The following is a 72,089-nucleotide window of genomic DNA, read 5'->3' on the forward strand; positions in this document are numbered from 1 at the left end:
CATTATCAATAAAATTACCTGTGGCTCCTGTGTCCAACATAACCCTAACTTGATGAATTTTCTGCTCACACTCTAAGGACATGTTAAGAACCAGGTGTGACTCGTTCACTCCTATCCCAGGTGAAGATAGGGAAGTGAGTCTCCAATCAGGTATCTCTTTCTCTCTGGATAAAGGTGCTAACAAATTGTCTGTCTCCCTTCCTATAGTGGAAACAGCTACTCTTTTATTCTTGTTCCAACTAGAGGGGTTCTTGGGCTTAGAAGGGCATTCACGCACGTAATGTCCTTTTTTGCCACAGTACATACAAAGGCCTAATACTCTTCTGCTTTCTTTCTCATCATTGGACAGAGGGGGTCTAAGCGCTCCTATTTCCATAGGTTCTGACCCGTCCTCCGCTGTCTCTATAGCTCCAGGAGGAGTACTCACTACACGGTTGTGGCCCCTGTCCCAGTTTCTTCTATCTCCACTCCGCTCAGTCAGTCTACCATCCAGCCTTAAAACCAGATTCACCATGTCAACACACGTAGTGGGTTGGGGATCTATATGCGCCACCGCATCTTTTAATTCATCCCTTAATCCCTGATAAAACAGAGACATTCTTTTTCCCTCTGGCCATTCAGTTTCAGCCACTAATCGATTAAAAGTTGTTAAGTACGTTATTAAATCACTTCTACCCTGACGCAAAGTCAACAACTCTTTATCTGCACTGAAGTTTGTGGCCCTCCTGTCAAAAACCTTTTCGAATTCGTTCTTGAATGCGGTCCAATTAGACAAGATAGCATCGTCTCTCTTTATCAGAGGTACTGCCCAGTTAGCGGCATCCCCCACCAAATACGAAATAGCAAAGGCAACCCTTGAGTGATTTGTGGGGAAGGAAGCCGGTTTACAAGAGAAATGGAGCATCACCTGAGTCAAAAACACCTGTGTTTTACGCGGATCACCTGCATACCTTTCTGGGGTAGCCAACGGAATAGGGGGAGGAACTGTAACCTGTATTTGAGAGGGACTAGCAGAAAAGGGATTCTTGGATAACTGCTCTACTCTGTCTTTAAGTACAGCAGCCTCGGTCTTGGATGATGCCAACTCTTGTTGAACCAGGACCAAAGCCCGCATCACGTCCTCCAAGGTGGCCATATGTACAACAACCGGACCAGGCAGAATGCAATTCGTGGCTCGTGATTCTGTCAGGCTCCACGCTGCAGGATCCGATTGTAGCACATAGGGCTCCACCTCCCGACCACACCAACACACTGATGAAAAAGCACAGTGTGTTCGAGGGATAGGGCGAGGGAAAAAATAGAACAAGGAGGGGACGGAAGGGGGCTGCAGGGAAGGGACAGCTGAAAGACAAGAAAAGGAAACACACAGGTTAACGTTATTCACTACTCAACCTACTCTCATTTCATTCTCGCTAAAAGGACAACCATGTTCACCTTTGTGAGTGAGGTATTCTCCTCCTTTCCCTTGTATTTAGTTCACGGGTATCAGTACATCTAAGTCCTAAAGAACACAAGAAAACAGGTTATACTCTGACAACAGAAAAGAACTCCACCTAGTATTTGTTGGAATCTTGGTAGAACATACCCCTCCTTGTATATATTGGTATCCTTATGCTGCTTCTATGACACACTGCATTCCCCAAGTGTAGATCAATAAGAAGTGTGAATCCGAAAAGTTCTTGTTATAAAGGCACACAGAAATATCTCCAAAGTAGAAACGGTAAGACGTAGCATACAACCACTGTCCTCCGCTCTCTTAATTTGTTTCCACAAGATTCCAATTCTATTTTCCTCTCCAAATACGGCAAGGTGTAGGGCCCCACTACCTTCCGCTTTGACACTGAAAAGAACAGGACACTAGTGACCTTCTTCTGAACGGTAGCGTGTAGGAATGACCTCCCACTACGCTCCGCTCTACCGCTGTCCTTAATCCAGGTAAAACTGCACAGCCGTGCCAGTTCAATAAAACCAAAGGCTCTGTCCCACACAAAAAAAGAATCTATAACCTTATAATGCAATTCACAAGACACGCATTAAACCCCACGCGCTGTCTTTGACTATTGGGAAATGTTAGTAACACAACTCTGCTTCTACTCACTGTCTCCGTTTCCTCTCCGGTAGAGTTTGTCAGCTCAGAGTTCTCTGTAAATAATCCTCTCTATGAATGCGTCTTTGCTCCGCTCTCTCTGCTTGTAACAATGACTCCAGCCACTTCTTAACTGCAGTTCCTTAAAGTAACAAAGTATCGAGCTCCGCTCTCTCTGTTTGTAACAGTGACGCCAGCTGCTTCTTAACTGCAGTTCATTAAAGTAACAAAGTATCGAGCTCCGCTCTCTCTGTTTGTAACAGTGACGCCAGCTGCTTCTTAACTGCAGTTCATTAAAGTAACAAAGTATCGAGCTCCGCTCTCTCTGTTTGTAACAGTGACGCCAGCTGCTTCTTAACTGCAGTTCATTAAAGTAACAATGTAGCGAGCTCTCTCTCGCCTCAGTATTTCAGCCTAGAAGCAGCTCTGTAATATATCAGGAACAAGAACATGAAGTGCAGCTCAAACCAACGGACTCCGATTCTCCATGAACACAACAGTACAAAATCACGAGCAATGTCAGGTGGTCCCTCCCCTCCTTTTATAGCGCCACTCCCACTACCAGGACTTCTGGGAGATGTAGTTTAACAGTTTAGGTAGGCGCCTTGCTAGTTCCTGACACTATACTACTATTATAAAGTGAGAACTGTGTCCTTTGAGCCAGGTAAACTCGAAAAGTACACCACCAATCACAACACCTAATACAGCATTGGAAAGGGGGGGTCCAGTAGATGGACATAGGCTATAAAAAAAATAAACGTTATTTAAAAAATAAACAATAAAAAAAAGTAGTCCCTAAGAAGTAGAAGCGGCCATGTGTGCTAACAATGTGCGTGCTGACATCATCGGAGGACAGGAACGCGAGGAGGAGCGGACAACAGCGCGGGGAGGAGCGGAAGACTGGAGGGAATGAGGTACGTGAACCGCGGCGAAGAGCGGTGAAGTAAGGCGGACTGGAGCGGAATGGAGGACAACAGCGCATGGAGGAGCGGAGAACATCGCAAGACTGCAGCGCCATGAGGTATGTGAAACGCGGGGAGGAGCGGTGAAGTACGCGGGGAGGAGCGGTAAGTGAGGCGGAATGGAGCAGGATAGCGGACTGCAGCGGGGTGTGTAGACTGGCTTGGTGTAGTGGGGGGCGTGAAGTGAGGCGGACTGGAGCGGGATAGCAAAATAAATGATAGGTTTTAAAACGGCTTTCACATTTGGTGCAGACATTTAAGTGAGAGTAGTGGGGGGCGGTGAAGTGAGGGGGACTGGAGCGGGGGCCTGGGTTTGTGAGACTGGGAGCAAGCGCTGAGGTAAGGTGCACGCAAGCCTGAAATGCTGCCCCCAGCCCCCTTCTGCCCCGGGCAATGCTGAGGCGGGCTGCTAGTTATTGATAAAGCGCACCTCTCCAAACGCAGTCATGCATGGTCAGTTATGAACTCCTATGGGCGGATATCCCCTGCCGTCTACCTTTCTTTTACTTACGCACTGCATTTAAAACGCAGTTTTCTGGCCATCAGAATGGTGGACTGGCGATTCTTAAAGGATCTGCCCATCTTGGCGGCGCACTACGGAAGATTTAACATGCAGAGGGTGTGTTAAGACAGCCGAAACACTGGAGCACGTGGTCTGCTTATGTCCCGTCCTCTTGCCCCAACGCAGATGCAAACTCAAAGCAGATTGGAATAGGCTGGGTGTTCGGACCTGCAGACAGGCAATTATCACATCTTTGAGCCCTGAACATACAGCTCTAAATATTGCCTTTACAAACTATATAGAGCAGGCATACCGCTGCTTTACGATAACATCGGAAGTGCCAGCAATCCCTGCTCTACTCTGTTTAGTTGTCTAATACAAATAGTATCTTACCTCTAAGTTTTAAACATTGTTTATAATCGGTTGTATTTTATCATAATTGTTGTCACTGACTAGCGCCCTACTTTATTTGGACTGTATTTTTGCATAACTAGTACCAATTTCCTGAATTTGGGCTGTTTTTATAAACTGTATGTCGTCAATTGTCACCTCATCAAATTCCTTTTGTCCTAATGTTATGTGTTCTTGTTGTCATCATGCAACATTTTAATCTCTAATAGGCAACAGAAACTGAGCAAAACGATTCGGAAGATTCTTATTGATCAATTGCTGTTAAAAGGTTCTCTTAAAAATTTCTGTGCTTTCTTTTAATAACTTTTTGACTTGTGGGAATTACTGTAAAATGATTTTAAGGATATCTTCTTTTATATCCAAATAAAGATTATGAAGATTATTACATGTGGGACAGAGCTGTGGTAAAAAAAAGGAGCACTATTTTTATAAGTCTGACATATGACTTTAACAAATTGTTGGGCAGAGGGTATCCTAGCAGAACATTGAAGCAAGCAAGGATAAGGGCATTGTTTTATCCTGGGGAACATCTACTTAGCACAAATACCAGTCCTAAAAAGACATCAGGTTGATCTTTTTTAGTACATATCACACAGCCAGCAATTATATTAAAAAGATTTTGACTACACTTTGGATCATGGTGCAGGATGTTTTGCAATTACCAGACAAATAATGCTCTCTTTTAAAAGAGGCATCAACATTTGTTATCCAGTAGTCAGGGCAGAGTTCCCCATTATCAAATAATACATTCCTAATTCACAAAGGTGGTCAGCCACCTATTACTGGTCATGTAAAATGTGGTCAATGCAGTGTATGTAAATATTGTGTGGAGACCAAACTTTTCGAATTTGACTATCTGAAATACAATCTGAAATCCTTCATCCACAATAAGTCTAGTGGTTCAATATATACGGTATGGTGATCTTATCTACATTGATCAAACCACCCAGAAGATCAAAGCTAGAATGCCCCAACATTACAGCAGGATCAAATGTCAAACAGTGGGAGCACCCTTGGTTAAACACTACAAGGCACATGGCCATTCCTTCAAGGACCTGCACTGGCAAGTTATACATTTAGTTACTGTCAATCCACGAGGTGGTAATGATTCCTTGAAACTCCATAAACTTAAATATACTGATTGCTTCAAATCTATAGGAATGAACTTGAAACACTTTGGCAATGTTGTATTGTCAATTCTGCAGCTTCTTCGATGCTCCAGCAACGTAAAAGTATTGTTTGTGTTAAATCTATTGATTACGGTCAGAATGAACTTGAAGAATAGGTGTTCTTTCAAATTGAAATAGTTTCTGCAATTTGGTAGTGTCAATCTCTTGTAGATGAACATGGCCATCACAGTGTTTACATAATATCAGTGGGCCACAAAGACATTTTGTACATTTCCAAATGTAGGAAGTAGTTTTACTCCTTACTTCTTCCCATTCACTGTCCTAATCAACCAGTGATCATAATTGTGCATAACATTGTAGTATGTAGGCCTGCACACTGTCTGAAACACATGTGAAATATTTTGTACACAGACTATGTTAACAAGTATATGCTCATGCATTGTCTATAGGCACTCAGCTTCTACCAGTTTCCGACAATTCGTGCTACAAGCATAAATTGCGTTCTCAGGTATATTCCTATGCATTGTCTAATGTATACAGTTTATACTGTCTTCTACACAAGACATGCCTAGAGAAAAGCAACATGCATGGCTCTTCTTTTTAATTCTTTAACTTGCCTAATGGGATCTATGACAGAATATCGACAGACAAAATATCGACCTACAGAAACATCGAGGCCGGAATATCGAAGGCAAGTATATCGACATCCTATCTACAACATGGTAAGTACAAAAATATCGAGAAAAAAATATTGATGTTAAAAATATCGTAATTAAAAATATCGTTTTATATCTGTTAAAATATAATGTGTAAAAAAAAGTAAATAATACTTATAAATAAAATAAACATTGTTAAAAATATTTAGTAATGTTTAAAATTAATAAATAATAGATATATAATAATTTAACATTAATTAAACACATGTAAAATATATATTATATAAATTATTTAAAAATACTATAAATTACAAATAGCTCTCCACAAATAAAATAATTACATAAAAAAGTAAATAAGTATTTTTAATAAATTAAAAAAATTAAATATACTTTCAATATTTTTAAAATTATTACCATAATACATTATCCAAATTCATTCTAAATAATAAATAAAACTACTATTTAAAGTCCCAAAAAATCTACAGTATTAAAAACATTGGATAGCGTAAAATGTAAAATTACTATTCCCACTCCATAAAATGCAAAATCAGGGAAAAAATTGTATAGCATAGAGATAAACATTACTATTACCACTCCAGAGAGTGGAACAGTAAAGAGAACATTGGATAGCGTAGGAGTAAAAATTACTATTCCAACTCCAGAGAGTGAAACAGTAGGGAAAGCGCTGGATAGCGAAGGGATAAAAATTACTATTCAAACTCCAGAGAACGAAACAGTAGGGAAAGCGCTGGATCGCGTAGGAGTAAAAATTACTATTCCCACTCCAGAGAATGCAACAGTAGGGAAAGCGTTGAATAGCGTAGGGGTAAAAATTACTATTCCAACTTCAGTGAGTGCAACAGTAGGGAAGGTGTTGGATAGCGTAGGGGTAACAATTACTATTCAAACTCCAGAGAGTGAATCAGTAGGGAAAGCGCTGGATAGCGTAGGGGTGAAAATTACTATTCCAACTCCAAAGAGTGAAACAGTAGGGAAAACGTTGGATAGCGTAAAATGTAAAATTACTATTCCCACTCCATAAAATGCAAAATCAGGGAAAACATTGTATAGCATAGAGATAAACATTACTATTACCACTCCAGAGATTGAAACAGTAAAGAGAACATTGGATAGCGTAGGAGTAAAAATTACTATTCCAACTCCAGAGAGTGAAACAGTAGGGAAAGCGCTGGATAGCGTAGGGATAAAAATTACTATTCAAACTCCAGAGAGTGAAACAGTAGGGAAAGCGCTGGATCGCGTAGGAGTAAAAATTACTATTCCCACTCCAGAGAATGCAACAGTAGGGGAAGCGTTGGATAGCGTAGGGGTAAAAATTACTATTCCAACTTCAGTGAGTGCAACAGTAGGGAAGGTGTTGGATAGCGTAGGGGTAACAATTACTATTCAAACTCCAGAGAGTGAATCAGTAGGGAAAGCACTGGATAGCGTAGGGGTGAAAATTACTATTCCAACTCCAAAGAGTTAAACAGTAGGGAAAACGTTGGATAGCGTGGGGGTAAAAATTACTATTCAAACTCCAGAGAGTGAAACAGTAGGGAAAGCGCTGGATACCGTAGGGTTAAAAATTACTATTCCAACTCCAGAGAGTGCAACTGTAGGGAAAGCGTTGGATAGCGGGTGGGTAAAAATTACTATTCCAACTCCAGAGAGTGCAACAGTAGGGAAAGGGTTGGATAGCGTAGGGGTAAAAATTACTATTCCCACTCCAGAGAGTGCAACAGTAGGGAAAGTGCTGGATTGCTTAGGGGTCAAAATTACTATTCCCACTCCAGAGAGTGCTACAGTAGGGAAAGGGTTGGATAGCGTAGGGGTAAAAATTACTATTCCCACTCCTGAGAGTGCAACAGTAGGGAAAGCGTTGTATAGCGTAGGGGTAAAAATTACTATTCCAACTCCAGAGAGTGCAACAGTAGGGAAAGCGTTGTATAGCGTAGGGGTAAAAATTACTATTCCCACTCCAGAGAGTGCTACAGTAGGGAAAGGGTTGGATAGCGTAGGGGTAAAAATTACTATTCCCACTCCTGAGAGTGCAACAGTAGGGAAAGCGTTGTATAGCGTAGGGGTAAAAATTACTATTCCAACTCCAAAGAGTGAGACAGTAGGGAAAGCGTTGGATAGCGTAGGGGTAAAAATTACTATTCCCACTCCAGAGAGTGCAACAGTAGGGAAAGCAATGGATAGCGTAGGGGTAAAAATTACTATTCCAACTCCAGAGAGTGAAACAGTAGGGAAAGCGCTGGATAGCGTAGGGGTCAAAATTACTATTCCCACTCCAGAGAGTGCAACAGTAGGGAAAGTGTTGTATAGCGTAGGGGTAAAAATTACTATTCCAACTCCAAAGAGTGAGACAGTAGGGAAAGCGTTGGATAGCGTAGGGGTAAAAATTACTATTCCCACTCCAGAGAGTGCAACAGTAGGGAAAGCAATGGATAGCGTAGGGGTAAAAATTACTATTCCAACTCCAGAGAGTGAAACAGTAGGGAAAGCGCTGGATAGCGTAGGGGTCAAAATTACTATTCCCACTCCAGAGAGTGCAACAGTAGGGAAAGTGTTGGATAGCGTAGGGGTAAAAATTACTATTCCAACTCCAGAGAGTGCAACAGTAGGGAAAGCGTTGGATAGCGTAGGGGTAAAAATTACTATTCCCACTCCAGAGAGTGAAACAGTAGGGAAAGCGTTGGATAGCGTAGGGGTAAAAATTACTATTCCAACTCCAGAGAGTGAAACAGTAGGGAAAGCGCTCGATAGCATAGGGGTAAAAATCACTATTCCCACTCCAGAGAGTGCAACAGTAGGGAAAGCGTTGGATAGCGTAGGGGTAAAAATTCCTATTCCAACTCCAGAGTGTGCAACAGTAGGGAGAGCGTTGGATAGCGAACAGTAAAAATTACTATTCCAACTCCAGAGAGTGAAACAGTAGGGAAAGCATTGGATAGCGTAGGGGTAAAAATTACTATTCCAACTTCAGTGAGTGCAACAGTAGGGAAGGTGTTGGATAGCGTAGGGGTAACAATTACTATTCAAACTCCAGAGAGTGAATCAGTAGGGAAAGCCCTGGATAGCGTAGGGGTGAAAATTACTATTCCAACTCCAAAGAGTGAAACAGTAGGGAAAACGTTGGATAGCGTAAAATGTAAAATTACTATTCCCACTCCATAAAATGCAAAATCAGGGAAAACATTGTATAGCATAGAGATAAACATTACTATTACCACTCCAGAGATTGAAACAGTAAAGAGAACATTGGATAGCGTAGGAGTAAAAATTACTATTCCAACTCCAGAGAGTGAAACAGTAGGGAAAGCGCTGGATAGCGTAGGGATAAAAATTACTATTCAAACTCCAGAGAGTGAAACAGTAGGGAAAGCGCTGGATCGCGTAGGAGTAAAAATTACTATTCCCACTCCAGAGAATGCAACAGTAGGGAAAGCGTTGGATAGCGTAGGGGTAAAAATTACTATTCCAACTTCAGTGAGTGCAACAGTAGGGAAGGTGTTGGATAGCGTAGGGGTAACAATTACTATTCAAACTCCAGAGAGTGAATCAGTAGGGAAAGCGCTGGATAGCGTAGGGGTGAAAATTACTATTCCAACTCCAAAGAGTGAAACAGTAGGGAAAACGTTGGATAGCGTGGGGGTAAAAATTACTATTCAAACTCCAGAGAGTGAAACAGTAGGGAAAGCGATGGATACCGTAGAGTTAAAAATTACTATTCCAACTCCAGAGAGTGCAACTGTAGGGAAAGCGTTGGATAGCGGGTGGGTAAAAACTACTATTCCAACTCCAGAGAGTGCAACAGTAGGGAAAGGGTTGGATAGCGTAGGGGTAAAAATTACTATTCCCACTTCAGAGAGTGCAACAGTAGGGAAAGTGCTGGATTGCTTAGGGGTCAAAATTACTATTCCCACTCCAGAGAGTGCTACAGTAGGGAAAGGGTTGGATAGCGTAGGGGTAAAAATTACTATTCCCACTCCTGAGAGTGCAACAGTAGGGAAAGCGTTGTATAGCGTAGGGGTAAAAATTACTATTCCAACTCCAGAGAGTGCAACAGTAGGGAAAGCGTTGGATAGCGTAGGGGTAAAAATTACTATTCCAACTCCAAAGAGTGAGACAGTAGGGAAAGCGTTGGATAGCGTAGGGGTAAAAATTACTATTCCCACTCCAGAGAGTGCAACAGTAGGGAAAGCAATGGATAGCGTAGGGGTAAAAATTACTATTCCAACTCCAGAGAGTGAAACAGTAGGGAAAGCGCTGGATAGCGTAGGGGTCAAAATTACTATTCCCACTCCAGAGAGTGCAACAGTAGGGAAAGTGTTGGATAGCGTAGGGGTAAAAATTACTATTCCAACTCCAGAGAGTGCAACAGTAGGGAAAGCATTGGATAGCGTAGGGGTAAAAATTACTATTCCCACTCCAGAGAGTGAAACAGTAGGGAAAGCGTTGGATAGCGTAGGGGTAAAAATTACTATTCCAACTCCAGAGAGCGAAACAGTAGGGAAAGCGCTCAATAGCGTAGGGGTAAAAATTACTATTCCCACTCCAGAGAGTGCAACAGTAGGGAAAGCGTTGGATAGCGTAGGGGTAAAAATTCCTATTCCAACTCCAGAGAGTGCAACAGTAGGGAGAGCGTTGGATAGCGAACAGTAAAAATTACTATTCCAACTCCAGAGAGTGAAACAGTAGGGAAAGCATTGGATAGCGTAGGGGTAAAAATTACAATTCCCACTCCAGAGAGTGCAACAGTAGGGAAAGCGTTGGATAGCATAGGGGTAAAAATTACTATTCCAACTCCAGAGAGTGAAACAGTAGGGAAAGCGTTGGATAGCGTAGGGGTAAAAATTTCTATTCCAACTCCAGAGAGTGCAACAGTAGGGAAAGCGTTGGATACCATACAAATTAAATAAAACATACTTAGAAATAATTTTTATATTTAAATGTATTAATGTTTACATTTTTAAATAATTAAACATCATTTAAAAATACCCATTACTATTAAAGAAAAAAGTAGATTTGAATAAATAATTAACAATAAATTAACAATAAATATCAATTAATAAATAATAGTTACCATATAATAAATATTAAGCAATAAAATAATGTAAAAACAAAACAAATATCATTAACAATTAATAACCAATCAAAAACATTAAACAATAATATTTGTATCCAAAACAATACTTTTTATAACACATTAATTACAAATTATTTGCAAATAATTTCCAATAAAAAATATTTTAATTACCAATTAAATAAAATAATTACCAATTACAAAAATTAATTGCACATTAAATACATTAATTACAATTAGAAACATTAACTACCAATTACAAATATTAACTACCAATTGCAAACATTAATTACCAATTAAATCAATTAATTACCAATTACTAATATTAATGACCAATTAAAACAATGAATTACCAATTAAAATTATTAATTGCCAATTAATAATTAATTAAAAATACATAAATTATCAATACCAATAAATAAACAAAATTCATTACTTAATTAAAATAAAAATCCTTCCACCCAATTCCCCTATTAACCCACTACCCGCTACAGAACTTAAATGCAAAAATTAACTAAAATTAATTTATCATTCCTAAAAAGTAATAATTAATGTAATATAATTTAATTACTTCCCACCCTATTCCCCTATAAACCCACACCCCGCTCCGGTACTAAAACATAAAATTTACTTAAAAATAACATTATAAATGTATACAAATAGTTCACTTATAACTTAAAACAAGTAAAATACTTAACAAAAAACATATAGCACATACATAATAAATACATACTAAAATACATAACAATAGTACAAATATCGATATTAGTAACATCGAAACTACTAACATCGATATATTTGATATCAATATTACTGACTTCGATATTACTTACATCGATGTAAAAAAAATCGATATTACTTACCTTAGGGTCGATATTCTGCCCAACGATATTCTTGACATCGATATTCTTTACCTTCGATATTTCTAACTCGATATTTGTGTAGGTCGATATTTACAACTCGATATTTTGACTGTGTACCAGGAACAATACATGCCCTAAGACAAGCGGTTTGTATAGTTTGTCTTGCATTTTCATTGTAGTACCCTTAGTCAAGTAAAACTAGTGCTCTTTAAAGATGAGGCCATAATATCTGATGGTCCCTTAGTACATTGTTAATGTTTTAACTAGCCAAATTGCTGTATTGCTCTTTTTAACATTCCCACATAAACTTTCAATTAATTTGACAGCATGCCCTATTTAAAGTTCCCATACAGGCCTTCTCTTTTATTGACAGCATCTTGCAAAGTAAAGGCAGCACTAGTCTAGTAGGCTTTGTCACACTTCAGCTTGATGGCACCATTTCTTGTTTGTTGCTATTTGCTTTGCATATTATGGGTGGGTGGTAAACTTTGCTCCACCGGCGTAATTCACAGAGTTTTACCCTCTCAGCTTGGAGCACAGAGTTTGGGGAAACCTCTGCCAATTGCCATTTGGTGGAGATTTTCTCATCCACGGCTTGTCAACGTTAAGTTGGTGACCACGAGCAAGAAAAAACGTGGGCTAGGCCCCCTCCCAGTGAGATTTCTCAACACAGGCAGTCACTGCAGGTCACTACTGCTCACGTTGAGAAAACTAGCCGCTCACGTTGCCAAAGCCACGACTTGAGTAGAAAATCTACTCATGCGGCAGAGAGAAGCAGTGGCCTCTGGCGCGACGTGTGGTGTCATTGGCACTGATTTTACAATATGGGACAAGCACCCGGCGCTAAAATTTAACGCGAGCAGTGCGACGGAACAGAATTCCACCGCTAACGGAACTCCATGGAATTTCATGGAGTTTTTAGGTTAAACTCTCTGAGTTCCGCCCACCTCGAGCGCATATCCCTAAGTGTTCATTATTTTCATCATAGATTTCAATGATGGGACTAAAAAAGAAAAATGAATTCTCCTCACACACTTGAGTGTGATTTCAAGTTCCCTTCCCGATCACCAAAAGAATAACTTACATTTCATTCAGTGAGTGTTCTTTTACAGTTAAATTGCTAATTTTCAGATTTGGTTTTTCCCACTGACTGATAAATATGGCAGTTTGCATTGGCGAGCAATGGCTTTAAATTAACTTTTTATTTTTTATAATGAAATTCTTTGGGAACCCATGCAAACACCTGAACATTAACACACATGATCTCTACAGCAATGCTGTCCCTATCATATTTGACAGATATCAAGCCTCTCCACATTTTAAAACTCTGATGGTTTGCAATTTGTATTACAGATTGATTTGAAATTGGTCCTGTTGAACCAGAAGTAACTATCTCGTTATGAGGTAAGCCCTTCACTGAATGTGATACCTTTTTATGAAAAAATATTGTCACAGAGGAGCCAAGGTGTTCCTTATTTTGTTTTGTCTTATTTTGTTATCACTTTGTAGGATGTCACCATCATCATTTTGCCCTGATTAAGAACCTATAATTCATTACACTCTGAGGTAGAAACATTAACATGCTCATTTTATTGGCTGAACATTTACTGTACAGGACTCTAGGGCCTTAACTGACTTGTACACTTGCTCAAATAGGAATTTTTGCACACACTCAATATTGTGACTTTACTTCCATTGTATTTCTTGTGCGCATTCAAGTTGCTTGTTCTCACTGATCACCTACAAAGGGACAACAACACATGGAGCACCTTCTGTATTGTTGATAAACAATACTAGTCTATCGTGTTAACCCCTTGCCGACGGCAGCACCTCCCACCTCCCACACTCTTCAGAACTCCCACACCGCGGCAGAAAAAACGTTGCGGTTAAGGCGTTAAAAGCCTGTGTTTTTGAGGGCGTGGCTAGCAGCCGATGATGGCGGCAGCAAACTAGAGAGGCTCCCGGAGTAAGGCGGCTTTCCGCATCAATCCGCATGCCTATCCGCACAAAAACGAACCCAGACGAGGTGTCCAGGGCCCGGTGACCGAACGGCACTTGGAGGAGAACTTTGGGAGTATCGGTGCCCCGAGAACGGAACGGACGGTGACCTCTGGGTGCAGCCTGGTGGCGTGAATACAGCCGCTGCGACTGGTTTGGGAGCTGACCGGGCGGAAGTGGAGCCTCATCGGTGCTGTTAACCGGAAGTGCCCGCACCGACCACGCGATCAGGCAAAGGCAGTCTGAAGCTCCTTAAAGATCGCATAAGGGCGGGACATTTTGCTCCAAAGGCAAGACTTTACTATGGAAAGGCGGCTCTGCTAATTGCCACTGAAGCCTGAACACCAAGTGCGTAGTCGCCGCCATTTTCTATCACATCTGACGCAGTGGGAACGAACCTTCTTGTTTGCAAGGCCAGGCGACCCGTATCATACTCTTGGAACCAGATCTTGAGCGTTCACCACGATTGGAGTACAGAGTGCAGACCCGGCCGTGGATAGCCAAACGACTGCGAATATTGGACGCCGTTGCAGCTCGGACGGCCCGGCAATCTGCTCGCCACGGGCACACCCGTTACAAGGGACCGCCACAGGCTGAGAGTACAGGAGTGGTAACATGTCGGGCAAAGGGTCCAGAAATACCGCCACCCAAGCTAAGCTTGATAAATTTGCCTATGAGAAACAATCACTCTCCCAAACGGAACAGCGCAAATCCCTGGGCAAAGGCTCTGAAAGGTGAAGGACCGAAGAAGGCCACATTGGAGGACGTTTTGAACGCCTTGGCCCAAGTACAGGCAACGGTGGGAGCAACCACAACGGAAGTAACTTTGATACGTGCAGACCTCCAGAAGATGAGCGAAAGGGTGAAGCAAGTGGAGGTAGTCGCTAAATCTTTGGTGGAGGACGTCTCAGACTTGCAGGTGGAAATGGAGAAAGCCGACAATAAGTTGCTCAAGGAGAAACTGGACGATCATGAAGGGCGCTCCCGCTGAAACAACGTCCGCATTTTGGGTGTCCCGGAGTCTGAAACTACGGGAGCTATGGATTTATATGTGGAAGATTTGATCAAGAACCAGCTAGCCCCAAAGGGTCTCTCGAACTTCTTCACTGTGGAACGGGCCCACAGAGTACCAGGAGGAACACCGAAACCAGGGGCCTCACCGCGCCCGATCCTGGCGAGACTTTTTAACTTTAGGGATCGCGACACCATCCTCCAGGCGGCCAGAGGGGCACCAGCCATTCAAATTCAAAACTCGCGCATATCCTTTTTCCCGGATTACACGGCGGAGGTAACACGACGGAGAAGAACTTTTTTGGAAGTAAAAAAGACACTGCGTGAGCAGGAATTACAATACTCCATGTTGTTTCCGGCTCGACTACGAGTGGTCGCCGATAAGAAAGTCTGGTTTTTTGACTCCCCTTAGGCTGCAAGAGACTGGCTCGAGGGCTGGCGCACAGTAGAAAGCAAGTCCGACAGAATGCATCACAGACATCGAAACGATAGTCGGACCGGCTCACAAACTTCAGATAGAAGAGGCGCGAGCAAATCACCAACACCGGATCTATCTGCGGCAGCCAGGGGAATATAACATGGCCAGCCCATGCATGACTTGAACACTGACTCCCTGATTGTATGCACACACAGGTCGTTATTGGACGCCGGCCTGGATACTCCGAAGGGTGCAGGGAAGCCGCCTGCCCGGGGAGACACTCTCCCCCAATGTGCAAGTACTCTGTTTTTGGGATGGGTTAAGCGCTCTGCTAAGTTGGGGAGGCGGGCAGTTGAAGGTCCGTTAAGCAGGGAGGCAGGGAGGGAATGGGTGGGGGGGGTGGTTGGTTTTTGGTTGGAAATTCACTACGTAGGTCAGGAATGGGTACTCGCTGTATATGTGCTAGAGCTGGTAGGATAGGCCTACAGGTACGATTGGTCCTTCTAAAATCGTTTGTATGTGGCTGTCTACATGATTGGGAATGGCAGCTGAGCAGCTAAGTCGCGTGGGGAACGCTGAGTCTCAAACGGGTGGATCCTCCCTTAGAATACTCTCGTGGAACGTGAGGGGGCTGGGGGATAAGGTGAAGCGTGGCCTGGTATTGAATGCGATAAAGAGGCAAAAACCCCAATTGGCACTCTTGCAGGAGACACACTTGACGGGGGCCACTAAGGCCTTAGATAGGAGAGGGTACAAGATGGTGGTACATTCGGAATTCACATCGGGCTCACGGGGAACTGGTATTTTGCTTAAAAATCCTCACAATTCATTCCACTGGGCACAAAAACAGATGGTCAGGGGTGCTTTGCAGCCTTACAGAGGCAATGGGAAGGTCGCCCCTTAACTGTGGTGTCGGTGTACATCCCGCCGTCCCTTCATTCAATAATGCTTCCAGCCCTCAGCGACTTTTTGTTGTCTCTCCCTGAAAGTGATGTAATTCTGGGAGGGGGTTTTAATGCAGTGGTAGATTCACAGCTGGACAGATTCCCTAAAACAGCTTCGCCAGGGGGGCCCTCCCGGTTTCAGCGATTCCTAACAGCAATGGGACTGATGGACATTTGGTGTCACGTACATCCCCAAGACAGGCAGTACACGTTTCACTCCACAGTCCACAACAGTCTCTCCAGGATAGATTATTTCCTGGCATTGGGGGGAGGTTTACAGCATGTAGAGTCTGCAGACATACACCCAAGAGGCATTTCAGACCACTCCCCGATCACCTTAACTGTCTCCACCCAGCAAAGATCTTGTCACCGTATATACCCCATTCAAGCGTCATACCTCAAAATCCCGAAAATCAGGAAAACCCTCCAAAAGACTACAACACAGCATTTCGAGGAAAATGTGGCTACTGTGGCCTCTTCCGAGGTGCTCTGGGAGGCCTACAAGACTGTGTTGAGGGGGCAAGCTATAAGCTCTATCGTGGCCCACAAAAAGGAACAGACAGCTGAACAATCTCAGCTTGAACTGACACTACGCAGCTTGACATCCTTGCACGAGGCTAACCCCACAGTAGACACGGCACATACCCTTGCACTCCATCAGCAATTATATACAGAACATGTTCGCCAAATGGTGAAGGGACACATTACCGATACACAAAATCGGATATACGATGTTGGCGATAAGGCGGGGAAGATGTTGGCCTGGCTGGACAAGAGGGGGGGTAGTTCCAGAGGGATTCAGCAAGTGAGAGATAGCAATGGCATATCACAAACAAGCCCTGAACAGATAGTGGAGGCATTGGCGACACATTTTGAACAGGTGTACACTCCGGAGAGGGTAGTGACCGCTGACATTGCGCGGGAAGCGCTGAATAGAATGGAATTTCCAGTACTGCAGCCAGAGGCAATAGCGGACCTCGATGCGACCATAACCAGCGATGAAATACAGCTGGCCATACGAGCGCTCAAGCCTGGCAAAGCTCTCGGACCGAACGGCATTCCAGTGGAATGGTATCAGTCCCAATCCGAGGAACTCAGTCCATACTTGCTCAACATGTATGAGGAGTGTCGAGATAGAGGTGAGCTTCCGCTTGATCAAAGGACGGCCACTATAGTGGTAATACCTAAACCCGGGAAGCCACAAGATGACTGCGCTTCATATCGCCCCATCTCCCTGCTTAACGCAGAAGGTAAAATCCTGGCTAAACTCTTGGCTACCCGATTGATGGCACATCTGCCTGATCTTATCCATCCAGATCAATCCGGATTTATGCCCCACAGGAACACAGCACTAAATCTCTGCAGGGTACATGGGGTATTGGCGAGGGCGGATTTGATCCACGAACACGCAGTTATATTGGCCCTGGATGCCAAAATGGCTTTTGACTTAGTGGATTGGGGCTATCTTTTTGAGATTCTGTCATGTATGGGTTTCGGCTCGAAATTCATATCGTGGATTAGACTGCTGTATACAAAACCGATGGCACACGTAGTGGCGAATGGCCACATCTCTCGTACATTTTCGCTGGGGAGGGGTACCCGACAGGGCTGCCCCCTATCACCTCTGCTTTTCGCGCTTTCCCTAGAGCCACTGGCTAAATTAATAAGGCAAACGCCCTTACTTAAGGGAATACACTGGAAGGAGGGTTGGGAAGACCGACTGCCCCTCTATGCGGACGACATGCTGGTGTACTTAACTGACCCCGAACATGGTGTACTGGCTCTCTTGAATCTATGTGACGGTCACGGTAAAATTTCAGGTTACACGATTAATTAGAACAAGTCAGAGCTATACGTTCTGCAAGGCCAGATCCCAGCGCTCGGCTCCGATTGCCCCCTAAGACTGGCTGGCTCTTCTTTCAAGTATTTGGGTATTCATGTCACACGGGATCCATTGGAATATACGCAATTAAATCTAGCGCCACCATTGGAACGGCTCAAACAAGACGTCAAGTTCTGGGCAGGGTTACCATTAACAATGCTGGGAAAAGCAGCGCTATATAAAATTATGTCTTTGCCACGTTTTATATATATACTGGAAAACACGCCTTTTCCGGTGGAGCCTGGATACTTTAAGAAGGTGGCGGCAGTTGTCTCAGGTCTACTTTGGGGCAATCGCCCGGCACGCATAGCACAAGCAAGCTACACAGGGGTTGGTACGATGGCGGAATTGTGTTGCCGAATGTTCACCTGTATTATTGGGCGGCACATCTTAAGCCCATTAACCAATGGATACATGCCTCACAGACTGACCCAGCGTTCCAAGCGGATAGGACACAACTGGACGCCAACAACATGCTGGCCCCGCTTTACGACCAACGTAAAGTGAGAACATTGACGGGGCCTACCAAACTTACTGTGTGGATATGGCACGCGGCACTGGCCGCACTGGGCTGCAAGGGGAAGATCACCAAGCTCACCCCACTGTGGGATACCCGTGCCTTGGGAAATCTGAGATACAGTAGGGGCTTCTCTCACTGGGATTCCATCGGGATATCCACTGTGGGCGACATGTGGGAACGGGGTGAAGTCATTTCATTCGACCGACTGAAGGAACTATATGAACTGGGTCCACACAAAACATACCGTGACGTTCAGATATGCCATGCATTGCTTGCAGCCATCCCCTCCGGGTCGGTTCTGCCAGAATCATCTCCACTGAAAGATCGTCTTCTAACTGATTTTATGTTGGAAAGAGCGACATCACTCACTTACCGTAAACTCCTGAATAATTTGCCTGACACGTTGGCCCCTCTGAAAGATAGGTGGGAAGGGGAAGTGGACGCCCTAGACGAACATGAATGGAATGAGGCGCTGGCGTCCCCTAGGGAGGTGGGCATCCCAGCTCGGCTGCGACTTGTACAGCTTAAGGTCCTCCACAGAGTATATTACACAAGAACACTCTTACATCGCATCCACAGAATACAACATCCCTTCTGTCTTCGTGGCTGTGGGGATGAGGGGTCCTTTTTCCACACACTTTGGGACTGCCCACACATACAACAATACTGGAGACGAATACTACGCACTGTGTCGCAGACTCTGGAGACCTCCCTTCTCCCAGAACCGAGGCTTTGTCTTTTAAATGTGTGGGGACCAACTGACCTGTCCAGATGCGGCCAAATCTGGGTCACGTTAGGCGTGATAGTGGCTAAGAGAGATATTGCCCAGCGCTGGGGGCGGCAGAACTACCAACAAAGTCGCAGTGGTGTATGAATATGGACAGGATGATGGTAACAGAGAGGGCAGTCTACTTGAGCCGCGCATGCCCTGGAAAGTGGAATAAGATATGGTCCCCATGGAACGTGTACCGCAGTGAAATTTGTGATCCTCTGCCGGAGGATGATCAGTTGGAGTCGGATGATGAGGGGGGGATAGGTTGAGGGGTGGAGGAAGAATAGGGATGTTATACAATTGCACGTAGATGCAGGGATGTATCCACCTTCATTTTGGCCTGAACTCCTGACAACGCATAGCAGCACGTAATGTCGTGGGATCTATCATACGGCTAAACTGCACTATTAATTCCAGATGACCGCAATGTGATTTCCTGATTGTTGTTTTTGTTATTTTCATAAAAAGAAAAAAAAAAAACGTTATTTGAATTGCAACACGATATTGAGTATGTACCTTTCAACCCCTTTTGATCTTAGCAGCATGAATGTAACACGGACTTACTAAATATATGACTTCCTATCCTCAATTATTAGCAGCCGGCCCTTTGGGTTGTAGGCAAATTACTGTGTAAATCTGTGAAGGTACAATAAAGGTTTTGGAAAAAAAAAAAGCCTGTGTTTTTATATTTTTTTTTCCTTGCGGTATAGAGCAATTTTGGCCCCTTAGACGAGGTTAAAATTCTTTCCAAGCATATCAGAGGAATCCACCGTTATTGTTTATTACTGTACACGGGATTCTGCAATCCATGTATAAAAAGCGGTCTCTAATTTCTTTATAATAGGCAATTTGTGACACACTCAGTTGCCTATTACAAAGAAATGACATAGTCGTTTAACTGTAATAACGTATTACAATTGAATTCTGACATCCCAATGTCTGCTGCCAGCAGTCGATGGGAAAGGCAGGTCAGGCAGGCAATGCAGCAAAATTAAAGCAGCTGTTTAAAGAACTAAAACGAAATGTTGCTTTTCTTTCTTCTGTGTTTTTCTAGCTATACAGTGGCAAGAAAGAAGAAAGGACATATTTATGGGAATATTTTTTTTTCAGTCCTTAGGCAATTATAGAAACGTTAGGATCTTTCTGCATGTTTCTACACATTCTGAACTACTGGACCTTTTTATTTATTTATTTTTTAAACAAAAACTGGCTTGTATTAAATTGATCTTATTATCAAATTGCAACAAATATCTACCAACCTTTTGGGTGCATTTAATATTGTACTAGAGATTCTACTTTTTATTCCTTATGTTTAAAAACATGCTCTTTCTTTCAAACGAAAGAGCTACGCACCAAGGATTTATGTGGCTTGTGGGAAAAGTGATGGTATGACTATGTTATATAAGGAAAAAAGTACCCCTTGCTGTACATGATAAGTATAGCGCATGTCACCTCGGAGTTCCATAACATTATATAGGAAGTCAGCCTTTGGCCTTGTTCCGGTCATGGAACTCCTCTGTGACTTGCAATATCCCTATATTATAGAAAAGACTTTATCCCAGATATTACACATCTTACCAGGGACTCTACGTGGCTCCTTGTTTTCTAGTATTTACCCTAGAACCAGCCCTACCCTGTTGTAGAATAATAAACATTATTTGTAGCTTCACAAATTTGTACTGGAAAATTACACTTAGCTTGGTTGTGTGGAAGTGCGTCACTCCTAGTTCATTAGATCGTCAGACATGTTGTTGTCATGCAGTCACATCATGCTGCTATGCTATGTAAGGCACGCCAATGCCCATGTTAGACAGAAGGTTCCCTCACATAACCCTCCAAGACAATAAATTGCTTTGACTTTTAATTCAGAGTTGAAGAACATAACCTTAAGATATAAAAACAGGCATTCTCACAATTTCCCATTTGTACATAATATTTGTCAAATATCTGTATTGGCAGGCTGCAATTTAACATCATCCACACGAGATACATTTACATCTAGAAAACCTTTGCAGGCAATTTCATTAGTACTGCCATTCAGTACTTTTCTGAAACATTTTCTGTAGTTATTGACTAATGTGAGAATGTAATATAATTGCTCATGAAACAAACAAGAAACTCATCTCACAAATTTGATAGCACTGTTCAAATTTCCAGAACATGCATGAAGTACTTTAGAAATAGTAAGTCTGGGCGGTGAACTCCACTCCACTTGCCGAGTTTGTGGAGACTTCTGCACTCCGCGTTACGTGGAGCTCGCGCATTTCCCCAAAACACTGCTTCGCTTTTTCCTCGCCCATGTTCGTCAACGTCAAATTGGCGAACGCAAGCATGGAAAATCAACCTCCCGCCGAGATTTCTCAATGCAGACAGTCAGATTTCTCATTGTGAGTGATCCCGTATGCTTGCGACCGCTCACGTTGTGAAACTGTCCGTTCGCGTTGAGAAAGCTGCAGCTCGAGTAAAAATCTACTTGAGTGGCAGAAAGGAAGCAGCGCCCGCTTGTGTTGTGCAGAGTGCCGTTCGCGATGATTGCACAGTGCAGACAAGCACCTGGCACTGAAAATCTCAGCGAACGGTATTTATCCAACACACTCTGCGTAGCACGGCAAAGGTCTTTTTTGCACTTCATGGAGTTCCACGTAGCAGAACTCTGCGAACTCTGCCCAGGCCTAAAATATAGAATAACGTGATTATGTCATACAATTATTATTCAATTAATATATTTGTTTTTAATCAGTCGCTAAGTGTGTGATCCATATAGGATACATAATATTGTTGTTCTTTTGAGTTTTTCATATAGCCTTTAATGGCTGGTAGAGCCTGCTACAGAGGGCTCTAAGGCTTTTAGAACATTCCGCCCCTAGAGAGCATAATGTTCAAACTATTAAAAACAAAGGCCTCTTGGAGCCAAGGGGGTTTAAATCCCCTTGGGCTTCGAGAGGCCTTTGTTCACAGCAACAGCTTTGAAATGAAGAAAAAAACATTGAAATGTTGCTCTCCAAGCTTCTACCAGCCATTAGAAGCCTGGAGCACTCCACTGTCTTCAATGGAGTGCTCTACATTCCAATGTTCTAATAAATCTTAGCCACTGACCGATAAAGGGATGTGCACTAAATCACGTTTTTGGTTACATGCCGAGGACAGGATTAGAACCCTGGACCGTTGTATGGAAAGGAGCAACCAAGAGGGTGATTTATCTCTAGCGGAAAGCCCACCGTTCCACCATGGGGATGGAGTAAATTACTCCACCTAATTTATAAATGACTGCCAAGCAGCCTGGCATTTATAAAAGCATTGCCAGAAAACATTGTGACGGTGGTTCCTGCCTATGCATATTAACCTATGCTATGGGGCTGCAAAATGGGATTTTCTCTTTTTACAGAAAAAATATAATGCTACCCTTGCCATGGAAGTCTACTCACATGGCGGGGGGCATTATGATCTTTTTACTGTTAGGTGGTAAGAAACAGTAAATAATGACTACATGTCTGCACATCTAAATTGGGCGGGCGGACATATAGCCATTTCTCTGATGGCCCTTATTCCACAGGGCCGCTAGAGAGGTTTAGTCATGGCAGAGATAGTCGTCTCCACCATGGCAAAACTGAAGGTCCGCCCCCGTTTAAATCATATGGACGAACATTCATATTGGCAGCATGTATACTCCATCACCGTTGCGACGGAGCATACATACCTCCAACAGATAAACAACCTCTAATGTCGCTACAACATGTTCTCCTCTCTAAACATACATTCTATTAACTTGAATTACATGTACATGTTGACTGATCACCACAATGTGAATTACTGTGAATTGGTTCAGTGAGTTAACGCTTACTGTTTTCATTTTCTGTGATCTACAGGTCACAAGATCGAATCTGCGCAGGCTCAACCCAGCATTTCACTCATCTACAGGCAGTAAAGTGAGTACCATTAAATTTGGTAATATGAACAATTGTTAGTTACAATTCAGTAAACCAAGTACCATTACATTGGGTAATAGTAACAGCTGTTTTAATACCATTATTATTAAAAGTAGAAATGTGGTATTAAGTTACCTGTAAGAAGATCAATTAAAATGAAGGTTGCTGGGCAGTTTCTAGCAGGAAAGTAATGAAAAGGCTACTATTCGGGGTACCTGAATCAGTAGCTCAATGAGTAGAACCAAAAACATACTGAAGGTTGCTATACCGACTTGAACGGGGTGTGAGATTACGAAGGGTGCAGTGTAATCACAGCTGATGTAAGTCAGAGGCGTTTTAAAGTATGGACAAAGTGGGAAATTACCTCCCAAGGGGCGCCCTGAGGTAGTGAATTTCCTCTCACATTTATTTCCCCATCTCAAACTTTAATGTGTTAGACAATATTGTTTGGCACATGAGGTTTCAATTAGCAGAAAATGGGTGATATCATACACAAAGCTGTTCTGTAAATAGGGCCCCTAAAGTGTGTCTTGCCCAAGGTACCCAAAAACATTAATATGGAACCGCTGAATTTCCCAGCTATGGGAATTATGCATATTTCACCAGTGCGAAATCCACCAAGTACAACCTGGAGGACTTTATCCTCAGTAAAATGCCATGAATTAAGGATTCACTTTTAGGAATTGGTGCAGAGACACTGATTCCTCACTTTATTCACCAATGCTCCAACTCGCTTCTTCTCATCCCACTCAAATCACAAATCCTTTTTCAGGAAATGCTCCCAAGATCTGGAACTCCACCCCCCACCCATATCAGAATGACCACCCCCTTCCTGAAATTCAAGACATTACTCAAAGCCCTCTTTGGAGAACATTCTCTGTCATAATGAGATTCTCACTTCTATCTGGGGGCAGGACAGCTACCCCCCCTCTCCCGAAACCTGGCCCTCTCGAACTATGGGGCCAATTACGATGGCGGTGAATCCGCGACCGCCGGGCCGGCGGTGAGGCCCGCTGGCCCGGCGGTCGCAGATTCACCGCCATCGACCTTAAAATTCCCACCGCCATATTAGGATGGCGGTGGGAAGGGAAAAGGTACCGCAGCGGACGGAAAGACCGTCCACCGTGGTCCCGCAAGGCGGGCCTGTTCCGGCTGCCTTGCAGGACCAGGTACAGGGGGTTAGAATGCCTGTCTTTTGAGGCGGAGTTTCCGCTGCAAAAAGACAGGCGTAAAATGCCTTCGGGGGCCTGTTGCGGGCCCCCAGGGGGGTGGGGGGTGGGGTGCTGCACGTAGGGGGTACCTATGGTACCCCCTACATTTGCATGTACAAGGTGGCAGGCACCGCACTGTTCCTGCCACATGTGTTTTTACATTGTGGCGGGTGCTGCCACCCGCCACAATGTAAACATACAGGATGTGCCCGCCAGTGTGGTGGACGCATCCTAATTTGTCACGTGGGACTGCCGCACCTATGGCGGTGGGTCCTGCTTGCACCACGAGTCCGCCCGCCATTGTGTTCGGCCCTTTAATTCCTCATTGCTCTCAAGTGGACGATCTGCAGACTTTCATTTCTCTTATTGTTTTTGTGTTCTTGTTTGCCGCCCAAAAATTCTCTTGTTCATAATTATACATACTGTGAAGCGCTCTGATACCCTCGGGTCCAGCTAGCGCTATACAAAACTTCAATAAATAAAAATAAATAAAAAAATGTATACCCTAATTCCAGTTCATTAGCAATGAGGGTCTTAGAATCCCTGAAAAATGGAAGTTTAGAGAAATACAGCATCACCACATGACGAAAATGTGTATTTTTTATGTTACTTTTCACGTTTGATGCATCCTGTAGAGGAGCTAGTTGCCCATTACTATTAGTCAATGAGAGTAATGTACAAACTGGACACCTACAACTTATATATATATATACCTGCTGCAGCCCAAGCTCTGCATTTGTGAATTTAGTGGATATCGGTGAAGAGGGATGTTCAAATAGTGTGGAAAGCCTGACACAGAGGAAAGAAGGATGGTTTTGGTTCTCCTAAAAGAATGTACTCAAATCTGGAACCGCGCACACAGTGCTTCATTTCAGCTGGTGGTTCCCGTTGTTCAGTGCTGGCACTTAATTGTCAACACTAGCACTAATGACAGTCTGCCAAACGGTGGAGATGTTTGTCTAATTTAGAGATGAGCAAAACAACAGTGCTTATTAAATCAATATACATTAAACATGAAATGGCTAATTCCTATAGCTTTTGGGGGGGGGGCTGGAATAGTCTGATTTATCACACTTGTGGAGTGCGTTGGTTAGTTGTTGTGTTGGTACTGTCATTGACAGTGCTAGCAGGGACAAAGGGTGGTGCAAGCTGCAGTGGTCTCCTGACGAGGGCCCTGGCATTTATTGTTTTACAAATACAAATTAAGCACTGTCCGCACATATCGAGCAATTTTAAGTTTGATTAAATCTGCTCGCAACCGTGAGTTGTGGTTGTGCCAAAGTGGAGACACTAGGAAACAGTGATGCTGGAACGACTTGTCAGAGTTGGGGGGGGGGGGGTCTACCATCAGTGTCATATCACTGAAGTAATAAGCGTTGTGAAAAATACAAAATTCACACCAAGTACAAGTGCAGCAGCTGACCTACACTCATTCAGCAGGAGAGTGGTAAGGGTGTGAAATGTAGCCGTCTGTCACTAATACTGTCACTAATGTATTACTAAAGGATGGTATAGTAGGAACTGTCATTTACAGACAGCACATTTTCCATTAAAATGGCCACAAAATTTGCACTTACATGAAGTATTACTAATAGTAATAAATAGCGCATAAATGCAAAATTATAATGTGAGGAGATTATTTTTCAGCAAATATTTACCGTTTGCACATCACCAAGTAAATTGTCTTGATTTGTTTTGATGCTATTAAAATCTTGGTTTCCACCACACTTTAGAATAAGAAAAAATGGGCTTCATTTGTGCTTTCCTATCTGCTGATATATCTATACTACTATTATAAAGAGAGAACAGAAACCTTTTGGCAAGGTAAACTCGGGAACCACAGCGCCAATCCACACACCCAATACATTGTTGTAATCCTCAGGGTGTGTAGATGGACATAGGCTGCATAAAATTAAAATAAAAACTTAAATTAAAAAATTAAACTTTAAAAACAAAGTATTCCCATAAAAGTAGCGCCGGCTGCGACGTAGCGATGGCCGCGACCTAGCGATGTCTGCAAAGTGTGTGATGACGACAGGCGGGGAGTAGCGGTGACGAGCAGCGAGGAGTGGCAGTGAAGTCTGGAGCGCGGGGAAGAGCGGCGGCTCAGGTAAGGCAAAGGCGAGGCGGGCGGGAGGCGGTCTGGGCAATGTCGGGGCGGGGTAAGGCAGAGGCAAAGGCGAGACAGGAGGCGGGAGGCGGGAGGCAGGCGGGAGGCGGTCTGGGCAATGTCGGGGCGGGCGGGGGCCGGGGCGGGAATGCACCCAAGCCTGAAATGTTGCCCCCAGCCCCCTTCTGCCCCAGGCAACGCTGACGCAATTCGGAAATGCTGCCCCCAGCCCCTTTCTGCCCCAGGCAACGCTGGGGCGGGCTGCTAGTTTTTATATATTTGTACAGTTAGATTTTACAGGTATTTAAATGTGCTTGAAAAAAACCTAATATCGTACATCCTTTTCTTTCAACCTCCCTGTACCACTGCGCCAGGATACTCATGACTAATAAAGCGCGCTACAAAACCTCCAATACAAAGCTGCTAGATTGTCAGGTAGTTCACTTTACCAAATCCTCTAACTTTTCAGAAAGAGAAAGAAAACGCCAAATCTCCATGTTAAAAGAATAATAAGCAATTTATCAGAAGACATAACCTAACATTAGACATCTGTATGTGAAGTGAACACACAGCAATTGTGAAAAAATAAAAATACAATTTAAAGGCATCATTATTGCTCATTAATCTTCTGGACTCCAGCATGGTTATTCTGGGGGTGCTGCAGCACCCCCACCCTCTACTTCCAGTACCTATTCTTAGAAAGGTGGTTAAGACTAAGGCTGGTCAAAGATTATGGAGTTCTGCTATGCGGACCTCCGCAAAGTAAAAAAAAACTCTGCTGCACTACACGGAGTTCCGCGAGCGGTGGAGTGCGTTAGGGTCATGCTGCTCGTGGTGATTTTGAGCGCCGGGTGTTTGTTCCGCACTGTAAAATCATTGTGAACGGCACCATGCGCATCGCAAGAGTGCAGCTTCCTTTCTGTTGCTCCAGTAGATTTTTCAAGCTGCAGTTTTCTCAACGTGAACTGAAGGTTTCTGAACCCGAGTGGTAGCGACCTGCCCCGACCACACGCAATGAAACTTTTGATGTATCCCTAAGTCTACACTCTTGCCTTACCAATTATCCCCGTCCTAGTGCTAACCATATTGTTTACACTTTTTCAAACCTATCTCCCTTTTCATCATTTGTTTTCTCACTAATTGCTTTTGCAAACCAATTGGTGCCAACTACTTGAAATTCTACCCAAAAGATTTAAAGTACTCACTGATTACCTTCGACAAAGCAGCAGCCGTGCCATGCTGAACTGCACTTATTAAAGAGACTGGGCGCCTGACCTACCTGCTGCAGTAATGCTGCACTAGCCTTTCACAGTGCTGAAAGACATTCTGACACTAAGCCATCCCTTCTTTGTCACAGCTACTGTGGCAAAAATAATCTAAAACTTACTAAATTATCCGCTTTCTTTTTAAAACCTTTCTTTTTAATAAAAATCTTTGATTCTGCGGCTTTATTGCAATGTTGTGTTTACCTTCTTTGGGCGCCAGGACGCCCCTTGGCTGAGGCAGCTGCGCGCGGTACAAAAACAGCTAACATAACATAACATAACATAACTAGGTATAAACACTTGTTTTAAGATGAAGGAAGAGCATTAATAGGGTTGAAAGTAGATAAAAAAAACAAATATGTGAACAAGCAGTAATGCCTTGTGTTTTTTAATAACTAACAGAAGGTAATAACCTTATCCCTTTGGTGCAATTCGAATCCTTTAAAACTGTTAGAGCCGAACCTGAAAACAGGACGTACCCTGCCCAGTGTCTGCCTAAACCAAGCCAGCATTGTTCATACATAAATGTGTTTTATTGTGTTCTGTGTTTCAAGAGGACAGATTGTAATGCCAAGGAATGGAGCCTTTTAGTAGGTCCTCTTCTTTGGACGGATATGACTTTTGCACCATGCACTTTCTTGGCTCTTTCTTTGTTCCACTCATACTGCTCGATAATCCTTAAACAACCCTTTCGGGATGCCTAGCTGCTAGGAGCCCTTCTCTGCTGCTGCTGAATCCTTGGGGTGCCGAACACAAAAGCCTGGTTTTAACTCTACTTCATGTCTTTTTATCCCCACACCCTACAATCCATGGAGCTGGCAGGTCATCCATGCCAGCTCCCCTTGCTAATAAGTTTTCGCTTGTCTCCCCAGGGATGTATTTGTCTTTGCTCATCTCCATTTTATTTTTTTACTACTTTTTCTGCTGTCTGTCTTTCGCTCCTCTCCTCTCTGCTTTTGATCTTCTTCCGACGTTTGCTTGTTGTCATCTCTGTTTAGCTGTATTGTTTTTTCAGGGCTCGAGTCGGGGTACCACCCGGGTCGACGGCGTCCCCCCACTTATTTTACCGGGAGCTCGATAACTGGTGCAAATGGAGCCACCCATTCACTCTTTGGCCTCTCTCTTGGGTGAGATCGGAGCCCATTCAGGACGCTGCTCACGCGCTGACTTCTCTGATGCAATCGCATCTAAGGAGTGAGCAAGGGGAGGCAATGAGTCTGATGGTGCAAGCCACCTTTCGTGACGTCAGCATCCTCCCCACTTCTTTTTTTAGGACTTGTGCCCTGTTTTTTTCCACTCTGCATAGTCCTTGAGTTTATGTGTGTTTTTTATCTGTGTTGCCCATTTTCTTTTCCTGCTGTTTTCGCCACTCTACTGCCGCCGGCTTGTTTTTTCCCGCCGTTTCAGCAGCCTTCTCCTTCCTTCCCGCTTTCCGCCTCTCGCCTGCCCACCCTCCTCCACCCAGCACCCCTCCTCACTCCCAGGACCTACTTATTGAGGCCACAGCGCAACCCCATTGAGAAGGTCACCCGTGCCAGCTCCCTCTGCTACTCGCTTGTCTCCATTGGCATTTATTTGCCTTTGCTCATCTCCATTTTGTTTTTAACTGCTTTTTCTGCTGTCTGTCTTTTGCTCATCTCAGTTGTGCTTGTGTTGCTCTTAATGCTGTTTTTCTGTAATCACCTCTGCTTTGCTTTTGCTGCGCTTACTGCTGTTTGTCTTTTGCTTATTTCCATATCTCCCTAACTGCTGCTGGCCGATTAGCTGTACTGTTTTCCCCTCTGCATAGTCTTTGAGTCTCTGTCATTTTGTATCTCCTCCTACTTTATCCACAGCTCCCCTTGCCCGCTCGTTTGTTCCTGCCGTTCCAGCTGCCGCTGCTATCCTCCCGCTTCAAGCCTCTAGGCTGCCAGGGCCTCCTCCACCCAGTGTCCGTCCCTCCTTCCCCGTCTGCACCCATCCGCGCCTGGACTGTGCCCTGCGCCAGGAACCCTCAATCTAAGATACAGCAGCGCTGAACTCTAAGTCTTGAAACCCAGACCTAGCAACAACAACTGCTGCTGCGCTTCCCTGCTATCAACAGCAGGACCTTTCACACACTGTCTCTTCTCCTGCAACACCAGAGCACCCACACGCACAACGCCTACCATGACTGCTTTGGGACAACTGCCTTCTGCTCAACATAGGATCACTCTGCAATCACACCTCCGAGATCTGGGACACCATCACCTTCCTCACCCCAACATCTTCCACACCGAAACCTGGGTCAACCCCGGGGGGTGGAGACCTGACCACCTCAGCAACACCAGGCGGGTACAAGATAGCGCACCAGGACTGCACCAACAAACACGGAGGTGGAATCACCATCATCCATAAAGGAACCATCCACTGCACCATCAGCTCAGACAACACCATCTTGATCATGGAACACCTCATCTCCATATTGACAGCAAATCCACGATCAGAGGCACACTCACCTACCGACTTCCAGGACCACACCCCTGCTTCTGCATAGCAATTCTTGAATTCATCGCCCACTCGCCATCAACCCCAAGCACTACATTTTCCTCAGAGACTTCAATTTTCACTTTGACAACCTCAACGCACCAGCACCACCAACCTCCTCGAAAGCCTGAACAACATAGGCCTCACCCAACTTGTCAACGACCCCACACACCATTCAGGACACACGCTCGACCCCATCATCACAGCCAGCGACAGGCTCAAATACAGCCATGTCACTGAGCTTACCTGGACAGACCATGCCATCGTCCATTTCACCATTGCAGGATCTCCCAGCACCCCCTCCAAGCCGCCCATCACCCCACACTGTAGTTGGAACAAAGTATCAGAGAGCCAGTGGACCGACACCCTCAATACCTCCCAGACAGACACTGCAACCAAATTAGAACAGGCTGTCAAGAACTTCTCCTCCATGATCACCGATTGCACCAACAGAGTTGTCCCCGTAAAGCCCACCAGACTCAGGACACCCAGAAGAGAGTGGAGAAGTGTGGCTCAGTGGTTAGAGGCGGCAGACCCGGAAGCTGAGATCGGCCGTGGACCAGGGTTCGATTCCCCGCCTCGGCGGGTCTTGGGCTCAAAATTCCACGGAGTCGACAATTCTCGCTCTGGTCCCTACTCGACTCACGGGATCACACTCTGCGACTCTGGGCAATAGCTTGCTTAATCTCCACTACGGCCCCTCGCGGCGGGATGCCTGGCTTTCACCTTGTGGATACCCGGCCGGGGTATCTCACAGGGAAATACCAGGACAGGTTCCCTAAGCAAGCGCCTAGAGACCCCTGGGTTATAGTGCGCTATATAAATCGAAACACATTTACATTTACATTACCCACCAAGCAAGCTGGTTGTACACCACGGAACTAAAGGGCATATTTACAAGCCCCTATCATCACCAGAACGTCACTTTTTCAGACGTTGTGATGGCGATAGGGGCTTCACCTTACTTACAAGGCACCGTTAAGCCACTTAACGTGGATTAACGCTGCCTTGTATATAAGGCACCCTTTCATGCAATGCTTAGCGTGAAAGGGGAGGGCAATGGGTGTTGCTGTGGGCATTCCACCTCAACACCCATTGATTTTGACGCTGCATATTTACAAGGTTGGCGTAAATATGGGGCATCACCAAAAATGAAGACAAGGGGAAACATGGTCTTACCTTGGCGAAACAAGGAGAAATGTTTAATTTCTCCTCGTTTTTGCTGTTTCCATGTGTGCTGCGTTGTGCAGCACAGATGGAAACAGCAAAACGCCATTAATTGTTTACATGCAAGAAGGTGTCCATTCCTGCACATAAACAATCATTAAATAAGAAATGACATTTTGCAACTTCTATGTGTGCTGCATTATAAGCAGCACACATAGAAGTGACAAAACGCCATTAAAGATTGTTTATGTGTAGGAAGGGACACCTCATTGCACATAAGCAATCTTCCCCTGCCACACAGAACCCTTGCACTCTTGTACAGGGGGGCCTGCATTGGTGCTAGGCAGCTAAATTTAGCACCAGCACAGGGGGGAATGCAGGGCTGCACCATATCGTTGTAAATATGGTGCAGCCGTGCGTTTCAGAAGTGTCAGAGCACGGTATTAAGCCAGGAAGGCTAAGGCAGCACTCCGTCACTTCTATGTAAATATGCCCCAAAGAACTGCAAAACGCAACTGCACGGTGACTATAAAGGAAATTGCGACTGCATAGAAACGAGCTCTAACCACAGCAAAGAATTCTTCAACATCGTCAGAGTACGCCAATCCTTTAGTCACCGAAAATCTCTTCACCCCTTCTGAGGGACTCCCTGGCGGACTTCTTCAGTGACAAGATCCACCATCTGCAAAAACTTTGAACCACAACCAAGTGCCACAGGCACCCTTAGTCTCCCCTCTCCCATGAATGTTGATTCCGATGCAACGTTCGACCATCTGCTGATCAACTGGGACCAGCTCACCACCCAAAGCACCACAGCCATCATAAACTCCGTCCACTCAAGAGCTCCCATAGACCCCAGCCCCATCACATTTTCAACCTTGGAAGCAAATGATCAGAAGTGAGCTCACTGCCATTTTCAACGCACCCATAACCACGTCCTCCTTCTTCGAAGTATGGAAACATGCAGAATTCAAACCCCTTCTCAACAAACCCTCCGCCGACCCCAGAAAACTCAAGAACTACTGTCCCATCTCACTGCTTCCCTTTCCAGCAGAAGTTCTCGAAAAAGTCATCAACCATCAACTCACGGAACTCCTGGAAATCAGCAATCTTCTGGACCCCATCCAATTCGGATTCCGCACTGATCACAATACCAAAACCACCCTGATCGCTACAACAGACAACATCAGAACCCTCCTTGACTGGGAAGAAATGGGGGCCCTAATCCTCTTTGACCTCTCAGCAGCATTCCACACCGAATCCCACCACACCCTTATGGAGAGACTTCATCACATCAGAATCCAATGAGAAGCCCTCAAATGGACCTCCTCTTCCTTCATAGGAAGAACCCAGAGAATCCGCCTACCACCTTTCACCTTGAAACCCAAGAACTTCATCAGAGGTGTCCCTCGGCCCTACACTGTTCAACATCGACATGACACCCTTGGCCAACATCATCAGAACTCACAGAATGAGCAGCCTATCCTACACAGACAACATCCAGCTCATCCTCCCACTATCAGAAGCCCCTCCACCAGGAAGGCCAACTTCCGCAGGTGCATGACAAGCCTTTCTGACTGGATGAAGAACAGCTGCCTAAAAGTCAACACAGACAAAACGGAAGTGCTGATCTTCAGGAACTAGGAGGAAGGGGTCCCAGTGTGAACGTAGAACAATATACACAAATCAAAGAATTAATTACCAAAACACTGAATGGATCCACACTGTTTTAATTCACAATGGGATAAGGTATAATGAATATACACAACAAATTGTCAAACGCAGTTAGCGGTTGTACAGTGCCCCAGGGGAGAAGAAGGAAGGGAGGTGGTGATCAAGTGAGGATGTGGGGATGAAAGGTATTAGTGACAGTTAAATCAGTCAATTTAGCAAAACTGTATTGGCAGTATTATACAAAACCAAAATAGCCCAAAAATTCGGCAATTAAATCAAGACAGCATACTTCACAAAATACAGTCAATGTTATAATAGTGGTGTGAAGTTGACACAAGGAAAGTGGTTGTCGACGTTTCGACCCTCTAATCAACGCAGGGATTAGTTGTGCCCTTGCTGTGGGGTCTTCTTCAGGACCAAAGGGTAGGGGCAGGCAACCTAATTAAAGTAGGTAAAGGGAAATAATATTAATAAAGGGGTATTATTCCAACCTATTTAAACAGGTACAAAATAGTTAATAAAGAAATAATACCTGACTATATTAATTGCTCCACACACATGGACATATGAGCCACCATGCCACTATGTTAGTGCAGCCCATTTAGAGAAAATCATGTACTTCTAGATGGGGTACTTTGAAAGTCGACCCGAGCGTTAGGGTCTTAAAACTGGCACGAGGGGTGGGGGCCCTGTTATCAAAGATAAAGATAAACAACGGTAATCAAGGGTACCTGAGTTGTTAGAATTGCAAATGAACTACCGATGTCCTGTGGACAGTTTCTTTCATCAAGGGTGTGTCTGTAATGAAACACGTGAATTAGGAAATACACGAGCCGAGTGTGTGATGTCTGTCACATCGGCATTGGGTAGAACAGGCTTACCTGTGAAAGTAATTCTCAAGATTGATGGTTAAATGTAAAGGACTCGGTCGAAGGACCGTGCCTGAAAATAAACAGGCGAACTTATTAATAATCACAGGGAAGACCAAGTTACACTAAGCACCCTCTTTACAATTCAAAGTCAAGGAACAGACATTCTTATTTGTTTCCAAATCCGAAAATAAACTTATAGTCGTTTTTCACCAATTTCAACAGTCAATTAATTGGTAGTAAGGCTTCAAAGCATGGATCCAAAACCGTGTGTGATACTTTCAAAGTCTTTATTTCGAACACATTAAAACGTTTTTTTCCAGCTTGGCTCTGCCGACACGTGTTTCGCCCTCAGGGGGCTTTTTCAAGGCAATCTAGATAAAGAAGCACTTATTTTCAAACAGTTCTTGTTGGGCGTCCAGCAGTGGAGATCGGGGAGACACGAGCTGAACTGGCAAGACTTATCATGGTCTACGGGATCGCTAACTACATGGACATAAAGAATTGATCTCCACACAGTGACTTACGCGATTTTTTTGACAATATAACTGGAACCTGCACCTGTATTTACCTAGCGGTCAGCATTGGAATCAATAGGACTCTTATTACAACGCACCGGCTACGGTTTTGGATCCATGCTTTGAAGCCTTACTACCAATTAATTGACTGTTGAAATTGGTGAAAAACGACTATAAGTTTATTTTCGGATTTGGAAACAAATAAGAATGTCTGTTCCTTGACTTTGAATTGTAAAGAGGGTGCTTAGTGTAACTTGGTCTTCCCTGTGATTATTGATACGAGCATTAAGTTGCTCTGTGTAACACCCCGGGTGGTGGGTGTCCTACCAGGTTCTTAGTGCACCTCTTCCCTTGACACTGTACACACGACTTGCCCAGAGGAAATATTCTTTGACAGAAGGTGCGGACGCTTTCTCTCTCTGAGAAACGCTACCACCAACATTATTGAACTTATTAATATATGAAAAAAAGGGGTTAGGGATTACACATAGGCAAACTATTTGTAATTACATAGATTGTTGTCTCTCTTCGCTATAGCTTACCGTCAATTAGACAGTATCAGAGCGTGTCCGTCTCAGAGCCGTAGTTAGTCAAACTCCGAACCGCGGGTAAAGACAACTCCGTGGTATCTGTAATGGAGAAGTGCGGGAAACTATGATAAGTACCCGCGATCGGGGGTCCTTATGGGATGTGGAAGGGTAGAGTTATTTAAAGCTACTTACTGCTACCGAGTAAATCGGGACTGGAAGCGCAGCTCGAAAATGTAATAACAAGCCCGGTTTCCTGTTGGTAAAATCACCATGGAGATAGTACCACGTGACGCCCAAAGGGCGTATAGAGCTGGAAGAAAGACTCTAATTGTGCACTGGTCCCGGTACGGTATTCTGAATATGAATACCCGAGAGGAGTCTGTATAGTCATTATGAAAGGACCAGAATGGTTATTTTAGCAATGAAGGGGACCGTGCAAAGTATTCGTGAAGATTTGCTCGAACCACTATTGAAATATGTTGAAACATATTACGATGAGAATAATAGGCAAAACCTTGCGAGTAGTGCATGTCTGAGATAAAACATTTAGAATGCAGCACAATCAGACCGGTGCAATATCTATGCTGGATTACTATATAGCGTGACCTCATTGGATTAGATATTAAACAAACGCAGAACAGTCCATAGTCAATGTAAGACATCCTGATAAAATACATAAATATGGCGTACCTCCAAAGCATGAGGGTAAAGGCCACCTTACTGGTTGTAATACAGTAACAGTGATGCAGTATACCTCTCATAGGAGGATCAAGGCCAGTATAGTTGGTACTAATAGATGTATAAACCAATAATATATTAAGGCATAAGGTTCCCAGCCTGGCAAGTTGGATCAAGATACAGTGTGCATAACATATTGGGAGACGGGGCCTTAAGGTAATGTAGCCAGTTGGGAAAAGGAACTATCATGTTCACTGAGGCCAGTATCAATGGAATCAAAGAAATACATCCACTTAAGTTCGCGTGTGTTAAGGATATCTGAGATGTTACCCCCACGTGGTCCCAACAATGCCTTTTCAATTACCACCCATCTCAGACTTTCTGGGGGATGAGATGCCAGCTTGAAGTGGTCCACTAAGGGTGCACCCAGTACCTCACATCGGATCCTACTCATGTGCTGTTAAATCCTTGCTTTTGCCTTTTGTTGGGTTTGCCCAATGTAGATCTTCTGACACGGGCAAATTATCGCATAGATAATGTTGTTAGAGTTGCAGTTACTGAGAGTCTTTAGCTTGATTTTTCGATGACGGTGTTGGAATTCTTTGATCTGAATTGCAGAATCGCAGGCTTTGCACTGGCCGCATTTGAAATGGCCAACAACTGGTGGCAGGTCCCACATTGAAGTGATAGTGGGCTGGGTGGGTGTCGGTAATAATGATTGTACAGCATAGTTCTTAATGCTCTTTGCTTTCTTGAAAGCATGTAAAGGTGTCTCGGGTTGTTGGACATCATCTGATATCAATTGCCAATGGTGGTTGATGATACGTTTAATCTTGTTACTTTTGGTATTGAAAGTGGTTACGCAAACAATGCGTTTCTCTTGTTGGGTATTTTTGTTTTTGGGTGAGAGTAATTCCTCCCTGGGATAGAACCAGGCGCGTTTGCGTGCCTTCTTTATCAGACGTCTTGGATACCCTCGTTGATGTAACTGGTTGGTGAGATCCTCCGATTCAGAAAAGTAATGTTCTTTGTTTGAGCAATTCCTCCATATTCGTAGGAATTGCCCGAAGGGCAGGTTGTCACGAAGAGCTTGTGGGTGGTGACTGTTATATTCCAACAGAGAATTTCTTTCGGCAGGTTTGCGATACAATTTGGTAAAAAGTGATCCTGATTGTTGATAAATGGTGACATCCAAAAAATTGATGGTTTCATTGTGAGATTGGATTGTAAACTTCAAATGAGCGGATTGTTGGTTGAGCCACGTAAAAAATGAGCTTAGTTCATCCTGGTTACCATTCCAAATTAAAAGAATGTCATCAATGTACTTCATCCAGAGACCAAGATGGTCTCTGAATGGGTTCACCTGGTTGAGGACAGTATTCTCCTCAAAGGCCGCCATGTAAATATGGCCACATCTGGAGCAAACGGAGCCCCCATCGCTACCCCGGATGTCTGGAGATAGAATTTGTTATCGAATAGGAAGAAATTCTTGGTCATCGCTATTCTTAGTAGGGCCACAATGAATTCAGACGGAACTTGTACTGGAGCAGGGCGGCGTTGAAGGCATCTTGTGATCACCATGAGAGCTTCTTGCTGAGGAATACAGGTATATAAGGATACCACATCACATGTAGCTAATCTTTGGTGAAGAGGGTCATAGGATACATTCTCAATAATATTGATTGTGTGCATGGTATCCCGTAGGTACGATGGAGTGGATTCAGCCAGGGGCTTTAGGAAAAAGTCAATATATTTCCCTAGTGGCTCGAGAATGGAGCCACATCCGGAGACGATAGGACGTCCGGGGGGATTTTAGATGCTTTTGTGGATTTTGGGTATGGTATATATCGTGGCCAGGCGAGGGTGTTTTTGATTAAGGAATTGAAATTCATTATCAGACAAAAAGCCTTGATCAAGGCCGGTTTGAGTTAGCTCCAAGATTTTAAGGGCGATGGCTTTGGAAGGATCCGACCTCAGTAGTTGGTAACTTGAGTCGTCATTCAATTGGCGTAGGATTTCGGATTGGTAGGCGGAAACATCTTGGACAGCAATTGCCCCGCCCTTTTCCGCGGGCTTAATCACGACTTTGGTGTTCAAAGCTAGTGACTGTAGTGCTGCCTTTTCAGATTTGCTGGTATTGTACCTAATGGAGGCTTTGTCCTGGAGGAGTTGTTGCACATCTCTCCATACCACTGCTTTGTAGGCTAGGATTTTGTTTGACATAGTATTGGCATAAGGGACAAAAGTCGAAGGTGGTCTTAGCCCTGTTACTGATGGATTAGATTGAGGTTCCGAATTGCGGAAGAAATACTTGAGTCGGATCTTACGGAAGAACTTGAAGAGTTCGGTTCGTACAATAAAGTTGTCAGGTTTGTGTGTAGGGACATAGGAAAGTCCTTTGCTCAACACTTGAAGTTCATCTTTGGTTAGAGATTGTTGGGATATATTCACCACAGGATTGAGGGTCTCTGTTGTCTCTACCAACGGTAAGTTTTGTTGCGGGTTACCCTCTCGCCATGTTGTTCGGGTTGAAAATGTACTTGTTTCGGGGCTTGGCCCCGTCCTCCATCCCAGTTGTTCGAGTTGTGTTGAGGGCCGCGTTGTTGGCCTCTGGGCCAATTGTTTCCTCTGCCACGGGGAGGTCGCCATGATCCTTGGCGTTGTCCTAAAAAAGGATTGTATTGATGTTGTTGATAGCTGTAGTCAGAATAATTGTACAGATTGCTCGGGCCAGCTTGTTCCTGTTCACCTTCAGAACTGTAAGATGAGTCCGAGAAAGTTTGAAAATTTCGTCTGCCAAGATAGGATCCACGTCCCCTATGGGTGAATCGCCCCTGATTGTCTTGGCGGAAATAATCCTCCTGCAAATATGGATATGTTTTTTTTCTTGTCATACAATCTACGAACCCAGGTCCCAGTGACTATGTTTGGGTAAACCCCCTTATTCATACACTACGAACTTCAGGAACAACAACTCCCCTTGGAACCGCTCCTGGTGGCCCTCTGAACTAGGACCAGTGCCTACTCCAACATACCTCACACACAACCTTGGCATCATCCTAAACAGCAAGCTCACCATGTAAAACCAGATCAGCGCATTCTCCTCTGCCTGCTTCCTCACTCTCCGCATATTCTGTAAGATCTTCAAATGGTTCCCTGTCAACACCAGACGAACCATCACTCAAGCCATAGTTACCAGCCGGCAAGACTACGCCAAAGCACTCTACTTAGGAATCACCTCACACCACCGGAAGAAACTACAGACCATACAGAACACAGCCGCCAATCCCATCCTCAACCTCCCTAAATGGACACACATCACCCCCAACCTCAAGAAGCTCCACTGGCTCCCCATTCAGAAGAGATGTCAATTCAAGATATCACCTACAAGGCCCTCCACAACCAAGCACCAGCGTATATCAACCACCACCTCAACTACTACCAACCCTCCAGGCATCTACATTCTGACTCCCTCTCCCTCGCACACACTCCGCGCATCCGCCGAAGCAACAGCGGAGGATGCTCCATCGCCGCAAATTCCTGGTCCAACCTCCGCAGCACCTATAGACCTCTACCTCTCTTCTTGAATTCAGGAAAGGACTCAAGACCTGGCTGTTCAACCGTGCCCCTTAGCAGCATGCTGCGGATGATTAGCCGCACTTCATCAATCCTATTCAATTTAATAAATCTGATTTGATGGGCCTGATTCACAAAGGTAAACGTACACTTTTGTGTAAGTTTTCGTTTTTTTTGGAATTCACATACTGTGATTTAATAGTAGGTTTACTTAGCAGAGGCATGTCATGTCTTTTATTGTGCGTAGTTCTCTGCCTCAACTGCGGAACCTCCCCAGTCTTAAACGTATTAATAAATCGCAGTTTACGAATTCCAAAACAAACATCAACTTAGACAAAAGTGTATGTTTGCCTTTGTAAATTAGGCCATGTGACTCTATCTCACTCTTGCAGGCTCTTTTTCATCCCTGCAAAACCTTTCACTTTTTTTCTGAACCATATTTTTGCTAGCTTTACGACTCTGTGCACTTTACTACTTCTAAACAGTAGCACAGTACTTGTGCTTCTCCTCTAAAACATGTGTTTACATTGGAACTCCCCACCTGGTATATTTAACTTCCTTATAAGTTCATTGTAACTTGTGCCTAAAGTGCACCTATGACATGTAAAGGTAAATATCATATGAGGGCTGCAGTGTATATTACGATGACCCCCATATTTGTGAAAAATATATTACTGCAGTTTAAATGCACTGCACTGACACATGGGAGGAAAAATGGCTTTGAAATGTGGAAAAAGTCTATTTTTATATATTCATAAATCATCCCTAAAGTGTGCCTTATACTCCCACAGTGCAGGATGCTAATATAAAAATAAAGGGTACACTACCTATTGGATTTAGTGTGCTCTCTCATTGAAATAAGACCTAAAAGCTACTTCACTGTCCATATCTGTCATTTCCATAGTAAGCCTAGATGTTATTAAATGTTATATTTGTTACCTCTGCTTAGGAAAGGGATAGAACAATGCTTCAAAGTTATTCCCTGCTCAGTGTTTAAAATCTGACTTAATGGTGAAATCAAATTTTTGAAAATTTCAGCCAAAAATCAACTTTGTAGAAATGTACTTTAAGCTTCCTGAGCCCGGACTGGCTTTAAAATCAGTTCTACCACTACCCCTTATTACACATCGAGAACCTTGGACCCTGGACACACCAAGAACCACTGCTGACGCACATCCCCACGTACCACCAGAGGACCATTCTCCTGCTGACACTGCTGCCTCACCTTCAACACTAGAACAACCAAGGACACCAGACACCCTTCAAAAGCAGCTCTATCTGCTGCGCTGGCCAAGAACACCACAGCACAACTCCAGTGCATCCTAATCAATGCATGATCTCTCAGTAAACATGCCATGGAGATCTATGACATTATCTTATCCCTCATCAATCAACTGTATTGGTTCAGTACCCATCAATATAACATGCAAGCGATTTTTTCTTTTCAGTAAAGTTTAGCAAAAAAACACTTTATATGGTGTAACCCAGATTTCACTTTTTTTTTTTTTACAAAGCACCAATCGGACATGTATATTTTATGATCCTTTATTCTTAAATCTTCATCTTCCGAGTCAGTAAAAACACTTAGCCAAGGCATTTCGTCCTCTCAGACTTCTTCAGGGCTTTTAATATGATTTTTCCATTCTGACTACAAGATATGTGTTATTGATTCTCCTCTTTTGACTCATATTGTTTAAACCTCAAAAGTGAAGTATGTCCGCATATTGATCCGTCTAGTATTCAAGAAAGTATAAAGGTTCCATCATCCTGGATGCCCAGAGTAAGCATTCCACCACAATTGGTGGTGTCACATTATTCCAGGAAAGACGCTGTCAGTCTTTCAGTGCCCAGTGTTCTTGCAACCTCAGCCAACCCCAATCCCTCTAACCTGTGTACCTAGCACGTCACTACCATCTTGTGCCCCTCAGTCCTGGATTCTGAGGTGACAATCACCAACCCAGTCACAAAGGAACCAGGAACCAGTCGGAGAATGCACCCTGGACCAAGGACACAGGTCTGTGGGCATAGGGTTTGTGGGAAGGGTACTGTAGGTCCGCTAAGTGAGGCCACTGGGACCACTCATAGCCAGGCTGCCATCGACCCATGCTTGGGAGCCTATAAGGACTCCCAAGATGTGATGTGCCAAGTATTGACGGAAATCTGGGAGCTGAAGCAACTGCAGAGTGACATACAACAGGAGCTGCCCCCCCACAACAATAACATGGGCCAGCTCGTTTGGGTGCTGCAGGACATCAACAAAACCGTTAGCAGGGCTGTCCCACCACCATCTACCTCTTCCTGTGGTCCAGCTACTTCCGGGCCATCTACACCAGTGGCAGCCACAAGATGGGAGGCCCTGCCTGAGGAATACATGCCTGCAGACACCCCTGTCTCTGCAGCAGTGGATCGCAAGTGAGGACATCTATGCAAAACTCCAGGAGGTTCGGATGGCAAGACACCCACCACCACCAGCAAGAAACCTCAACCTTAAATTCCTCCAGTGAGCGCAACACATTCACTCTGTGGACTATTTCTACACATTTTTCCCTTTCTGATAGGAGGAGTATTTTGGACATTGAACTTCAGACAATTTGATTTCTACAACTATGGTTTCATTCACCATGACTGACTACTTCACTTTTTTGTTATGCTTGTTTTCACGCAATGCATTTCTTAAGTTTTACCACTTTAATAAATACACAAGTCACAAACTCGCAGTCTGCGGTAGTAACTCTCACATCTGTAGTCCCATGTGAACTTTACAATGCCAAAACAAGTTACTTCGGTAAGGATGGGTATGTTGCATGTACACGGTGTTTAGCTCAAGATCACAACCATGTCACACCAACACATGCATACACGTGTCTTGTCTTAAAACATCTTTGTTCTATTGTTCCAATCATAGGCTGGAATGATGTCAGAAACTTAGCAAATAAAACAAAACTCAATTATTCTGTGTCAGTGATCACATTTTCAGGGGCAGATCTTAATAACATGGAAGGAGGGGATACATCAGACAATTTCCTTTATAATTGGCAGAATATCATTGGTTTATGTCACCAGCTGGAGCCTTATCACCTACCTTACAAAAGGAATCCCACATCATTTAAACCAATAAACAGACACATTGCAGTGCAACAGTTTCTGATCACAGGGTCAGTCCAATCTAGTGTTGTTGCATCTGGTGGAATATCACAAACAAATATCAGTGATGTGCCACAAGAACTTTGGCCTACAATGAGGAGACACATCAACAGCTACAAACAGTTTATACTCAATGTGAAGGGAGACTAGCATGATTTGAGCCCACAACAAGATTTGTACACATATTGCATTAGGACCCACACACAACAAGGAACAAGTCCAATGGATTCATAGTAGCTTCCATCCTATCGCTGTGCAAGCTGTCTTGGTACAGGTTTTGTACACCCAAAGTCTGTGACAGACATTCCCAGGAACAATCCATGTCCACTTTGTATGTCCAAACAGCATTATATGACTGCTAATGTCACAACTCTGAAATGTACAAATGAAGATTGCATGGCGAAGGTACCCAAGAACAGACCAAAACAAAGACATTAGCTATCAAACCATACATATGACACAATTCACAAAGTCAACGTTTGGAGAACACAGTCCATGACAAAAATCTAAGCGATATAAGGTACGTTTCGTCACAGGGCTCTGCTGTGGAGCATGCAGCAGGCCACAGTGATTTGACACACCTTCCCAGGGGAGTAGAGGAAGGTTCCCCCAAACATATCCAAACTTCTGAATCTGGCATTTAGAAGCCTTAAAGCCCACTCCACTGGCTGCCGTGTTCTTCCATAGGCCTCATTGAAGGGACTTCACCTGGCGCTGTTGGATTCCTCTGCGCTACCAACAACCATGGACGTTTGGGATAGATGGGAGACAGTTTCCGGTAGTAGTTGTGACATCAGCTGGGACCATGGTGCTGTTCCGCAGTATGAAGAAATCATGGGCTCATCATGGGAACTGGGCACAGACGTTTGAGACGTGCAAATCTGGTGAGCAGACAACTTGCATGTTGATAGAAAGGAAGTGCTGCCTGTTATGGCAAACTTGTTCCCTGGGTTGTGGTGGTACTAAGGCAATATGGGTGCCATCAATGGCTCCAACTATATGTGGGATGCAACCAAATCCTTAGAAGTCAACAATCACATTGGCTAAATCCTCAAGTCTGGGGAACTGGATGTAGCTGTCAATTTGTCTCATCATTTCTGAAAGCACAACTTGTAGTAGACCAATGAACATTGGTTGTGACAGACCACCAGATATAGCAACAGTGTTTTGAAAGGAACCTGTGGTCAGAAAATATAATACTGTGATAAGCCTCACAATGGGTGGCGTACCTAGGGATTAGTGTTTGAGGAAGGCGTCGGTAGGTCCCTGTCACTAGATAAGCTAGTGACAGGGACCTACCGACGCCTGTTTAATCTTCCGCGACATTCTTCACCGGCACAAATCCGAATTGAGTTCGGACTTAAATGACAGAACCTAAATAGCTTAGGAGCTTATTTAAAATTCTGCCACAAAATTAGAAGGGATAATAATTCCTCGCTTATGACAGTGGTTTGGGAGGCAATATGCGATAATAAACATAAGCAGGCCCATGAATATTTCAAACTGGCGTTAGATACGTTCAATGCGGAACAACTATGGGCCTTACCTCTTTCACAGGTGGCTTTTAATAAAGTTATAAATGGGTGCAGCAAAAAATTGTCGTCTTTATGCGATAAAGCAGTACTGACAAAGAGATCCCATGCATGGACACTTATTGCTTCGTACGGTATGCTAAAACCCCAAAGATATTTAGGAGACTCAAATAGCCAAAGGACAAAGTTGAAGCTGATGAATCTCCGATTTGGAAATAACCAATTTCTTGGAGACTCCCCTACATGGAAATTGATGAGTAGTGAGAGGGTGTGTCGCCTCTGTTATTACAAGATGGAAGATATTTATCATATCATCTGTAGCTGCCCTGCACTAATAGAGGAACGTAGGAGGCTGTTAAGGTCGGACTTTAATAGTCAAGTTATACGAACATGCCGACCAGCAGACATAGCCAGTTTACATGGAGAAAGCTTGCAATTTACGGGTAGAATTTTGAAGTTTATAGAAATAGTGGAGAAGAAATTGCTTAACTGTGGACAAGGAGGATGGTTTTATTTATATTTGGTTTTATACATTGATGAAAAGTTTCTTTTAATTATGTGGTCTTAATAAAGTATGAAATGTAAGAAGAATTGTATAATGTTGTTTTAATTGTAAGTTTTTAGTAACTGAACAGTAAATTTTTCATGTCATGTTTCATGGCATGTGTTTGAGGAAGGAAATCAGGCTCCAACTGATGACAAATCTCATTTTGCTTGCCTATTAAAATGAAGCTTTTTGGTCTGAATGTCTTGAAATGGGCGGTACACTGGAGGCTTTCATCTTCTCTCTTTCCCAGGGTACCTATGTGTAGAGTGACAACAATTCTTAACATTGGTCACAGTGTCCAGAGTAACATATATGAAGAGTAAGCCAAAAGTCACGAGACAGCACATAACCAGTTCAGAAAGCATAACGCATTATCCACATGAAAATTGTCTACTGTCCAATATCCATCAATAAACCCCATTGTGACCTTCACATGTGTCTGTAACATTAATGTGCAAATTATACATTAAAAAATGTATTCTTATCATAATAATGTTAATTTTAGGCCATTTTTGGTCAAAAACAGTCAACCGGGGTGTACAGTGCACTGCGCTAATTCATCCACAGTAATGCACTACACAGATGATTTGTGTCATGGAAATCACATGGCAATGGAGTAGTCCACATGTACTAGAAGTGTGGGATAGAGCACCGCTGTTTCAACTGGGAAATAAGTGTAGTTTTCGTGCCTCCGGAGCTCTCCCCCCGTCTGGAGAGATATGTTTCAAACCTCTGATAGCAGCTATACCTGGCTGGGTGTAGCTGACCCCCCGGGCACCGATGTGTGCTGAATCAGCTCTAAGTTTCCTGTTATTCAGATATTAAGTTCATAAGGATCAGTGTTTCCAAATAAAACGGTTACTCCTTGTTCATATGTATTTCATTTATTTTTCATGAAATTATTTTTCAAAAAAATCGTTTTCCATTATTTCACATGAAATCCAATGCATTTCGGCAGTATTATTCTGCCTTCATCAGGGAAATAGAAAATCTACAAATTAAAGAAACACATTTTTAATCTATATGCATATATGGTATGTTCCATCTACTTCAACTTAACTTTTCGATATTTACCAACATTTCATAATGACTGAATCAGCGAGCTTTCAGTTTGAACTCATAGGACCTTTAATTTCTCCTTAGCGCTATGGGGATGATTCAAACTAGATTATATTCCGTATCTAAAGGCGGTTAGGTTCATTACTCTCGATTGCTGGCTGTTGTTTTCTGCCGTCAGTGAGGCGCTTGTTAAATAGTATCTAAAAGCCTCGCGTTACGCGCTGGTAATATCTGTTTAAACAGTACCGTAAAACATAATGCGTGGTTCAACTGTTACTAAGCAGAGTATGATTGCTAAAATTATGGATGTTTTACGCGCTTAACCGCCTAAGTTAGTTGTCAGCTTACCTCGGCGTTTCTGTTCCTCGCGCCATTCCTCTACGGACTAATCGTGATTACTTCCGGTATTACGCCCCTGGCGCCTGCGCTCTATTATGCTCTCACTGATCCGTTTTTTTTATATTCGTGGTCTCCCTAGCTTTATTAGTGTTCTATTCTAGGGGATCGGAGCCAGTGCTCGTTTCCACTATGTTATGGTGCCGCTGCTACGCTTGCACTGTAGAAATTATACTCAAAAGGTACCAATACAATAAGAATATTATACTCATTTGGCGTGACTCAAATATTTATAAATAGCAAAGAAATTCTGTTCTTTCATTAAGTCCTCCGGGCTTCAAACTGCCCAGGTTATAAATCCAGTAATTCTCCTGTTTTAGCAGCTTGGTTTTGTTCATGGAACCTTCCATTCTGGGCAATATTTCCAGTACACATACTCGTAGTTGGCTGACATTATGTTGCATTTGTGTAAAATGTTCCGCCACACTGGTTTTCTGGGATTTAAGTCTGATGGTGCTTTTATGTTCATTTATGCGAACTTTGAGTTTTCGTTCTGTATGTCCTACATAAACGTCTCCACAAGGACATTTAATCATGTAGATTAAATTGCTTGAGTCACATGTTGCATTCACTTTTAATGATATGGGGTAACCCCTTTGTGGGTGTGTTATGCTTGCTCCTTTAATGATGTTGTTACATGTGTTACAATTATAACACGGGATCGTGCCCCGGAATGATGTTGCAGTGTGCTTTTCTTCCTGTGGTTTTAAGAAATCCGCTAAATTTTTAGCACGGGTATGTGCGAAAATTGGTTCCTCTGAAAAAATTCCTTTAAAGTCTGGTTCCATTGTTAGCATTGGCCAATGCTTCTTGATTATTTGTTTAAATTGGGTGCTGACTGTAGAGAATTTGCTGACGCATGTAATGCGATTGCTGGATGTGGATGTTTTTCGGATTAATAACTCTTGTCTGGATTTCTGTTGGGCTCGTATTAATGCAGCTTGTGTGATGTCTGGAGGATATCCCCTTTCAATGAATCTTTGTTTCATTTCGTTCATTTGTTCTCTGCATTTTGAGGCCTCTGAGACCACTCTCTTCACCTGTAGCATCTGAGAATATGGGAGGTGTTTCTTGAGGGCTGGGGGATGGTGGCTATTGAATTGCAACAGGTTGTTTCTGTCTGTTTGTTTACAATATAAGTTTGTGGAAAATTCATCAATTTCTTTAGTTATCTCAACGTCAAGGTATTGGATTTTGGATTCTTGAATGTTCCATGTGAACCCAATTTGGTCTATTTTTCTGTCCATGTTTTGTAATTGATGTTGAAGTATGTTCTGGGAACCTTTCCATATCAAAAAGATATCATCTATGAATCGTACATACATGACTGTGTTGTTGTTCCAAATCGCGTCTTGAAACACGTGTGTTTCCTCGAATGCTGCCATGAACAGATTTGCGTACGCCGGAGCGGCGCAATTTCCCATGGATGTCCCGCTTTGTTGCATAAACCATTTCTTGTTATGTTCAAAGTAACTGTGTTGCTGTGTAAACTGCATAAGTTCTAGAAGAAAAACTTGTTGTTCTTGTGGATATTCACTTCCGAGGAGGGCGCTTTCAATAGCTTCCAAACCTTGTTGGTGCGGTATTGATGTGTAAAGGGCTTTTACATCAATGGTAGCCATTATCATGCTTTCATCTGGTTGGATGGAGGATAATTTGATAAGGAAGTCTGTGGTGTCTTTCAAATATGATCTAGTTTTCAACACTAGTGGTTGTAAATATCTGTCCAGGTACTTCCCGATTGGTTCATGGATACTTTGTTTCGTGGACACGATTGGTCTGCATGGTGGTTTCAATAAGTCTTTGTGTACCTTAGGCACTAGGTAAATAGTTGGAGTTCTTTGATGTTCTTGTGTGAGATATTTGAGTGTTTTTTCCGTGATGGTTCCCTGATCATGAGCTTTTTGAACTATACTCAACAGGACTTGGGTTTGAGGGCAATCCTGAGGCCTCTAGGTATCCTTTGGGCTTTGTGGTATTTAATCATGGTGGATGCGTGCATTCTCTGGTTGATCTCCTTGCGAGTTAAGTATAGTAAACTCACAAGAAAATTGCGCCTCAGACATTTCTTCGAAAATATCGTGGAAAAACAACCCACAATGGAAACAGATGAACTAAAGGGATTAAAAGCCAAAAGTACATACATGCCCCCGATTAGCCACAAAACTATAGACTTATATGAACAACTATGTAGTAAAGACCTTAAACAACTGAGCACCAAACAAAAACCGCACAAAATGAACATCACCAAGAAAGAATTTGGAATCCTCAAATCCATAGCCGAGAATCAAAACATCATATGTCAAAAGGCAGATAAAGGGGGAGCAACGGTTATCCTCAACAAAACCTATTATCAAGACACAATGAATGAACACCTAAGTGACACAAATTTATACATGGAGATCGGAACTAACCCCACAACAGAAATCAAAAAAGTCCTGTTGAGTATAGTTCAAAAAGCTCATGATCAGGGAACCATCACGGAAAAAACACTCAAATATCTCACACAAGAACATCAAAGAACTCCAACTATTTACCTAGTGCCTAAGGTACACAAAGACTTATTGAAACCACCATGCAGACCAATCGTGTCCACGAAACAAAGTATCCATGAACCAATCGGGAAGTACCTGGACAGATATTTACAACCACTAGTGTTGAAAACTAGATCATATTTGAAAGACACCACAGACTTCCTTATCAAATTATCATCCATCCAACCAGATGAAAGCATGATAATGGCTACCATTGATGTAAAAGCCCTTTACACATCAATACCGCACCAACAAAGTTTGAAAGCTATTGAAAGCGCCCTCCTCGGAAGTGAATATCCACAAGAACAACAAGTTTTTCTTCTAGAACTTATGCAGTTTACACTGCAACACAGTTACTTTGAACATAACAAGAAATGGTTTATTCAACAAAGCGGGACATCCATGGGAAATTCGCCGCTCCGGCGTACGCAAATCTGTTCATGGCAGCATTCGAGGAAACACACGTGTTTCAAGACACGATTTGGAACAACAACACAGTCATGTATGTACGATTCATAGATGATATCTTTTTGATATGGAAAGCTTCCCAGTACATACTTCAACATCAATTACAAAACATGGACAGAAAAATAGACCAAATTGGGTTCACATGGAACATTCAAGAATCCAAAATCCAATACCTTGACGTTGAGATAACTAAAGAAATTGATGAATTTTCCACAAACTTATATTGTAAACAAACAGACAGAAACAACCTGTTGCAATTCAATAGCCACCATCCCCCAGCCCTCAAGAAACACCTCCCATATTCTCAGATGCTACGGGTGAAGAGAGTGGTCTCAGAGGCCTCAAAATGCAGAGAACAAATGAACGAAATGAAACAAAGATTCATTGAAAGGGGATATCCTCCAGACATCACACAAGCTGCATTAATACGAGCCCAACAGAAATCCAGACAAGAGTTATTAATCCGAAAAACATCCACATCCAGCAATCGCATTACATGCGTCAGCAAATTCTCTACAGTCAGCACCCAATTTAAACAAATAATCAAGAAGCATTGGCCAATGCTAACAATGGAACCAGACTTTAAAGGAATTTTTTCAGAGGAACCAATTTTCGCACATACCCGTGCTAAAAATTTAGCGGATTTCTTAAAACCACAGGAAGAAAAGCACACTGCAACATCATTCCGGGGCACGATCCCGTGTTATAATTGTAACACATGTAACAACATCATTAAAGGAGCAAGCATAACACACCCACAAAGGGGTTACCCCATATCATTAAAAGTGAATGCAACATGTGACTCAAGCAATTTAATCTACATGATTAAATGTCCTTGTGGTGACGTTTATGTAGGACATACAGAACGAAAACTCAAAGTTCGCATAAATGAACATAAAAGCACCATCAGACTTAAATCCCAGAAAACCAGTGTGGCGGAACATTTTACACAAATGCAACATAATGTCAGCCAACTACGAGTATGTGTACTGGAAATATTGCCCAGAATGGAAGGTTCCATGAACAAAACCAAGCTGCTAAAACAGGAGAATTACTGGATTTATAACCTGGGCAGTTTGAAGCCCGGAGGACTTAATGAAAGAACAGAATTTCTTTGCTATTTATAAATATTTGAGTCACGCCAAATGAGTATAATATTCTTATTGTATTGGTACCTTTTGAGTATAATTTCTACAGTGCAAGCGTAGCAGCGGCACCATAACATAGTGGAAACGAGCACTGGCTCCGATCCCCTAGAATAGAACACTAATAAAGCTAGGGAGACCACGAATATAAAAAAAACGGATCAGTGAGAGCATAATAGAGCGCAGGCGCCAGGGGCGTAATACCGGAAGTAATCACGATTAGTCCGTAGAGGAATGGCGCGAGGAACAGAAACGCCGAGGTAAGCTGACAACTAACTTAGGCGGTTAAGCGCGTAAAACATCCATAATTTTAGCAATCATACTCTGCTTAGTAACAGTTGACCCACGCATTATGTTTTACGGTACTGTTTAAACAGATATTACCAGCGCGTAACGCGAGGCTTTTAGATACTATTTAACAAGCGCCTCACTGACGGCAGAAAACAACAGCCAGCAATCGAGAGTAATGAACCTAACCGCCTTTAGATACGGAATATAATCTAGTTTGAATCATCCCCATAGCGCTAAGGAGAATTTAAAGGTCCTATGAGTTCAAACTGAAAGCTCGCTGATTCAGTCATTATGAAATGTTGGTAAATATCGAAAAGTTAAGTTGAAGTAGATGGAACATACCATATATGCATATAGATTAAAAATGTGTTTCTTTAATTTGTAGATTTTCTATTTCCCTGATGAAGGCAGAATAATACTGCCGAAATGCATTGGATTTCATGTGAAATAATGGAAAACGATTTTTTTGAAAAATAATTTCATGAAAAATAAATGAAATACATATGAACAAGGAGTAACCGTTTTATTTGGAAACACTGATCCTTATGAACTTAATATCTGAATAACAGGAAACTTAGAGCTGATTCAGCACACATCGGTGCCCGGGGGGTCAGCTACACCCAGCCAGGTATAGCTGCTATCAGAGGTAGTCCACATGTAAACATGTTAGCCCTCATTTGGCGAGGTGGTGACACACTTAACAGTTACCAATACTGTACTTCCAACCACTAAAAGGGTGGATGCCTTACCTCGCATATAGGACATTCAGAACCTACCATCACTGGCAGAAGTTAATCACGCAGTGAGCGGTTTCATCCACTGCAGGCATTGCCGTAAGCTAACTTTGGTGATTGTGATGGTCGGGGCCCAATGGCTGTGTCAGTCTACGCTGATGTCCGCGTACGTTGCATACATGTACGTCATGGTTTAAAGAATAACTCACTTGGCTCCTGACACTGCTGCTATCAAGACCTCCTCCACTTTAGCTGCTGTTTGCTGCCTCTGGGACCAATCATGCCAGACCATGCAAGGGAGAGAGCCCCTGCCTTCTTTACAGAGGAGCTTGAGAAACTTGGAAAATAAGTGCTTTCCTTGTATGGCCAGCCCAATGGCTCACCAGAGGAACAGGTACCTATCTTACATAGATTTGTTTACTGTTTAACTCCATACTTTCCATTCCCATAGGTTATAATGTGCCTCTGAGTACCAGAGTGAATTCTGATTACTCTTGCAACATTTCGTGGTCCCTACATAGGACAATCCTGTAATGGATTGTGGAACACTGTACATTGTGTACCCAACATCACCATAGTGATGTGTGATGTATGGTAAGCCCTAGATTCTACTTGTGGTGCATGCACATATCAATGCATGTATACATTTCATGGTACCTAAGATGTATTTGCTAATCAGATCATGGCAAATGTATAAACAAATATATAGGGCTTATAGCACAAGCTGTCCATGCATACCGTAAGAAGCAGTTGAGGATGATGTTAGCTATGTATAAAGTCCCACATATCCATCAACTTTGATCAGGTCTCACCAAATGGTTGTCTGGGAGCTAGCTATACCTCTTACTCACAGAAGGGGGAGAGGGTCAGTAACTCTCCACTACCCTGAACTCCCTAATATAACATGTTAACACTAAGAGGGGTAGAGAGAAGAAAAACAATACAAGCAGAGTGATGAACATGCAGTGGCACAAATCGTGTGTTTAGAAAACTGCCCTCACTCACACACAAATGTGTGTGACATGCTTCATCATCGGGTCTGCTGACAAAACATCCTGGCGTAGCCACGCACAGGATGGAGCATAGGGAGGGGGAAGACGAACAACACAGAAGTGACTAACAGTGATACCAAAGTGTGTATTACCCTGTGACTGGGTACAGTGATAGAAAAAAGTGCAGCGACGGAAAGTGCTTAAATCTGGCTCATGGATACCCTTCCAGAACCCTTTATTCATGGGTCCCAAGGCCAGGATTAAAATAGTGAAAGATGGGAAGTGTTATAGAGAATGTCAGGTTCCCAAAACACCCCTCCTTAAACTGCCAATGCCAACAAGTTTTGACTGTTTTACTGTGCTTCTCTCTACCCCTCTTAGTGTTAACAAGCTAGCTATACCTCACAGCTCCTTGAGAGTGCCACACAACCATGAGGTCACGTATTGGATGGCCATAATATGTACTTTTATGTATTGAAGAGGTGAAAAATTGATGTTTATGTAGGATCAGTATGCTCAGCCTGCAGAGAGCAAGAACTGACAATGAGTTGTGCCCATTTTGTGCCATGGCCCAGGCTGGCATCAGAGTTACTGTGGCAATACAACTGATGCACAGGGCAATCTGCCTGTAGACCTGCAGGTTATTCCCAAAACGAGGTTTCTGAACTAATAGTAGCACTGGTTGGTTTTGCAAGGACTACATTTGGCATAGTGACTGAGGCAACCCCATGGCCTGATATTTCTTTCCATTGACTCACATTGCCAATGTGTGTCATTTACTTAGGACAGGCCCCCTACACCCTCAGATCTGTTGTCACTTTTCCATAAGTTATGCTTGTACTCTACACGCTTCTTGCACAAGTTACACAATAACAGTGCAGATAGTTGGTTACTTCTGAAGAGAATTTGATATGTGAATCACCAGCTTTATTACATAAAACTAAACTAAACAAAAAATAAATAAAATGCATGTCAATGTCATCCATGTAACAGTGTCACATATGGCAAAAGGTATGTCCTGTGATAGCAGTACATACCACAAAACTCAGTCACATGTAGTATGATGTCATATTAAGTAGTCCACATGTCCACACATCCCACGAGAGGAAGCTATCAGTGACACACATGCCAGCCCTTTCTTTTTGACCTACGTACTAGGGTATTGAAAAATGTACTATGGTACCAGGCTCTATGGACCATATGCATCAAGTCAATGGGCCTGGCTCTAAAGGTGTCTGTACAGTCATGCACAAGTAGTTTACCCTTCAGAAGATCACAATGGTGTGTTCTGTTTCATAGTAACTCACATCACAGTACATGTAGGATAGCCCTGGGATACATGATGTTAGTCGGCTGGCTTAGTCAGTATAGGAGATGACCAGGGTTGAGGATAGCTAGCAGATGACTCCAAAAGTGTCCTTTCATGTCTTTGTAGTGCTCAGTATGTGAGAACTACACATGTAGTGATGAAGAACCGGATTAACCCACTTACTGGGTCTCGGCGGCGGGGGAACTGCCCAAGCCTTCCATACCCTTCATACGTAGTAGGAGACACAGGAGCCTTCGTCTGCAGGAGGAACCCAGATTTATTCAAATAGCCCGGGCTATGGAACAGAGTCCCAAACTCGTCAGAAACAAGACAGAGGAGGCTGCTGCTTTACTCCACAGCTTACAAGCCTTTTATACTTTTTCATCTCAGTCTTTTGGCTGTTAGTTCATTGTTCAATCAGGGCAGTGTTTGAAGTTGATAACCAGATGCAGACGACGTTTTTAGATGGTGACCTGGTCAAGGCTTGGTACACAGGCTTGGTCATTGTTCACTTGGCTTGATCAAGGCTCAGTCCTTCAGGTCATTGTTTAATCACCTTGATCAAGCCTGGTCTTTCAAGTCATTGTTTAATCACCCCGATTAAGGCCCAGCAGTCAGACCATTGTCCAGATAACCTGATCATGGTGTCAAGGATGCTTACCAGGCTAGGAGCAGGAGATGGAAAACAAATCATTCACACAGGGTGTGAGTGTCTCATGGCTTTCTGTTGAACTGCAAGAACAGGGGGGGTTAGGTGTGCAACTGTTCCTGGGAAGAAATGCAGGCTGCAAGATGGCTGTTGTCGTGTTAGTTAGATTTTCCTCAGGCATCAGCAGAAATGACCAGGTGGGTCTTGTGGAAGTGTTTGACACGAGATGGCAATGAAAAAGCAATGGAGTCTCGGTACAAATGATGCTGATCAAAAGAACACTTTTCCTCAGACCCTCCTTTTGCCATTGCGTGGCAAATACTTTAAGAAATGTCAATGTTCATAAGGCTATCAGTTTCTTTTTGGAACATCATCATCATATTTGTGTTGTGAATGTTAGCGGGTGGAGGCTTGACCGTCTGGACACACATTGTACAGAGCACTGGCAGACACTGAAGCACAAACAGCAGGAGACCAGGACAGTTACTCCCAAGGCAAGGAAGATGAGGATCCTCCACCCCCACTGGGAATGGAGGCCCCAGATCCAGCCTGTGAGGGACCAGTTGCCTTCATCCAGATGAATTTCGAAAGAAAGGGGATGCAGACGTTGGATGGCATCGTACACTGTAGGTGCGTTGTCTGGGATGTACACGCAGCAGCTGGATCCGATCAATTTACACACACCACCACGATCAGCAAGGATGACATCTAGGACCATTCTGTTCTGGAGCGTTATGAGGCGATCCGCCTGCAGCTTTGCAGTGATGTTGGAGAGGGCACCAGCTGTTACTGTAATGGTGGCTTCAAGGACCCTGGTCAGTCCTCGTACAGCCCGACTGTTGGCCATGGGGCCCCAGAAAGGAAGGAAACCTTTAAAGAAGTCCACGGTTTCCTGGCCTGCTGTATCCTCGGCTGATATGACGCCCCTACGTGAGCTGCGCAAAGCGCCCTTCATTGACAGGTGATAATCTCCATGGGTAGAATACGTTGGTGGAAGGAGGAAGGCCAGATAGCAGGTACCAGACCAGTTATGGGGGAGCCAAGTATAGGCGGCAGTGCCACAGATGAAATAGGTGTTGAGGATGCCACCAACTTTGGAGGAGATGTGGAGTTTAAAGCTTTTGTGATATCACATGTACTGGTACCAACTTTCTTAGTCCCTAGGCCATGAATGCAAACATGGCCTTGCACATTTATGACATTCACAGTGTCTCGTTCATCAGGCAGTATCTTTCTTGTGCTGACTCTGGAAAATGTTTGTCGATTACTTGAGTTGAATACTACCATCTCACCGAGTTCATCTGGTGATAGTAGCGTAGTGGATGAGCTGGTGGGGTAAAAAGGAGCATTGACTTGGCCAGACTTGTTCCGCCAGTAGTCATCCCGAAATGATCTAAGAGCAGCATTGGCGGTACCATTGACAGTGTAGGCCTCCTGTATCAACATCCACCATGCAAGACAAGACCCAGAGATGGAAAAGGGGCAGGGAAAGAATGGGACAGGGGGTATCATGGAATGCGGCATCAGTCCACAAACCCAGCAGTTGAAAGTGTTCATGATCAGCTGGTGATGATGCAACATTTGGATGAAGGTGTTGTTGAAGAATTCTGCACGGCGGGGTAATTCATGGGCTGGTAGCATGAAATACTGGTGTTCTGCAGGAGTCTGGGTAGGAGTTGGTGAGGTAACAGGATGGTAGATTAGCAACAGCCAACCAACGATAGACAGGATGAGGGAGACAAACAGCCTCACCACGGTGGCTATGAAGCATTTACTATGTTGGAGACTGACATCTTGTTTCTGGATTCGGGTGTTTTGGACGGCTGCCATTGTACTAAGCTAGGGACCTCTAGTGGCTGTCTGTGATTGGTGGTTGCTTCACTGGGTGCAGGTGCCAAGGGCCCTATGACCTACCTTAGTCTGACACACCGGTCGGAAGTAGGGACAGTATGGTCAGGAAACAATTGTTCTTGGTGTTGAGCAGAGTTAAGGGAGGGTTCCACCCTTCCTTTCAGTATGCTGTCACTCTATGCTTCCATGGATGTAGAATGCAGTCTGGCATCACTGAATGGAACAAACATCGGGACTGTTTCTGTTTCTGAGTCTCCTTGTCCTTCCCTCACCCACTGATCATAGGGGAGGGGCAGAGGCATACGCCTGCAGTGCGATGAATGCACCCAATTCTTCCGACCTTCTACTTTCACTGTGGTGCGGGTGACCAGTAACACCTGACGGGGCTGTGTTCAGCGGCGCTCGAGGCTTAGTCCGCTGAAAATATTTCACCAAGACCCAATCCCCAGGTTGGATGACGTGGCCTGGGCCCTCGCTTTTTTCAGGTATGGCCTCATGCACCTGGTGATAAAGAGTGTGAAAGGTATTAGTCAGACTGTACAGATAATCAGTTAATACAGGGTATTCAACGTCAGACAGTTTCTTAGGCTGCGGGACACCCCATACATTGGCAGGCCTCCCAAACACAATTTCATGGGGGGATAGCCCTATTCTGGTGTGGGCCGTGGTTCTTGTGGACAGTAGGGCTAAGGGTAGAGCCACCTGTCTCGGCTACTATTTTGGCCATTTTAGTTTTTAGGATGCCATTGTAAACCTCCCCTAGACCTGCTGACTGGGGCTGGTTAGCTGCATGAAATTTTTGTTTTATACCCAATGCTGAACTGACATATTCCATAATTTGAGTCGTAAAGTGGGTGCCGTTGTCACTCCAGACCAAGCGGGGCAAACCAAATCGTGGGAGGTACTCTTTTAATAGCACTTTGGCGGTAGTGATAGCGGTGCAGGGGTAGGCCTCCACCCATCGGCTGAAGGTACAGACCACTACTAGGACATATTTCAAATTATTACATCGGTCCATATGAATGTAATCCATTTGGAGGACTTCAAAAGGGAAGGTAGGAGGAGAAAATCCTCCCTTAGGAGTAACTGTGCCTTTTCCTGGTTTATACATTAGGCAAATCATGCATGTTTTAACCAGCTTTTCAGCACTTGCTGGTATTTTAGAGTTGTACCATGTAGGTTCTAACAATTTACATATCCCTTTTGCACTAATGTGAGCAGGACCATGGGCCATTGTAACTACTGGCAGCACGTGACTGCCAGGTAACATCCATTGTCTTTCCATAGTCATACGGACCCAACAACCATCAATTCCCTCCTTTGCTAATTGCTCCTTCCACACCCTTAGTTCCTCAGGAGTAGTATGGGACTGAATATCAATCACACTCTGTACTGTGTTTTCAACCATGCCCTCGTCTGCCACCCACCTAGCGGGACCTCCTACATACATTCCTTCCCTTTTCCTAAGAGCTGTTTGTCTGGCTGTCTGGTCAGCCAGGGCATTGCCTTTCCCAACATCATCTGTCACTTTCTTATGGGCCTTACATTTTATAATGGCCACCTTTCTGGGGAGTGTCAGGGAGTCTAACAATCAGTGAATTAGGGGGCCATGTTGAACCTTGGTCCCATGGGAAGTAAGGAAATTCCTTTCTTTCCATAACCTCCCGAAGTTGTGGGCCACCCCGAAGGAATATTGGCTGTCAGTATAAATATTTACTGTCATCCCTTTGCTTAACTCACAAGCTATAGTGAGGGCCACTGATTCTACTGCTTGAGCAGAGCACTGCGGAATCTGAGCTGTTTCTAATACTCGCCCTAATGTCGTGAGGGCGTAGGCGGCTGAGGTGTTACCATCTGGCCCTCTGAGACATGATCCGTCCACATACAGTGAATCTTCTGGTTCTGCTATCGGGGTGTCCACCCGTCCCTTCGTCTCCTCCTCTGTCCTTAATATCCAGTCATGTGGGTCTAAGCGGGTATCCTGAGTATCCAGTGAGAGTAATATGGCGGGGAGTTCATGATGATCCCCGCACTCTGATGGACCATGAGGGAGGCCGCAGCGGTCGCCCGTGGGTATCCTGGGAGAGCCCTTGCAACAGGATCTAAGGTGGCTGAAAAATAGGCACATGGCCGATGGTGACCTCTGAACATCTCAGTCAAGACAGCGCATGCACAGCCATCTGTCTCATGTACAAAAAGAAAAAATTGTTTCTTATAATCAGGAGTACCGAGGACTGAGCAGTACACAGAGCCTTTTTTAAATCTTGGAAGGCCTGTGCATGCTCTCTAGTCCATGGAAAGGAACTGTCTGATATGTCTTTAGTGGTGAGGGTAAGAAGAGGTTTGACCATGACCGAAAAATTGGAAATTCACTGTCAACAGTATGAGGTTAGGCCTATGAAGGCTTGCACCTGCTTTTGTGTTCATGGGGCCGTCAAAGCATTGATAATGGCTACACGATCAGCGGTGAGCTGCTTTCCCTCCTTCGAGAGGAGATGACCTAAATAGGTCACCTTCTCTTGACAAAACTGAAGCTTTTGCAAAGAGACTTTGTGATTATGGAGGGCAAGGTGGCATAACAAACAGAGAGTAGCTTCTTTACATGCTGGGGCAGAATTTGCAGCAATGAGGAGGTCATCTACATATTGTAATAGTGTGGAATTATCAGGGAGTTCCAAGGAATCTAGTTGACTTTTTAGGGCTTGACTATAGATACTGGAGCTCTCGGTGAAACCTTGAGGGGTGCGGCAGAATCTAAAGCTCTGCCCACCAAGGGAGAAACCAAAAAAATGTCTGCTGTCAGGATGTATAGCAATGCTGAAAAAAGCATTCTTCAGGTCTATGACAGAGAAGGGACGTCAGAAGGGACCATCGTTAAGAGGGCTGTAATGTCGGGACAACAGGATATTGGGATATTGTTATTTTGTTTAGGGGTCTCAGGTCAATCACGAATCGGTATATTTTAGGGGAGAGAGCATCTCCATTTGTCTATTTAAGAACGGGAATAATGATACTGTTACAGAAATCGCCACGTGTCTCCTCCACTACGCCCTTGTCCATTATTTCAGATATTATTGTTAAAAGGGCCAGTTCTCCTTCCGCGGGCAGTCGATACTGCGGAGACAGGGGAGAAGAGCACCTGGCTGGATGCGTACCACATGATGGGATATGTTGAGACACCCTACATCAGTGTCTGAGGATGCCCAGAGGGAGGATGGTAAAGACTGCAACTCTGGTGGGAGGGGACCGGATAGATACATATAGGAAGCTGTGGTGGGGGAAATTATTAGGGATACACCATGGGGACTACATGATATGGTCGCATACAGAGCTTTCAGTAAATCCATGCCTAACAAGTTTTCCCTGCAACCTGTAGTAAGGACCAAGGGAGCGTCAACATGTGCAGGGCCAATATCGAGAGGAAGGGGTTCAGAGACAGGGCTGGTCACAGGTGTTCCTGCAAAACCCATGGAGACATTCATATTGCCAGAAAGGGGTGCCTCCTGGGCTGACAGACGTGCAAAAGAAGACCTGGTGGCCCCAGTATCCAAAAGAAAATTCTGATCGCTCCCCACAGCTGACATTTGAACATACAACTCTGATAGTACCCCTTTCCTGGCTGTCCTATGCTTGGTAGGACCTGGTCTCATCAACTTCATCATAATCATCATTGTAATGAGTGCGTGTTGCTTCATACCCATCAAACCTATTGGCTGGGCGCTGCCGGATGGGAGCGTTATCCCTGGGCCTGCATTCTTTATCCTGTGGATGGGGCGGGCCAAGGTCCTTAGTCGGCCTCACCTCCATGGGAGCTCGAGGCCGAGTCTTCCCCATTCGGATTGTGGTACTGAAAATCCGGACCCTGCTGTTCCACCGGTATTGAGGTTCAAACACTCGTATCACAAAATATCGTCGTACCATGACGAATTTGGTATCGACGGACCGGTAATGATTAGGACATTATCCCTATGCATTTGCGTCATGATTGAATGATGCTAACACCCTTAAATCGTGGTTTCCGTTCCGAACCCTCAGACTCCATTTTGTAAACGGCATCCATCTTATGACTTGCCCTCATATAGTCAATTGATTAAGGCCGAGTTTGATCTGAAAGGACACGTCCACCGTAGCTGACTTCCCCATGACCTGGCCGAGCTGACTCCACTGCCTCCAGCCAAACCTGTTTGGGCAGCTCCTCGCCCAGTGGCCGAGTAAGATACCATCAAGGCACAACATGCCATAAACCATTCACTACATACAGACCATGTTTTCCATACACGTACACCTGTCCATGATTCTTGTTTATGACCAGTTTTTACGATGGGAGGGTGCCCGACCTTATTGGTGTTTCATCGATATCTGATGGGAATTCTGGGCCTGGCTGGGTAATCCATCACAAACTGGACATCTAAAATATGTGCTGACCAGCATGACTTCGCTCTTTGTGTTATTGTAGAAATATGTGTATAACCATATCATAAACACAAGAATTCTTGCCCGCAGCTGTTATTTATGTATATAAGGAGAAGGCTGGTTCTGTAAAAACGAACAGTCTCCTGAGAACTTACGGCCCGTGCTGTCGTACTTCTAGGACACATGTTACTTGGTTGCAGCCAATAAAACTTGGTCTCTGACTTCACCTAGAAGACTCTGTGTTTCTGTGGTCCGGAACAGAGAGAACTCAGAGGTCCCCGGGTGTTACCCCTGGCACCACCGGGTTCCTAAAAACCCGGCACCTCAGTTGGCGCCCAACTCGGGGCGGTAATCAAGCGGTGACGGTCCAAGCCAGATGTTCGTGAGGAGCTTCGTGTGAAAATTCCGGAGGACGGCCAGCCACTTCAGCGACCCATGCATGTCGACGTGGTTCCGAAGGTCTTTGCTGCGAGGTTCCCCGCGTCCCGACGGCTACGAAGGACTGCTGCCCTGACTATCGCCCTGTTTTGGACCCAGTGATCCTTGGTAGAGCGAAACGATAGAAGAGTCTTCTAGTGACGTCACCGATCTTAAATATTCAGCTCAGTATAATTGGAGCGTCTCCCAGTCCTTAGTTTGGTTCTTAGTTTTGGTATCCCAGAGATACGGTTTGTATTGGTTCTTGCAAGCACCAAAACCGAGGGATTCGTGTATTCACGACAATATCATAGGTAGATAATCCCTTGAAGTTTGAAGCTAGGCTAGTGAGCAAAGATGCCTGGTCTTAGCAGACTTGGAAACTTGTTTTGTCTTGGTTGTAGTAAGGACTCCCGATTAGAGGATTCGTGTCCGGTTCCTCCGATTGGAACTCCAACATATGAGTTATATATAAAGCACGGAGTAGGTCCTATCACGTATAATGAAATATGGATAAAATACACCCGCAAGGATGGTGTTTTAAAATGGCCCCAATATGGTAGTTTTGACTCAGAAGTATTAGACAACCTCGAGGTCAAATTGTTCAAGAAGAAAGCCCGGCCGGCGATGTTTGACTCTTTTCGCTTATGGCGCAAAGAAGCCAAACAGAAAGAAATAAAATTAGCAAAGAAAAACAAAAAAGGTATGTCAATGGTGCAGGCTGCCATTGCATACAGGGATAATGAGGAAGAGCAGGAAAGTGAACAAATGCTCAGAAGCAGGAAACTAGTGGTAGATAAATGCTACCCGATGTTGCCCCATGAAGGACAAGATTCAAAGGGAACATCCGAGAAAGATCCATTAATGTCCCATTTATTGAACTCACCCCCCCCATACACATCGAGTATTGTTGGACGCCCGAAGCGCATTGTTATACCACGCCCTGGCGCACGAAAGGCAGCTCTTGCACAAGCACCAGCTCCTCTTCAGCTGTTTCCTACTTCTCCGGCGCAGCCTTCTCAAGGGCCGCCGCCTTTGCTACATACTCCATCTACTTCTACAACTTTGCCTACGGCTCCAACTGTTCACTATGATACTACTTCTGCTACTACTTCCACTTCCTCTGCTATTGCCTTGACTTCCTCTTTACAACAGCCTGTCTTTTCTGGCGCATCTGCCTCGCCGCAAGCTTCTCCTTCTGTCAGACAGAGAGTGGCAAGTACTGTCACTGGTCTATTCTCACCCTTCTTTGGGTCGCCTAAAACGACCCCTAAAACGGGACGTAGACAGTTGCGTAGTCAACTACCCGACTACGAGGAAAGAGAGGTGCTAAATGAGTTAGCACGCAAATGGGTTACTGACACTGCTAAATATGATGTTCAGTCCGTTATGGAAGTTTTCCGTCAATGGGATGCACCCACTCAAAGATATGTATTTGAAGAGATGTGTGTATATCTGTGCAAAGATTTGGAGACGAATGATCCCAAACGCAAAATGCAGGAATTATTTCGTATGCGCTTTAAGTTCTACGAAGGTATGATTGTAGGTGCCGATGTTGAAAAAGCGATAGACCTGTTATCGTCCTATAGGAGTAAGGGAAATGTCTCTAGATCATTGTATGAAGATGACGTGTCAGATAGGAAAAAGGCACGACAATACCCTATGAGAGAAGTTCCTCCAGTTTGGAGGGAAGGTGATGCGAATGCACAACCACCTGTTCCACCGCATTTTCAGCGTGTGTGGGTTCATGTCCCCTGGAAAAGATCTGAAGTTTTGGCACTCAAACAGACGCTACCTGATCCACGTAAAAACCCAGCTGGGTATTACAAGGAGTTATCACAGACTGCCAGCTCATGTATAATGAATTTAGCAGATGTAGACATGTTGTTTGGGAATGTTGTTCCGCATCCTTTATGGAGTAAAATTCGTCATGCAGATCATGATCAAGAACTAGGTGACTCATGGGCTAATATTACTGCTACTGATGCTAGACAAGTTGGTGGTTCTAAACCCGAGCCTTTAATAGCAGAACTTCCCGGTAGGATTATCACGTACATGAAAACGTTAATGCCTGAATTGCACGTAAATTGGGACAAGCTGTCTGCATGCAAACAGAAGAAAGATGAGAATGTGTCTGACTTTTTCACGAGATTTGAGGAGACTTTCACCGATCATAGTGGTCAGGATATGGCTACCGAGGGTGGTCAAAGATTGTTTGTAGACAAATTTGTACATAATCTGCTTCCTGAATTGTGTAATAAATTGAAAGATTCAGAGAGTGCTTGGGCTGTTTCCACGTCAGCTCAGATTTTAGCCACAGCCCAATACTACGAAAATAGACGCAAAGACGAGCTAGATAAGGCAGACAAAAAGACTAAAGAGTTAAAAACTAAAGCTCTTCTCCAGCAAGCCTACCCGCCTCGCACTCCTAGTCAGCCCAATTATCAGCAACCACAGCAGTATTTGAGAAACGCGCAAGGAAACGAGTTTTCCCATCAGCGTTCTCCGTATGGCCCGAATCAATGTGCATATTGCAAAGAAGAGGGTCATTTCAAAAGTAATTGTCCAGCTCTTGCGTGACGCTTAAATGGTGTTTCCGGTACAAGAGGTAGAGGTGTTCAACAGGCTCCTCGAGGTAGGGGCCGTGGAAATTTCTCCCAGAATACCACTTCTTTTCCGCCTCAAAATTCCATGAATATCTTTGACCAACAGAATAATGCGTCTTCCAGGACAGCTCAGTACTATGCAGATGACTATTACGCAGAGAACGAGAATGAGGGTAATAATTGCTAGGACAGCCATGGACAAAGAGAGGGAGTTGTTTCAGTTCCAGTAGATCAGAATGGACCTTATATCGAGGTGATTACATCCGGAGTGGCGGAGCCATTTCTGCTGGATACTGGTGCTACAAAAAGTTCTATTATGCACTCAAAGCTTCCTGGCGCACCTTTGTCTGGCGAAATGAATGTTTCAGTAGGTTTTTCTGGCGCCCCTGTTACAAACCCGATCTCCAATCCCATGCCCCTTTCTGATGGGCCATGCAAATTAGAAGCGCCCCTCATTCTTACAACAGGTTGTGGTGAAAATTTGTTAGGTTTGGATCTGTTAAAAAGATTATATGCAACCTTGTACTGCTCCCCTTCGGGAGTACAGCTTACCGTAGGAAGAAAAGTAATTTCTCCAATGTATTTGGCAAAAGAGAATATTCCAACAGAACTGTCATCTCTTCCAGATGAACTTTGGGCGAATGGTTCTAATGACGTAGGTCGTTTGGAAATAGCGCCATATGTCATAACATTGAAAGCTAACGTTAGGTTACCACGCATTCCCCAATATAGAATATCAAACGAATGTGAAAAGGCTTTGTTGGCGATCGTTCATGATCTGATCAAGAAAGATGTCATCGAAGAGACGACAGGCAACATTTGTAACAGTCCTGTTTTGCCTGTCCTAAAGCGTACCGATCCTTCACAGCCCCCTGTGTACCGATTCGTGATCGATCTAAGGGAAGTGAATAAGATCGTTGTACCGCAGTTCCCAGTCGTCCCCGACATTACTGCCTTATTGACAATGGTTCCAGCCTCAGCTAATTGGTTTTCAGTGATTGACCTGAAGAACGCTTTCTTCAGCATCCCGATTGCCGAGGAGAGCAGAGATATCTTTGGCTTCAATTTAGGAGGACGAAGCTTCCGCTTTAAACGCGCTCCTCAGGGCTACTGTGAGAGTCCATCAATATTCAGTCAGGCTCTGAAAACACAACTCGATACGATTGTTCTACCTGGTGGCGCGACTCTGATTCAATACGTAGACGATTTACTGATCACCGCAGATACTGAAGAGATTTGTAAGCGAGCCACATTGTCATTGTTGCGTCATTTATGCGACATGAAACACAAAGTCTCGCTTTCCAAACTGCAATTTTGCCGACAAGAAGTAACCTACTTAGGTCACATCTTATCGAAGGAGGGAAGGAGACTGACCCCAGAAAGAATACAGGCAATTGCAGAACTGAGTGTCCCAAGGACACAAAGAGAAGTGCGTGCCTTCTTGGGCATTACATCGTACTGTAGACAATGGATACCGAACTTCTCACTGTTGGCCAAACCTTTGCTGGCATTAATGCGTAAAGACACACCCAATCCTTTGCCTTGGTCTGAAGATTGTCAGGCGAGTTTCCATGAGTTGCGTGAGGCATTATGTTCGGCTCCTGTGTTGGGCAACCCCGACTACAGCAAGCCTTTTACATTATATGTCCATGAGAAAGAAGGTTGCGCATTATCAGTCTTGACGCAACACTTTGGGGGCAAACAACGCCCATGTGCGTATTTCTCCGCGACTCTAGATCCTGTAGCTAAGGCATTACCAAGTTGCTTGAGGGCCACTGCTGCAGTGGCTGTCTGTATTCGACAGTCTGCTGGGTTAGTCATGAATAATACCCTGACTGTTATGGTCCCACATGCAGTAGATATCCTACTAAACAGGACGAAAACACAACATCTAACTAGCGCTCGACTGTCCAGCTATGAACTGACACTGTTAGCAAGCCACATCCACATAAAGAGGTGTGATACACTCAACCCTACTACGTTATTACCCATTCCAGCAGAGACAGATGAGGTTGAAAAACATGATTGCTGCTTTAGGACAGAGGAAGAGACAAAAGGGAGAGTAGACTTGAAAGACACCCCCCTCCCTGAATGTAATGATAATTTATGGGTTGATGGTTCATGTTTCAAGTTGCCAAATGGTGATACGACTGCAGCATATGCCGTGACAACATTACACACGATTGTAGAGACAGCTCGCATCCCCCACAATTCCGCGCAAGCAGCAGAGTTAGTCGCACTCACAAGAGCATGTGTGCTGGCAAAAGGAAAACGAGTGAATGTGTATACTGATAGTCAGTACGCCTTTGGCGTAGCCCACAGTTTTGGAAGATTGTGGCGTGAACGTGGGTTCCTGACATCACACGGTGCGAGAATTCAACACGGCCAGCTAGTACACGACCTTCTCGAGTCACTGACCTTGCCCCTACAAGTTGCAATTGTGAAATGCCGTGCACACAGAAAGATTGCGGATGATGTTGGTCGAGGGAATGCATTTGCCGATGAGGTTGCGAAAGAGACTGCAAGGAACACAATGAGTCAGATGTATGTTGTAGGTCCTGCTAGATGGACCCCTGATGTGGGTATGTGTGAGGACACCATCGAAAGCGTGAAATCTATACTAGCTGATGCTACTGAGAAAGAGGTGAATGAATGGAGAGAAAGCAAGGGTAGATTAGATGCGAATGGTTGTTGGGTCGAACTGTCACAACATCAGCGATGGATGTTGCCTAACGCCTATGTGCTCGCAGTGGTGACGATAGCCCATGGAGTGGCACACATCAGTGTGAAAGGAATATGTAAGCTGTTGGCCCCAGTATGGAAGAATAGTGGTATCCCAAAATGTGCAGAGAATCTGGTCAGAAATTGTATGGTGTGTTTGAAGCACAATCCCGGTAGGGGAACCCCAACCCCAGCTGGTCATTTTGCGCCTCCAACGTATCCGTTCGAGGTCTTGCAGCTCGACTTCATCCACATGGAGAGGTGCAATAACCTGAAATATGTGCTTGTTGTTGTTTGCGCCTTCTCCAGGTGGGTAGAAGCGTACCCCCTTAAGGACAACACTGCATTGTCAACTGCCAAAAGCCCTTGTCAAAGAATTCTTCCCTAGATTCGGCATGCCTAGGATTGTCTGGAGTGATAATGGAAGTGAATTCGTGGGACGAGTGATGAAGAGAGTGTGTGAGTGTCTAGGCATCCACCAGAAATTCCATGCTGCAAATCATCCCCAATCGGCAGGATTGGTAGAGTGCTATAATGGCACATTAAAATTGAAACTGGCCAAGATCCAAGCCAGCACCGGTCTCAAGTGGCCAGACGCCCTGCCTTTAGCACTCCTGTCTACCAGGATGATTGTCCATTCTAGACTGGGACTTAGCCCACACGAGATCGTGTTTGGGCGCCCAGCAAACATATGGGGAGTACCGAGGCCTAGAAAGCTCAGTGAGACAGAGTACCCTGCACTGTTTGACTATTTACACGAATTGACAACTAAACTGCATGCTTTACATCAACAGGTCCACAGCTCCTCTCCACCGGCGTCCGACAAAACAGGCCACGCCATCGAACCTGGCTCCTGGATCCTAGTTCGGAACTTCAGGCGAACAAAGAACGAGGAGCCCCGCTGGACCGGACCTTTCCAGGTCTTGCTATCCACCCGCTCTGCAGTACGTGTCCACGGGAAAAAACACTGGGTGCATGGAGCCCATTGCAAAAGGGTCCCGCTGCCCCTTCCATATGACCGGTGGGTCCAGCAAGGAGTCGCTGACTCCGAGACAGAGCTCATACCTCAATTTGTCCCCTTCAGCTATGCACGATTAAAAGGAACTGGTTCCGACAAAGAGAGCGATTGCATTTTGCGAGGATCTGTGCCACCGTCAATGCAGTTGGACACTACAGAACCTGAAACATTGTTTGAAGATCACACTGTACCTGGGAAAGAACGATATAATCTGAGGTCAAGACCAAGGAACTGACATAATCTAATTAGTGCGATTTTCCCTTTTTCCCATGAACTATTTTTGATTTTACAGCTCTCTCTCCCAGGGAACTAGCTCATTTTTGATTTTCGAACCGCCATCTGGTTCTGCTGCTAGGGCCGCGGTTGAAGTCTGAGGAGTGCAGCCGGGGACGCCTAGGTCAACGGTTCTGGTCGGTCTGAGGGAATTACCCCGGACTGGACAGAGCGCACATCTTGGCAGAAGCAACCTCCCACCTCGGGCAGCAACCAGAGGATGGAGTTTCCGAGGGTAGAGAGACCTGCTAGACACATGAACTTTAAAACGAAAATATGCACTGTGATGGCCAGGAAGAAATTCCTGATAATATGTATTTTGATGATATGTAGCATAATGATGTTCTTGATTGGTTATACCTTATCCACGTTTCAAATCACCTTTGTAAACAACACTCAGCCCACACCTTCTCCAACTGCTTCTTTACACTCCTTTCACCCTCTTCCTGAACACGAGTCTGCCAGAAGACTAGAGTTCATAAATAACTCCTTCATCCAGCTCCTACACCAGCACCAGTCTGTAATGAACACATCGAAATGTTGGATCTGTGGACTCATGCCACACACAACAGATAAGGGCATCCCATACTTCATCCTGCCATTCAGTTATTATGGTTCTCTTTGGGCTTTCCAGACCATGTTTCTGTTCGCCCTAGAACCATACCCGCCCGTTCCACGGAGAGTGATTCCAGCAACAAGGCACTAGTGATAGGAATAAGAAATATGAGTAGGGATGTTGACACGTATCAAACGATTCCTAAAGATGAACTCACTCCCTACAGTCGTTGGAATATAACTAAATATGGGATCTCTTTGAATAAAGGCCAGAAAACGAAGAAATCCTCCCCAGTCTGGATAGTGCCCCACCGAGGCCACTTGTGTCTGCAAGGTATTGGCAGGGATCCCAAAGCACAGTTGGGGAAGAGCGTATGCACAGAAACATATGTGTTTGCTTCCCGAACTTCCCCTCCATTTTTAGCGGCTAAAGGCACCTATTTCGTCTGCCATGACAAAGCCTATACATGGTTGCCCCCTGACTTCTCGGGCACATGCTTCATCGCGTTTCTGCTGCCACCCACCTACACGGCCGGGGCAGATTACCATTGGACAAGGACAGTTAGGGGTGTCGTGAGTCAAGACGACACCGCGGGTCAAGAGTTCGGAGACTTCGCAAAGGGTTTTCTGCCATTTTGGGGGCCCATGGTAAACAGCAGGAACGTTCGACAATTGACGAGGATAGTTGAGTCCGCCGTGACTGAAACGGCCGGTGCCCTTAGCAACCTGACAGCTGAGCTTCAATCGGATCGACTTATGACACTTCAGAACAGGGTTGCCCTAGATGTCATACTTGCAGACTGTGGTGGTGTATGCAGAGTGATCCAATCTAGTTGCTGCATTTTCATCCCTGATAATACTCCGACAGTGTACCAGGCCATCTCCAAATTACACAAAATCTCTGATTCCCTTCACGTGGAGAAAGGGGATTGGTCCTTGCTCGGGTGGTTCTGGGAGCTGATATCTGCCTGGGGATGGAAAACTCTGATTTTCATTGGGATAATCTTAGCTGTTCTGTTTATGTTCTGCCTGTTTGTACAGTGCGCTCCTGCAATATGTGGCCTCTGTGCTACTTCATGTGTAAGGAAGCTTGTATCAAGGGACGAATTGAGCAACAGAATGATGCTACAGCAGCATCTCCATGAATTCATCAACACAGATTTGGACTCAGATTAGCATGAGTTATTGCCTAATATGAGGGCAAAAGGAGGGTCTGTGGTACTGAAAATCCGGACCCTGCTGTTCCACCGGTATCGAGGTCCAAACACTCGTATCACAAAATATCGTCGTACCATGACGAATTTGGTATCGACGGACCGGTAATGATTAGGACATTATCCCTATGCATTTGCGTCATGATTGAATGATCCTAACACCCTTAAATCGTGGTTTCCGTTCCGAACCCTCAGACTCCATTTTGTAAACGGCATCCATCTTATGACTTGCCCTCATATAGTCAATTGATTAAGGCTGAGTTTGATCTGAAAGGACACGTCCACCGTAGCTGACTTCCCCATGACCTGGCCGAGCTGACTCCACTGCCTCCAGCCAAACCTGTTTGGGCAGCTCCTCGCCCAGTGGCCGAGTAAGATATCATCAAGGCACAACATGCCATAAACCTTTCACTACATACAGACCATGTTTTCCATACACGTACACCTGTCCATGATTCTTGTTTATGACCAGTTTTTACGATGGGAGGGTGCCCGACCTTATTGGTGTTTCATCGATATCTGATGGGAATTCTGGGCCTGGCTGGGTAATCCATGACAAACTGGACATCTAAAATATGTGCTGACCAGCATGACTTCGCTCTTTGTATTATTGTAGAAATATGTGTATAACCATATCATAAACACAAGAATTCTTGCCCGCAGCTGTTATTTATGTATATAAGGAGAAGGCTGGTTCTGTAAAAACGAACAGTCTCCTGAGAACTTACGGCCCGTGCTGTCGTACTTCTAGGACACATGTTACTTGGTTGCAGACAATAAAACTTGGTCTCTGACTTCACCTAGAAGACTCTGTGTTTCTGTGGTCCGGAACAGGGAGAACTCAGAGGTCCCCGGGTGTTACCCCTGGCACCACCGGGTTCCTAAAAACCCGGCACCTCAGGAGGTTTTCAGCTAACACAGGACACTCATCTATCCAATGGCTGTACCCCTTACATTAAGCACACTGATCTGTTTGGAGGGCTCCCGAACGTTGAGGGCTGGAGGGGGTAGACTGGTGTGACCTCGGAGGGGGTTGGGGTTGAGGTCTGAAATTCCCACGGGCATCGGGACCTCGGGGAGGGTAAGCCTGCTGCAGAAGTGCCTTAGTCTTAAGATCCCTAGCCTTTTTACTTCCCTTGTCTCTATCTTCATGTTCCCTATTTTCGTGATATCGTGCCATAGCCAAGATACCAGTCATATTTTGGGCAGACCACGTACTTTCAACTTTCTTAAGCCTGGCGGAAATCTCAGGGAGCAAGTTGCTGACAAACGTATCAACAAATACTGGGCCAGAACCTGGGGTCCAGGGATCCAAACCACTATGTCCCTTGTATTCTGTCACAAAACTGGTAAAGAAGTCAGCCACATTCTCATCTTTTCGCTGCCTACAGGCGTTTATTTTATCCCAGTTAAGTTTCCGGCAAAAGTGTTTTCATAAACGTTATTATTTTACCAGGCAAAGTCAGGATGGCAGCTTCTGGTTTAGTCCCTCCTACCCTTGCTTCTTCCATTGCCTCTAGGTCAGCCCATTTACATCCCAACGGTAATTCATGGTCTGTATGTCAAATTTTGTCCCAAATTTCAGTGGGGATAACTGTACCAAAAAGTAAATCTATATCGTCAAGAACGAGAGTGCCTGCAGATATAATCTGACCGAATTCTCTGCAAAAGGCAGCCGGATTCTTCCTGGAATCTGGTAATTGTCCTTTTAACTGCATTACTTCTGACGACCTTTTCCAAGGAACATGAACCCAAAGCCTGGGCCAGTGTGCCTCAACAGCCCCTCAGCCAATATTTTGTGCATCGGTAAGTGCGTTAACAAAGACAGGGGCCGCCTCTCTCATTCGCATAGCTGTTTCTAGAGGGGTGTTGGGAAAAGCGGTCATATCACGGTAAGCCATTAAAGCAGACATAGTGCCAAACATCCCCTCTCCCTGAACATCGCCTCTTTTTATTTGTGACCTAAGGTCCATTCATCCGGTGGGTATCTGCATAAGCGCATTCTCAAATCTTTGCATCACCAGGGTACACATGTTTTCAGCCCAGGTGGTATGTTCCATAATTGTCCACTGGGAAAAGGTTGACCATATTTCTTTAAAGGCATAAATATTACTGTTTTTTATCCAACATTCACACTGTTGCCTCTGTATGTCATTTTCTCAAAGGGATGAAAAGCTGACTGCAGAGCGCAAGGAGGCCAGTCGGGGGGAATTCAACAATTTATATAAATCCTGCTTAACTGTAGACCACGGGGGAATCAGGAAAAGGGCGTGTAGGGGTAAAGCCGCAGGAATTGGGCGGATGGAGACTTGTTGTCATTCCCGCAGCGAGGACAGGGTTAGCGTGCGTGGTCGGTGTCATAGGAAAAATCGTGAGGGATGGTGTGACAGGGAGAACAGTAAGAGGGGCAGTGGGGGCAGGAGTGGGCTGTGGCAGGGAGACACGCGGGGTGTGAGGCCTCAGGGCAGGGTACATTGGGGCATATGCAGGAGGGCTTTCTAGCATGGTATCAAGCAAGGAATCACCTTCTTCTCCCCCTTCCATATGGCCCTTTTCTTTCTCCTCACGAGATGGATAATATTTTTGTACCCGGGCCCCATGCTCCCTATCGGCTATTTTTACTGATTTTGTCATTTGATTTTGTAAATTTTCTCTGGCGTGGTCGCCATTGACAAACGTTCTTGTTTTCTTTCTTGAGCCTTCTACTTTCTAGCTCCCAGCTCTATCTCTTTCCTCCAAATCGAACAGATTCAAACATAGACGGGCGTGTTTTTCTTTTCAATAATTGTTCCTCTAAGTTGGCGAGAACCTGGGAATTAAAGGAGCCATAAAGTGGCCACTGTAATTCCGCATTACTTGGTTTCATATATTTTACCCAGACTGAGGAAAACATTATGGCAGAAAAGCCATGTTCAATATACATCATATGGCCATGGGTCCCTTCT

This window comes from Lissotriton vulgaris, chromosome 11, assembly GCF_964263255.1.
Source record: "Lissotriton vulgaris chromosome 11, aLisVul1.2, whole genome shotgun sequence".
Taxonomy (NCBI): domain Eukaryota; kingdom Metazoa; phylum Chordata; class Amphibia; order Caudata; family Salamandridae; genus Lissotriton; species Lissotriton vulgaris.